The sequence below is a fragment of the Panthera tigris genome, chromosome D1 (assembly GCF_018350195.1).
Source record: "Panthera tigris isolate Pti1 chromosome D1, P.tigris_Pti1_mat1.1, whole genome shotgun sequence".
Taxonomy (NCBI): domain Eukaryota; kingdom Metazoa; phylum Chordata; class Mammalia; order Carnivora; family Felidae; genus Panthera; species Panthera tigris.
The window spans coordinates 63426017-63486964 of record NC_056669.1 but is presented as its reverse complement, the minus strand read 5'-3'; the positions used below and the strand labels follow the sequence as shown (position 1 = coordinate 63486964).

The 60948-nt window shown below is 37.5% G+C and overlaps 2 protein-coding genes across 6 annotated transcripts; both read right to left on the bottom strand.

The window, feature by feature from the left end:
• Window positions 1–587: 587 nt before the first annotated feature.
• ZNF215 (zinc finger protein 215) lies at window positions 588–32851 on the bottom strand. Of its 5 annotated transcripts, XM_042958866.1 has the most exons (6): window positions 32243–32851; window positions 19580–20150; window positions 11966–12051; window positions 10443–10575; window positions 10007–10102; window positions 588–1564 (listed from the first exon to the last, which is right to left on the bottom strand). In XM_042958866.1, exons 2-6 carry the CDS (start codon window positions 19977–19979, stop codon window positions 657–659), a joined length of 1623 nt encoding a protein of 540 aa, XP_042814800.1. In that variant the 5' UTR covers window positions 19980–20150; window positions 32243–32851; the 3' UTR covers window positions 588–656. The 5 variants fall into 5 exon arrangements, with proteins under 5 accessions (XP_042814800.1, XP_042814797.1, XP_042814798.1 ...); XM_042958863.1 differs by lacking the exon at window positions 10007–10102; XM_042958864.1 differs by lacking the exon at window positions 10007–10102 and having other exon boundaries at window positions 32597–32851.
• A 2757-nt stretch (window positions 32852–35608) lies between these two features.
• Window positions 35609–36568, bottom strand: LOC102957890 (olfactory receptor 2D3). The gene has a single exon (XM_007083281.2). The coding sequence runs from the start codon at window positions 36551–36553 to the stop codon at window positions 35609–35611; it is 945 nt and encodes a 314-aa protein (XP_007083343.2). The 5' UTR covers window positions 36554–36568.
• Between the last annotated feature and the right edge of the window lie 24380 nt (window positions 36569–60948).

The following is a 60948-nucleotide window of genomic DNA, read 5'->3' as shown; positions in this document are numbered from 1 at the left end:
ACTTTACTGACCTCTTAATGTTTGGAATAAATGAGAGACCCAAGGTTATGGATGTCTCTCTAGCCTATATCCCAAAGAGTACTTTTAAAAATGCAGACTTGAAGACTACATGTAGATTTGTTACTCTACTTCCCATTGCAGTTGATAACCCTCCACCAATTCTAGGTCCCACTCAGCACCAGGACAGCCAAGGATATTATCAAGAATGGAGTAATTTGCTGTCACTGTGGTCTCTGTCATTCAGAGTTCAGTTCCTCGTTAGTAGTCTTCCAATATTCTTGTGAGCTCGTGGTTTCTCATGACCTTCTCATAAAGACTGAAAGTTTGAGTTTTATTAAATATCAACTCTAAGGGTATTGCTTGGCTCCTCCCTAATTCAATAAATTAGGTGAATATATGGAAGCCATAGGTCCCATTTATGAAGTAGAAATGATGATGGCCATGATATCAAAATCATGATAGGCAAAGACTTTATGGTGATATATTTAAACTCCATACCCTTGTGGCTTCCTTTGGGAGACTGGAAAAGCTCAGACAGATATATGCCCAATAAAATATTTCCCTCTAATATAGTTCTGTCATATCAATTAAAGAATAATCCCTGACAAATGTTTTATTGCATTTACTACATTCACAGGATTCCCTCCAGTATAAATTCATTGATGTAGGTAATCCTGGGTTTCTTCCTTCTCTTGAGTATGAAGTTTTTGGTGTTTTTTAAGGTTTGAACTCCTATTGAAGGTCTTCTCACATTCCTTACATTTGAATGGTTTCTCTCCTGTATGAATCATTTGATGTCGAATAAGGGAGGAGCTCCGGCTGAAGGATTTTCCACAGTTAACACATTCGTAGGGATTATCTCCAGAATAAAGTCTTGAATTTTTATTACTATTTTTACTCTCACTGAAAGCTTTTCCACATTTATTGCCTTCACAGACCTTTGCTTCAGTATGAATTTTTTGATGCTTAGTAAGATTTGTACGTCTGTTGAAGAATCTCCCACACTCACTACATTTATAGGGTTTCTCTCCTGTGTGAATGATCTGATGTCGAATGACGGATGAACTCCGGCTGAAGGCTTTCCCACATTGATAGCATTCATAGGAATTCACTAAGGTATGACTTTCTGGGTGCTGAATGTCTATACTCATGCTCAAGGCATTTCCACATCTATTATATTCTAAATGTTGGTTACCTACTGAATCTAAATTAAATTTGAAGTTAGTTTTAAACTTATCACATTTTGAGAACCCCTTTTTCATAGGAATTCCCTGTTGTATATCAAAAATTGAATTAACTGACTCAACATCTAAGCTTTTCTTATTCTCACTACCTTCAAAGTTTCCCTCCTCAGTGTAGACTGTCTTGTGAACAAAAGCTTCTTCTGGCAAATTTATGTCCCAGTGTTCCTGGCTCCTGTATAGCCAATCATCACTCATCCAAGCATCTGAAGAAGGGGGTCCACTTTTGGTCAGTCTTCTCATAATTTCTCCATGAGATGATGATTCTCCAGAAATTCTCTCCTTTGTAACTGAATCTTGGTTTTCTGAAATTACCTCTCTGTCTAAAAAGAAATTAAAAATTCTATGAGCTAGCAGAAGGGAAATTGTTTAATTAGGAAAGGGATGCTAAACCACATAAGGAAATATGCAGATTTTGTGGGTCTTAAATACAGAATAGAAATGTGAGGTGAGATTAGAAAAGGAGAAATACAGAAGAAATAAAAGGGACAAAAGTATTAAAAAGGAGGTTAGAAGATCATAAAATATGAGAAGAGCTATTCAAGTATATTAATGAGAATACATAGAGCTTGGGTCAAATATCAGCATATGAACTGGGATAGGGTAGCATTTCATAGTTCACATTGTTACTGGTTCATAACTAGTCTGTGTGGATTACACATAGTTTTCCTTTCCCTAGCATCTTGTCTTTGTCTCTTTTAATCCATGCTGTTCATCAATAATAAATACACCCTTCTGAAACACCAATTTAATCATATCTTTAAAAACAATCTACATTTACAGGCTCCACACCTTAACCAGCTAAAACAAACTTGCAATCAGTGTCTCTATTTCCATACAAGCTGCAGTTATTCCTCATATTTAACAAAGGCAGGAAAAAAAAAAAACTATAATCAAAGGTAGCAGAGAAACCACCCTTTTTGTGGGCTCAAAATCATTCCTGATTCTAATAGCCCTATGATACTTCTCTAGGTATTTCCTAGAATGCAAAACTTCACCTGTTCTAGTTATGATTTAATTCTCTTGTTTTCACCTGTCTTCAGTTTGTTTCATTTAATAATGTCCCACTTCCCTTCTCAGAATTGCTTTCTCACTTAGCTTCTGTATAAATACTTACATTCTAACAACTTTTTAAAAACTAAATTTCACTGACTTCCCTTTATCCTCTCACATATAACTTCAGGTTTATCTAATGCGTTTACTTCCATACTTCACTGGTAGCCAAAACACATCTTCCACTTGGTAGTCTCACATATATTATCGACCCCTGTTTCTATCCATCTCCAAGACAATGCCACTCAACTATCCTACTACTCTCTTCCAACTTAACAAATGAGCCTGAGAATTTCATCTTTCATGTGGAAAGAACTTCCCTCAATGTCCTCACTTGTTTAGTGAGTCACTGTCCTTCTAATATTTACACTAGAGTCCACAAAGAGATCTTGAATAACCATTGCTCTTTAGCTCTCATATCTAATCTGCCCTGAGGTACTATTTTTTTATGAAATGATGTTTACCTCAAAGCAGCTCCACTGATATATCCAACTTTGTCAAATACCTATTAATTCTGCCTGGTTTAGTCTAATTTCTAGCAGAAATTATCTGTCTGTGTAATACAGTGGAAACTAGACCTTTAAGTCAGAATCTCCTGGGGTGGAGCCTAGGAATATAACGAGGGTATCAATTGTAGTTTCGCTGTTTCTGCCTCACCAGCGTAAACTGGGTGTGTGGGCAGATAACCTATAGGTCTTCAGTGAGAGAGGAATCTCTTCCAAACCTGGACCTAATTTAGATGGTGAGATCCTGGACTTCAAGCTTGATGCCATAATGAGGTCTTAGGAGAGAATAAATATATTTAATAATGGGGAAAAAAATAATTTGTGGCCAGAGGACAGATTATAGATCAAAATGGCTGCACATTCATAAAAAACTCACAGCTAACATCATACTCAAAGGGCGAAAAGTTAGAAGCTTTCCCCTAAGGTCAGGAACAAGACAAGGATGTCCACTCTCACCACTTTCATTCAAAATAGTACTGGAAGTCCTAGCTGCAGCAATCAGACAAGAAAGAGAAATAAGAGGCATTCATACTAGTAAATAAGAAGTAAAACCCTATTTGCAGATGACATGATACTGTACATAAAAAACCCTAAAGACTCTATCAAAAAACTACCAGAACTGATAAATTTAGTGCAGTTGCTGGATGCAAAATTAATATACAGAAATCTGCCGCATTTCTATACCTTAAAACAAAGTAGTAGAGAAATTAAGGAAACAATCCCATTTACAACTGCACTAAAAATAAAATATGTAGGAATAAATTTAACCAAAAGGGTGAAAAACCTGTACTCTGAAACCTATTAAACACTGATGAAAGAAATTGAAGTTGACACAAAGAAATTCCATGCTCATGAACTGGGAGAACCAATATTGCTAAAAATGCCCATATTATACAAAACAATTTATAGATGTAATGCAATCCCTATCAAAATATCAATAGCATTTTTCACAACACTAGAACAGATACCATATGTTTTCACTCTTATGTGGATCCTGAGATACTTAACAGAAACCCATGGGGGAGGGGAAGGAAAAAAAAGAAAAAAAAGAGCTTAGAGTGGGAGAGAGAGCCAAAGCATAAGAGACTGTCAAAAACTAAGAACAAACTGAGGGTTGATTTGGGGTGGGAGGGAGTGGAGGGTAGGTGATGGGCATTAAAGAGGGCATCTTTTGGGATGAGCACTGGGTGTTGTATGGAAACTAATTTGACAATAAATTTCATAAAAAAAAAAAAGAGAATCCTAAAATTTGTATGGAACCATGAAAGACCCTGAATAGTCAAATCAATCTTGAAACAGAAGAACAAAACTGGAGTATCATAATCTCAGATTTCAAGATATACTACACAAAGCTGTAGTAATAAAAACAGAATGGTACTGGCATAAAAAATAGACATATAGATCAATGGAACAGAATAGAGAGCCAGAAATAAATCCATGATTTTATGATCGATTAATCTACGACAAAGAAGGCAAGGATATCCAACGGGAAAAAGACAGTCTCTTCAACAAATGGTGCTGGGAAAACTGGACAGCTACATGCAAAAGAATGAAACTGGACCATTTTCTTACTCTACACAAAAATAAACTAAAAAACGGATTAAAGGGGCGCCTGGGTGGCTCAATCAGTTAAGCGTCAGACTTCAGGTCATGATCTCACAGTTCATGAGTTCGAGCCCTGCATCAGGCTCTGTGCTGACAGCTTGGAGCTTGGAGCCTGGAGCCTGCTTCAGATTCTGTGTCTCCCTCTCTCTCTGCCCCTCCCCCACTTGTGCTCTGTCTCTGTCTCTTTCTCCCTCTCTCTCAAAAATAAATTTAAAAAGGGATTAAAGACCTAAATGTGAATCCTGAAACCATAAAATTCCTAGAACAAAATATAGGCAGTAATTTCTCTTACATTGGCCGTAGCAACATTTTTCTAGGTAGGTCTCCTTTGGCAAGGAAAACAAAAGCAAAATTAAACTCTTGAGACTATACCAAAGGATCTTTTGCACAGTAAGGGAAACCATCAACAAAACTAAAGGATAGCCTACTGAATGGGAGAAGATATTTTCAAATAATATATTCAATAAAGGGTTAGTATCCAAATATATATGGAAGAACTTGTACAACTCAACACTAAAAAAACAAATAATCCAATAAAAAAAATGCGCAGAGAACCTGAATAGACATTTTTCCAAAGCAGTCATTAGATGGCCAACAGACTTATGAAATGATGTTCAATGTCACTCATCATCAGAGAAATGTAAATCAAAACCACAATGAGACATCAGCTTGCACCAGGCAGAATGGTTAAAATCAGAAACACAGAAAATAACAGCGTTGGCAAGGATGTGGAGAAAAAGGAACACATTTTGGGGGAATACAAGCTGGTGTAGCCACTGTGGAAAACAGGATGGAGGTTCCTCAAAAAATTAAAAATAGAAATACCATATGATCCAGTAACTCCACTACTGGTTATTTAGCTTAAGAAAATGAAAGCACTAATTCAGAAAGATGTATGCACCCTATGTTTACTACAGGATTATTGATAATAGCCAAGATATAGAGGCAACCAAAATGTCCATTCATAGAGGAATGGATAAAAAAGATTGGTATGTATATACAATTGAATACCACTCAGTTATAAAAAAGAATGAAATCTTGCCATTTGCAACAACATGAATGGATCTAACAGATATCATGGTAAGTGAAATAAGTCAAAGAAAGGCAAATACCTTTATGATTTCACTCATATGTGGGATTTAAGAAACAAAGGAAAAAAGAAAAACAAACAAACAACAACAACAAAAAAGAGTCTTAAATATAATGAACTGATGGTTACCAGAAGGGAGGTGTGTGAGGGAATGGGTGAAACAGTTAAGGGGATTAAGAGTGTATTATCATGATGAGCGATGAGTAATGGAAAGAATGAATGAATCATTATGTTATGCACCTACAACTAACATAACACCATATTTTAACTATACCTCAAAAAAAAAAAAAAGGATGCACATTCTTTTACACTCTCCTATAGAGCAATGGAGTTAATTTTTCTTCCCCTTGAAAATGGGCTCCTTCTGTGACTGCTTAGCCTACAGAATGTGGTAAAAGTGATACTATGCCACTTCTGGGCCTGGCCTTTAGGAGACTGACAATTTCCAATTCCTCTCAGGATACTCCCTCTCAGAACCTGGCTGGCATGCTATGAGAAAGAAGCCCATGCCTCAAGAAGAGGCCACATGGAGGTACTCTGGTCCATGGGGCCAGCTAAGTTCTCTGTGACAACCAGCCTCAACTTCCAGCCATGTGATGAGCCATTTTGATCATTCCATCCCAGCAGAACACTGTATCTTCAGCCAATATCGTATAGATCCTGAGAACTCCTAAGTCAACTCACAAAACTGTGAGAATTAATAAAATGATTGCTGTTTAAAGTCAGTAAGTTTGGAGGTAAGTTTTTAGAAACAATAAGTAACTGAAACAGTTAACTGTTCCAGTAGCATTTACTGAATGGCAAAATTCCTAAATGTATTTCTCTAAGCAAGTTTGTGATGTTCGCCTCATATTTCTATAACTCATTTTTCATATAACTCTATTATTCCCATTTTTAAAATAACTTTCATGTATTTTGTTATTTTCAAATCACTTAGTTCTAGCACATAGGAAAATTACCAATATTTTTATTTTACATCTAGCCACCTTATAAAACTCTTAACAGATATAGTAGTTTTGACAATGAGTTTCTTGGATTTCTAGGTAGAAAGTTACCATTTACAAATAATAGCCTTTTTTCCCTCTTTTCTACTAGTTAAATTTCTCGTTTTTTGGTCTTTTTGTTCATTAGTTACATATTTCAGGTCAACATTCAACAGGTTGAAGCAGTGGCTGCTAACTTCCAAGAGAAAGAAGTGGAGTCCTATTACAGGCTAGACCCATAACTGGCAATGTCACTTCTGGAGCATTTGATTGATTAAATAGCTCAGTGCCAGCTGAGATTCAAAGGGAAGAGAAACAGTTGGCATTTTTTTTTTTTTTGGGTTTAATTGAAGTATAGGTGACACACAATGTTACATTAGTTTCATGTGTCCAAAGTCTACGTCTTGATGAAGAGAGCGACAAAGATTCCGTAGCCACCTTTAAATCACTATAATCCATTAACGGTTTTGGAAAATAAATGACATTTACAGAGGCAAATTCCAGATTGACTGAAGTATTATATTTAAATGATGAAATAGATGAAGTCAGAATAAAATCAGGAAATGTGTTTCTAATTTGGGGATGGAAAAATTCTTATGCATAAAACTAACAGATATAAAGCACTGGGGGAAAGATATGTGATAACATAAATTTTAAAAATATGTATGGCAGACACCATAAATAAAATAATAAAAAACCTGCAAGATCTCATTTGTCGTAACTATGATCAATAGTGAGAATTTACATAAATTTTATTATATATTATTAAAAACCTCTAAATTCTTAATAGATAATGGACATAAAACCATTTGCTGAATCACAAGTGACCAAAACAAATAAAATAATTTTCAGCTTTTTCATAATCCAATACACATCTATCTATCCATTTTTTTCCCCTTTTGTCCTATATATGTGCAAAAGCTTGAGATATAAAGGTAGGGCAAAAAGGGACATGGTCCCTACCCTCGAGGAACATAAAGCCTAATGTGGGAGACAATGACCTATACAGATCCAAGTAAAATATAATTGTGACAAATGATAAAAAGAGAAGATTATGGTGCTATGGGAGTATATAACAGAAAAAACTAACTAGTAGAAAATGTGAAACTATCTGAGATCTGAGAGAAGACTAGGAGTCAACTAGGCAAAGAACAGGAGAATGAGATGAGAGATGATGATGGACTACATGGACTACAGTAGTGGCACTACGTATGGAGAGAAGTGGAGACATTCAAGGGACATTTAGAAAGATATACACACACACACACACACACACACACACACACACACACACACACACACACCCAAGTACTAGACAGGTGAAGGAAGGAGAAGTTGTGTCAAGGATAATACTCTATACTTGTGTAACAGGATGAATGGCAGTGCTGTTTACTCAGGGAATAGAAAAAGACTGGAAAGGAAAAGTTATGATTTTGGTTTTATGGAACTGAAGTTATCTTTACGACAGCCAAGAGAAATGTCATGTCCTTCAGAAAAGAAGCCTGGGCTGGGGATACAAATTTGTAAGTCACCTATACATGTGTGGTAAGTGAAGGTGCAGTTGTGGATGTGATAACCTCAGGAAGAAAATACAGAGTAAGAAAACAAGACAAAATGAGACCAAATCTTGAGAAACGCTGGAATTTATTAGAGAGCTAGAGAAAGATTAGTCTGCAACAGGCAGAGAGAGAATAATCAGAAAGAGAGGAGGAATATCAGAAGTATTCCAAGAACCTACGAGTGTTTTAAGAAAGAAGAGCAGATAATACTGTCACTTGCTTTGGAGAAGTCAGTGAAACAAGGAACGAAAACATATCCACTGGATTTAGCTACAAGAAAGTCATCTATGACCTCAGTAAGAACTGTTTCAGATGGATATTTGGAATAAGAGACAAGTGAAATGGACCGAGGACTAAAAGGTGAGGAAATGAGAAAAGTATAAAATATCTTGAGAAGTTTGGCTATAAAGAGGTGAGTGATAGAGAGGTTGAAAGAACAATTTTTTTAAATCAGTAATGACCTAAAAATGTTAAAAAGCTAAATGGAGAGGAGTGCCTGGGTGGCTCAGTCAGTGAGCATGTGACTCTTGATTTCACCTCAGGTCATAATCCCAAGGTCTTGAGATATCCCAAGATATCCACGTTGCCCCTGTGCTGAGCATGGAGCCTGCCTGAGATTCTTTCTCTCCCCAACTCCTGTGTGCTCTCTAAAATAAAAATTTTTTAAATTAAAAAAAACAAACATAAAAATAAATTTAAAAAAAAGCTAATAGGAGGACTAGCTAATGGGAGGCAGAAATGGTGAAAATATAAGTGAAAGAAGACAGGGAGAAATGGAGTCCAAAGGAAAATGGCAGGGGGGATGGGCAAGGGAATTTACCTTAGAAAGGATGAAATTGAGTAATCTGCGTATCAAATTAATAAAGATTTCAGGTAAACAATAGCGTGCTAGGGTGCTAATAGATAATTAGTGAGTATGATTGGTATAACCTTTCTCTAGACAATATGGCACAAAGTAACAAGACCTTTAAATATATTCATGTCCTTTGATGCTGAAGTTTCTCTTCTAATAAGGCATATCCTATGGAACTTATCAGACACGCCTGAAAACTGGGCAACAACCTGAATGTCCAATGGCTGGGGGGAATGGTTAAATATATTATGATACTTGTATGTGATGGACCATTACATGTGAAGCCCCATTTCCACAGACTAGTGATAACACGTAATTGCCCTTGGTATCATATTAGGTGAGAAGAACAGAATAGAAAACAACATATTCCTGATGATCCCATTTTGGAAAAAAAGAAATCTTCATAAGCCACAGAGACACATCATTGCAAGAAAAAAGCCTAATAAATAAAAAAAAAAAAATGTTAATATTGCATAGCTCGGGGTAATGAGGTCATGGGTGAGTTCTATTCTTCATACTTTTCTATATATACTAAAATTTATCATAAGCACACAATAATTGATAATCTCCCACAAATAAAATGTTAATAAGAATAAAGAGATTATGATGAAGGTAGAAAGTTAGGGCACAAGAAGTTCTATAGTAAAAGAAGGAAAACTGGAAGATTACTAAAGTCACTCTTGCATAAAGCAGAGCTTTTTGTTTTCTTTGAAAGAATACTACTTAATGTTAGGTTGTCTAATGTTTGTTAGCACTTCCCATGCTCCAGGAACTGCTCTAAGTGTGCCACACATATCAACTCATGTAGTCTTCACAGGAACGTGGAGATAAATACTGTTATTAACTCAGTGTTACAGATGAGGAAACTGGCAGATGGGTTGCTCCAGGCTACAGAGCTTTAAGTTAAGTGTCTGCGTTCCTCACCTGCAACATTCCTCCAATTACCCACTTATGAAATCGAATCTGTGAATGAAAAGCAATGATGACTTTTTTCCTTCAAAGCTTCTGCGGTTTTATCATCACCTCCCCAACTCTTAACTCAAAGGCTGTTAACCTCACTGTGTGTTTAACAAACAGAAGATTCTTACAAATGCCTCATATCTGCCTGGTTCTCACCAAAAAAAGATGTGCTTGGGATTTCTTGCTCTATTATCCATCTTCTGTCCTTACTTTCCAACTCAGAGAGCTCAACTGGTTTGGAAAATACATGTTCTTTTCATGGGGAACATGAAAAAACAACAACAAACAAACAAACAAACAAACATGACACTTCAGACATTTTTATAGGGAAGAGAATTCCATCCCTATGTAGTAGTCTAAGAGCTGCTGAAAGATAAGGCCAGGAGTCACCACAGACTTGTGTATTTCTAGCTCTATATTAGAAAAGACTCTCCCTCAGATACAGCAGGAAAATCTGCTATTGTGCCCATAGGACATTAGGAAACCTGAACCCAAACCCAAGTGTCCCTACCTACTGTAGTAGTCCTATAGCTTTTTAGCAGCAGATAAAGAAACTACTGATGGGCAGCATAGGTAAACACATAGAAGTCACCTTGATGCAATGAATTCAGGTTCCTATAGTTCTCCAGCATCACGTCCCTGTACAGGTTCTTTACAGCAGGGTCCAGTTGTCCCCACTCTTCCTTGCTGAATTCCACAATCACATCTTTGAATGATATTGGTTCCTAAAATATTAAGTTTCTTTTTAATCAAAGGTCAGCCCCAAAAATATTACTAGAGAAGAAATGAATTTGGAAAGAATAGCGTAGGTGCCTAGAATATGTAAGAAATTGATGAAAATGTTTGGGGTTCTAAGTTTTGACAAACAGGTTATATTAGAGGCCTATCAACTTGGTACTTGCAAAAGGAAAATCAAGAGCAGTTTTAACCTGAAATTAACTTTCATTTTGGTTGAGGAGAAAAAGACAGTTGGAATAACTATGGAACAAAAAATTACTAAAGAGTAAAAATACTTGACATAAAAGGAATTCAGAAGAGAAAGAAAGAGTTTCAGATAGATTGACAGGAATTGTAATGAAGACGGAGGCTCTGCTAGCAGAAAAGTTAGGGCATTTCCTCTCGAGAAATATAGCCTGCTAACTCCTTACCATTCAGGTCTCCCAGCCCAGCCCTTTCCTGATTACCCAAAGTAGCCACCCTCCTAGTCAGTGTCTACTGCATTATGCTTCTTTCTTTTCTTTGTAATTACTACTATCTGCAATTATCTTATTTGCTTGTGTTTGCCTGTCTACCTCTACTGTCATTTCTGCAAAGGCAGGGATCTCCTTTCGTTTACCATCACATAACCAGCCCTTGGACAAGTGGCATGTTAGACACTGTGTCAATATTTGTTACAAGGGCCTTCACACCATCAATTGCTGCATTTCCCTCTTCAGCATTCTCAACCTTGTCATGACGGGCACATTTAATCACAATGAGATACACAAATCTTTTCCCTTCCTCTACCTCAAAGCCAGATGTCTCTAAGATATCAGAGGACCTTGTGAGTAAATTATCTAGGTTAGTTTTGCCTACTTCCTCACCTTTTTTCCTCAACCCTCCGCAACCTGGTTTCTATTCCCATGCCTGGTACCTCCGTGATGGTAAGTGAACGGGCACTACTCAAGCTGAATTTTCCTGAAATTTTAAAGGATTTATCCTTGAAATTTTCTCATCCTTGGCTTTCCCTGACATCATATCTTCTTGGTTTTTCTCTACCACTCTGGTTCTTTCATTTCACCATCGTCTGAGGTTTCTTCTGCTCCTGCCTATTAAATGACATTACTCAGCATTCTGCCCTTGGCTCCTTTCACTTTCAATTCTAAACATTCTCTAGGTAGGCTCTATTTCTCTGGTTTAAATTATCATCTACAATCCTGAGGGAACACATGCACAGAAAAATACAAAGATTCAATATTTTCCGAAGAGTGTATCACCAACGGAAATAAAATAGATGCAATGTCCTATGGAAGGAGTAATAGTCTTATATCCTTAGATGGACCTATGTTTGGCAAAAGTTCAAAAACCAAAAAGAAAATGCAGGTCATTTCAGTAGAGAGCAGAATTCTAATTCACCTGGGAATTGCTAGTCAGTGAGTCAGCTTCCATTTTCTCCTTGATGCTCCCCTTCTGGAGCGGGACAGACTCCTTGCAGGGTGTCTCTGAGGAAGATGAAGGAAAACATTATGGAGACAGATTTCCCCCGGAGAAACATTTATTGATTTACATTAGTAGTTTTAACATGCTATTCATAAAAATCATCTTTAAAACTTTGGAAAAATAATGACATCAGGCACTATAAGCAATCAGAATCTCTAAAGGTAAGAGCTCAGATGTTATATTTTTTATTTTTTTATTTAAAAAAAAATTTTTAACGTTTGTTTTGAGATTGAGTGCTAGTTGGGGGGGGGGGGGCAGAGAGAGAGGGAGACTGTAGAATTCAAAGCAGGCTCTATGCTGTCAGCGCAAAGCCCGACATGGGGCACGAACCCATGAACCGCAAGATCCTGACCTGAGCCAAAGTCAGATGCTCAACCAACTGAGCCACCCAGGTGCCCCTATTTTTTATTTTTTAAATGTAATTTATTTTTTAAAGTTTATTTACTTTTTTAAGAGAGATAGAAAATGAGCAGGGAGGGGCAGAAAGCAAGGGAGAAAGAGAATCCCAAGCAGGATCTGTACTGTCAGCGTGGAGCCTAATGCAGGGCTTAATTTCACAAACTGTGAGATCATGACCTGAGCCAAAATCAAAAACCAGATGCTTAACTGACTGAGCCACCCAGGCACCCCTAAAATTATTTTTTAATGAAAAAATTTGACAGGTAATCCAGTCCTGGGGATCCCAAGGGCTGCTGACAGGCTCTGAAGACATCTCTGGGTACTTGGAGGATAGTAGGTGTGACCTCTGAACTATTTGTCTTCCATTTGACCTGTGGAGACTAGTGTGGACAGTTGTAAATAAATGCCTTATGGCGTTAGCTATAAAATCTTAAAAAAAAAAAAAAAGTCACATATAAGTAGACTCGTGCAGTTCAAACCTGTGCTGTTCAAGGGTCAACTGCATAAGAACAGATCAACTGACAGTAAAGATAGTTTTACTTCTTTTCCAATTAGGATGCCTTTTATTCCTTTTTCTGGTTTAGTTGCACTGGCTAGTACCTCCAGTATAATGTTGAAAAGAACTGGCAAGGGTGGGCATCCTTGTCTTGTTCCTTATCCCAGGGCAAAGCTTTAAGTCTTTAACCATTAAGTGTGATGTTTGCTGTAGTTTTCCACAGATGTCCTTTATCAGGTAGAAGGAATTCCCTTCTATTCCGAGTCTGTTGAATACTTTTATCATGAAAAGGCATTGGATTTTGTCAAATGCTTTTTCTGTGTCGAGATGATCTAGTGAGTTTTCCTCTTAATTCTATTGTGTTTTTTTTGTTTCAGAATTTAAAGATTCATCAGTTACATATAACACCCAGTGCTCATCACAAGTGCCCTCCTTAATGCCCATCACCCATTTAGCCCATCCCTCCACCCACTGCCCCTCCAGCAGCTCTCAGTTTGTTCTCTATAGTTAAGATCTCTTATGGTTTGCCTCCCTCTGTTTTTACCTTGTTTTCCTTCCCTTCCCTTATGTTCATCTGTTTTGTTTCTTAAATTCCACATGAGTGACATTATATGGTATTTGTCTTTCTCTGACTTATTTCACTTAGCACAATACACTCTTATTTCCATTCACATCGTTGCAAATGGCAAGATTTCATTCTTTTTGATAGCCGAGTAATACTGTATTGTGTATATAGGTGTGTGTGTGTATGTATGTATTTATAGAAGTAATGTATAAATATATATGTATATAAATATATACACACAATACATATACCACCTCTTCTTTAGCCATTCATCAGACCATGGACATTTGGGCTCTTTCCATTTGTCTATTGCTGATTGTGCTGCTATAAACATTGGGCTGCATGTGCACCTTCGAATCAGCATTTTTATATCCTTTGGATAAATACTTAATCGTGCAATTGCTTCCCCTTAATTCTGTATGGTGTATAGTGTTGATTTTCACATGTTGAACTATCCTATATTCCTGGGATAAATACCACTTGGTCATGGTGTATAATCTTCTTAATATGATGCTGGGTTTGCTTTGCTAGTTTTGTGATAGCTTTGTCTGTCTTTGGCATCAAGTTAAACTCATCATAGAATAAGGTAGGAAGTATTCCTTCCTCCCCTATTTTTTTAAAAAGTGTGAGAAACGGGTTCTGTGCTGACAGGTCAGAGCCTGGAGCCTGCTTCAGATTCCCTCTCTCTCTCTCTCTCTCTCTCTCTCTGTCTCTCTCTCTCTGCCCCGCCCCCACTTGCACTCAGTCTCTGTCTCAAAAATAAACAAACATTAAAAAAAAAATTTTTTTTAAGCGTGAGAAAGATTGGTGTTAATTCCTTAAATTTTTGATAGAATTCACCAGTGAAGCCATCTAGTCCTTGCGTTTTCTTTGTTGAAATTTTTTTGATTACTGATTCTATCTTTTCTGTTGTTAAAGAGGAGTTCAGATTTTCTATTTCTTCTTGAATCAGTTTTAGCAGTTTGTGTGTTTTTGGAATTTTTCTACTTAATCTAAATTAATTTTTTGGTATATAATTGTTCATAGTATTCTCTTATAATCCTTTTGATTTATGCAAGGTCAGTAGAGATGTGCCTACTTTTATTCCTGATTTTAGTTATCTCATTCTTCATACTTTTCTTGTGTAGCTAAGCCTTTGTCAATTTTGCTATTCTTTTCAAATGACCCACTTATGGTTTCATTGGTTCTATTGTTTTTCTGTTCTCTAGTTCATTTATCTCTTTTTAATCTTTCTTATTTTAATTTCTACATACTTGTGAATTTTCCAGATATCCTTCTGTTATTGATTTCTAATTCCATCCTACTGTGGTCAGAAAAGATACTTTGTAGGATTTAAATGTTTCTATTAATTGTGACTTGTTTTGGCCTAACGTGTTCTATCTTGGAGAATGTTCCATGTGGACTTGAGAAGAATGTACATACTGCCACTATTGGGTAGAGTGCTACTTTAGTTTATAGCATTGTTCAAGTCTTCTATTTCCTTTTTTATCTTTTTTCTAGTTGTTCTATCCACTCATGAAAGTGGGGTGCTAAAGTCTCCAACTAGTATTCTTGATCTCTTTCTCCCTTCCTGTCAGTTTTTGCTTCATATATTTGGGGGCCTGATTGTTGCAGTTCTTGCTCACTTAATTACTTTTTTGAACTGATTTGTAAAGTCTATATTCTTTGTTGTGTGTGCCCACTTAAGTCTGTTCCCTTAGCTTAGTGGTCAGCTAGTGATTCCACATAGATTTCCTTAAATACCTGGAACCAAACCAAACCAAACAAAAACCCATTTCCTAGTCTTTGCAGATGTGCTGCATGTGTTGAGGCATGCCTTCACCACTTAGCCAGATAATTTTTTTCAACTTTACCTTCACCTTTAGTTCCTGCTTATGCAAAGCCTGAAGGCCAGTCAGAGGTGAGAGTTAAGGCCATATCAGGTGTTTCTGAACATGTGCCCAGCCTTCTAAATCTCTAGGGATACACAGAAACTTTTCAAATCCTTTATTCCCCAAAGCATCTCATACCCCAGCTTTCCCATTAAATGCTTTGACAAATGACCCCTAGGTGGCCACCTCAGCCCCGGGACAGTTCTGAGTCAGATAAAATAAGGGCAATAAAATAAGGGCAATTGGGTGGGTTCTTCAGAGAGCCAAGACAGAAACTAAAAACCTTTCTCAGTCCTCTATTACCCAGCAACCTCTCCTTTCCCTCTCAATTAAACTTCAAGAATTTTCTAGGGGCACCTGGGTGGCTCAGTTGGTTGAGCAATTGACCGGCTCAGGTCACGATCTTGTGGTTTGTGAGTTCAAGCCCTAAGTTGGACTCTGTGCTGAAATCCTTGAGCCTGCTTTGGATTCTGTGTCTCTATCTCTCTCTGCCCCTTCCACACTCATGCTCTGTCTCTCTCTCTCTCTCAAAAATAAATGAACATTAAAAAAGATTTAAAAAGAAAGAATTGCCTATAGTCATTTTGACATTCATACTTCATCCATCCATTCTTTTTTTTTTTTTTTTTGGTGGGGGTGGGGGGGGGCATGTGATAGGGAGAATAACAGACACCAGAGATACCTATATCCCTAATCCTTGAATACACTGGCAAAAGGGACTCAGCAGATATGATCAAAGTTAAGGACCCTGAGATGAGGAATCATCCTGGATTATTTGGGTGATCATAATCTAATCACATCAATCCTAAAAAACAGAGAAGAGAAGGTTTCCCAGCTATGGTCAGTGAAAATGAGAGAGAGTGCAAACATGCATAATTAAGCAAGTGCATGTACTGTGACAACAGAATGGAGGGTAAGAGAAGGCAGTTGGAAAGGACATGGCTCAGGGGAGCCTGAGTGGCTCCGTCTGTTGAGTGTCTGACTTCAGCCCGGGTCATGGTTTTGCGGTTCGTGCGTTTGAGCCCTGTGTTGGGCTTTGTGCTGACAGTGTGAAGCCTGCTTTGGATTCTCTGCCTCCCTTTCTCTCTGACCCTCCTTTGCTTATGCACACTCTGTCTCAAAAATAAATATTTAAAAAAAATAAAAATAAAAAAAGGGACATGACTCTCCACTGACAGCTTTCAAGATGGGGGTAGAAAATCATGAGGCCCAGAAAGGAATGCAGTCCTACCAATGCCTTGATTTTAGCCCAGGGAGACCCATGTTATTAGACTACTCATCTATAGACCTGTAGGATAATACATTCGCATTGTTTTAAGTCACTAAGTTTGTGGTCATTTGTTATGGCAGTAGTAGAAAACTAATAAAACTAACTACAAATAAGTACCACCTCAACTCCTTCTCTGAAACTGTTCTAAAGCTTAACAATAACTTCATAATCAACAATTTCAGTAAATTACTTTCAACACTCACTTAAAAATTTTTTTTTAATGTTTATTTTTATTTTTGAGGGACAGAGAGATACAGCATGAGTGGCAGAGGGGCAGAGAAGGAGAGAGACCCAGAATATGAAGTAGGCTCCAGGCTCTGAGCTGTCAGCACAGAGCCTGACGTGGGGCTCAAACTCACGAGCTGTGAGATCATGATCTGAGCCGAAGTCAGACGCTCAACTGACTGAGCCACCCAGGCGCCCCTCAAAACTCATCTTAATAGGACTTTTTTGCTGCACCATTATTAACACTCACTTCCTGAAGATTTCTCCTTTCTTAGCTCAAGATACTAATATTTCCTGGTTCTCCGATGTCCTAGATTACTGTTTTCTAGCCTGCTTACCTGGCTTTTCTTCTTCTGTTTAATCCGTTATTTCTTTTTCAAATAAGGACTACTGGATACCAACAATAATGATATCATCACTGTCCCCACTCAATGATTCTTTATCAAATATCTAATCAATTACCTCATGACTTATAAGGTCCACACATTCATATGACTGGTTATACATCTTTTACATTTCTTTTAATTTCTAAATCCCTCTTCCATACCCCTACTTCTCCCTTAAAATTATTTTGTTCTAGAAACTAGATTGCCTTGTAGTTTCTCAGAGTTTAGATTTTACTAATGGCATTCCCATGGTATAATTTAAAATGTTCCCCTCTCCTTTGTATTTCCTGTAATGGGTAGTTAGATCTATGGTAACTCTTAAATATTGATGTTCCCCAAGGAAATGTATTTCTCCTACTTCAATTCATACCTGTAAGTTTCCAAATCTTCTCTTTCTGAACACCAAAGCCACACTGTTAACTATGTATTAGTTTATTCATTGTGTATGGCCCATAGAGACCTCAAATTCAACATGCCACATAATTACTGTATAAATCCCCTCCCATAAAATCTGCTACTTATGCTCCATTCATGTAAGGCTGAGCACGGACATGGACATTTACATCAAATCTTATCTCATTCACCCCTTATATTCAGCCCATAATTCCTTTAGGTTCAAACTCCTCTGTTTTCCCAATGCTCCCTCATTCTTTTCTTTTTTTTTTTTTAATGTTTATTTATTTTTGAGAGAGAAAGAGCGTGAGTGAGGGAGGGGCAGAGAGCGAGGGAGACACAGAATCTGAAGCAGGATCCAGGCCCCGAGCTGTCAGCACAGAGCCTGATGAGGGGCTCGAACTCACGAACCATGAGGTCATGACCTGAGCCGAAATCGGACGCTTAACCAACTGAGCCACCCATGTGCCCCTCAATGCTCCCTCATTCTTTAACACTTCATCTATCTTAACAGATTTTCCAGTTTTCAGAGCCCTCATGTCCTTTACAGAAAAAGTTTATCAACATCTTGTTTAAAGAGCCAGATAGTAAATATTTTGGGTTTTGCAGGCAATAGTTTCTCTGCTATACCTAATCAACACTGGTCATAGTATGAAAACAACTGTGGCCAAAATGTAAATAAGTGGGCGTGGCTGTGTTCCAAAAAAACTACCTCCAAAAATATTGGCCTTTGGGCCATAGTCTGCCAACCACTCCCTCAATACTGATATCAAAATTTTTAAGTTTATTTATTTTGAGAGAGAGAGAGAGAGAGGAAATTCCAAGCAGGCTCCATACTCTCATATGTGAAGCCTGACGCCGAGCTTGATCCCACAAACAGTGAGATCATAACCTGAGCCGAAATCAAGAGCTGGATGCTTAAACAACTGAGCCACCCAGGCGCCTGGATATCAAAATATTTTAAAAGGCAAATCAAATCAATTTCCCTACCCAATCTGTGAGATCTCATTCTCTAAAAGCCAGGTAAGCAGGCTAGAAAGCTTTCTATTTCCTACAGAATAAAATCCATGCCTCCTGATAAAGTCCTTCATGATCTGGCCCTTGATACCCTCTAGCTTCAGAAAAAAGGAATTTCTTTTCAAATGGAAAGACTCCATTACTTTTCTTTTTAAGGTTAATTTTTTTTTTTCTTTTTAATTGAGGTATAATTGACACATAATGTCATACAGTTGACCCTTGAACAACACAGGGCACCAACCTCCTGAGCAGTTGGAAATCTGTGTATAACTTTTAATTCTCCCAAATTTTAACTACTAACAGCTTACCACTGACACAGCCATAACAATCAGCACTGTAATGCATATTTTATGAATGTATTACATTCTGTATTCTTATAATAAAGTAAGCTAGAGAAAAAAATGTTCAAAAAATCATAAGAAAAAATACATTTACAATACTGTCTGTATTTATTAAAAAAAAAATTCATGTATAATTGGACCCACACAGTTCAAACCCATGTTGTTCAAGGGTCAACTGTATTAGCTTCAGGTATACAACATCATGATTCAATTATATATATTGCAAAATGATCATAAGAAGTCAGGTTAACATCAGTCACCATATATAAATTTTTTTTCTTATAATGAGAACTCTTAAGATCTAATCTCTTAACAACTTCCAAATATGCAATACAGTATTATCAACTATAGTCACTATGCTGTACATTATATCCCCATGACTTATTTATTTTGTACTTGGGAGTTATATTTTATACCTTGTGACCCTCCACCCACTTGGCCCATACCCCACCTCTGGCAACCACCAATCTGTTCTCTTTATCTATGAGCTAATTTTCCTTTTTTTTTTTTTTTTTGAGATTCCAAATAAGGGTCAACTATTCTACCACCAACTCTTTACATTCTTACCTTCATCTTTAAGCATTCCAATCACATCCTCTATGAGGGTCACCACTTCCTTGCTGTTCTTTGGATGTTGTAAATTCACCCAAGTCCTAATGTCTTCAGGGAGAATTGTCAGAAATTGTTCCAGCACCAACAGCTCTAGGATCTGTTGCTTTGTATGAATTTCTGGTTTCAGCCACTGAAGACAGAGCTTCCAGAGTTGGCACAGGGCTTCATGAGGCCCAGACACATCCAAATACCGGAAATGTCTGAACTTTTGACGAGAGGCCTCAGAGTCACATGTTTCCATGACTGGGATGGATTCCTGCTGCCAAGACACATGTGCTTTCAGGGCCTCACTTTGTTCATGTAGAGTCAGGCTTTGAGGTTTTGAGATAGCCATCAACTTGTTCAGAGGCTGCATCTTCCCAGACAGAACTCCCACTATAGTTCCAATTTGTTTTACTAGAGGATTCTAATAATTCTTGGGTGAAGCACATGTGTACTATATATATGCAATGTGATTTGAATCAAGTTCTATCTCAATAAGAGAAAAGTTCCAGGAGCTTCAGATACAAAGCCAACATTCTGGTACCTGAGGAAATGAAAAAAAGATACCAATATGACCTATATTTAACGAACATGTTTTAGCATATTGCCAAAAGATAAAATACAAGTAATATTCTTAAAATTGTCCAATAAGATAAATATTATGGATTATACTTCCATTCTTGTTTCTTTCTTATAACGAGAAAATATGCTGTCCCTTCCCAATCACCCACCAAAAAGAAAATAAACACAGACATCACACAAAAAGTGATAAATGAAATAGTCCTTTAAAAAAAAAAAAAAAACCTCACAATTTAATTGCAATTAGGTTTCTCCCGTATCAGGTGACAACACATTTTTGCTTTAAAATTAAGCAAAACAAATATTCAGAAGGATATTTAGGTTATTAAGGCTTTATACTAGAAAAGCCTAAAAAATCTCTTTCTAAATTCTCAATAAATATCAGTAAGGTTATATACAATGAGTAGAACAGAACACACCACTAGAACTTAAGAAACAATTATTTAAAAAAATAAGAGAATAGCAGTGCCTGGGTGGCTCAGTTGGTTAAGAGTCCGACTTCGGCTCAGGTCATGATCTCATGGTTTGTGGGTTCGAGCCCCACATCAGGCTCCGTGCTGACAGGTCAAAGCCCGGAGCCTACTTCAGATTCTGTGTCTCCTTCTCTCTGCCCCTCCCCCACTCCTGCTCTCTCTCAATCTTTCAAAAAAAAATTAATTAATTTAAAAAAAGGAGAATAAATAGGAGTCATTCATTGTTGGGGGTAAATCAAAAAGTACATTCCAATGATACAAAAAACAGACACACAGATCAATGCATAGAGAGCCAAGGAACAAATCTACACCTCTATGTTCAACTCATCTATGAGAAAGCAGGCAAGAATACACAATGGGGAAAGGATAGTCTTTTCAATAAATGGTGTTGGAAAACTGGACAGCTACATGCAAAAGAATGAAACTGGACAACTTTCTTACATCATATAAAAAAATAAACTCAACATGGATTAAAGATCTAAATATGAGACCTGAAGCCATAAAACTCCCAAAAGAAACATAGGTAGTTAATCTTTTGGACATCAGCCTTAGCAATGTATTTATGAATATGTCTCCTTAGGCAAGAGAAACAAAAACAAAAATAAGCTACTGGGACTATAACAAAATAAAAAAGCTTTTGTACAGTAAAGGAAACCATCAACAAAATAAAAAAGCAACCTACTGAATGAGAGAACATATTTGAAAATGACATCACTGATAAAAGGTTAATATCCAAAATATATAAAGAAATTATACAATTCAACATACACATATACACACAAACACACAAATAATTCAATTAAAAAATAGGCAGAGAACCTAAACAGACATTTTCCCAGAAAAGATACACAGATGGCCAACAGGTACATGAAAAGATGCTCATCAGGAAATGCAAATTAAAACCACAAGGGGGTATCATTTCACACCTGTCAGAAAATGGCTAATATCAAAAAAACAAGAAATAACAAGTGTTGGTATGAATGTAGAGAAAAGGGAACCTTACGCATTGTTGGTGGGAATGTCAATTGGTGCAATCACTGTGGAAAACAGTAAGAAGTTTCCTCAAAAAATTAAAAATAGAAATACCATATGATCCAGTAATTTCACTACTGGGTATTTAGCCAAAGAAAATGAAAACACTAATTTGAAAAGATATATGCACCGTATGTTTACCGAATTATTTACAATAGCCAAGATATGGAAGCAACCCAAGTGTCCATCCACAGATGAATGGATAAAGAAGATGTAGTGTGTGTGTGTACATATGTGTGTATGTGTATATATATGTATATACACATACACATATATATAAAAGGAATATTACTTAGCCATAAAAGGAGGTGATTTTGCTATTTGCAACAATATGGATGGATCTAGAGGGTATTATGCTAAGTGAAATAAGTCAAACAAAAATGAATTCCTCATGACTTCACTTATATGTGGAATCTAAAAACCAAAACAAATGAACAAATAAACAAATCAAACAGACTCTTAAATATAGAGAACTGGTGGTTGCCAGAGTGGAGGTGGGTGGTGGGGGGGGGGTGGGGATCAGCAAAATAAAGGGGATTAGGAAGTACAAACTTCCATTTTGAAATAAATAAGTCACGGAGATGAAAAGTACAGCACAGGGAATATAGGCAATAATATTATAATAATGTATGGTGACAAACAGTGTCTACACTTATTGTAGTGAGCATTTTAAGTACTATATGGAACTGTGGAATCAATATGTTATCTACCTGAAACTAATACAACATTGTAGGCCAATTTTACTTCAATTAAAAAAAGAGTGCATTCCCAGACTAAAATGATTAGAAGTTTTCATTTGTTAGGACTCATTATCGGCCAGTCTGCAATGTCCACCAGGGAAGTAATAGGCTCAGCTAAGCATTTAGACTCACATGACTACCATGGGCCATATTTGGCACTAGTTGTTCAGAAGGTCTCTGGACAGAAAACACAGCTTGCTAGCCGAGTAACTGGCATTGTTCTTCAGTGGGAGTCCTCACAGAGTATAGCTCAAGTCAAGAGATCTACATAGGTTGTGCAGAAAGCACATTGACTTAAAGCCTTCCCACAAGAGCCAGAGTCTTTTTTAACAACTCTGAGCACAGCACTCAGGGTTCCCCAAAGAACTTCCCCCATTAGGAGAATCATCACATTCAGGGAAGTTCAGATACAGCTTTCTACCTGATTTACAATTCTCCCAGTCTGAAAGCAATTGAACTTTCAGGGTTCATTTTTTTTTTTTAATATAATTTATTGTCAAATTGGTTTCCATACAACACCCAGTGCTCATCCCAACAAGTGCCCTCCTCCATGTCAGAGTTCATTTTTTACTATATACCTCTAAGCCAGTGGTTTTCAGGGGCAATTTGGTACCAGGGGAAATCTGACAATTCTGGAGACAGTTTTGGTTATCACAACTGGGAGCTCTTACTGGCATCGGGTCAGAGAAACCCAGGGATCCTGCTAAACATCCTACAATGAGTAAGATGGTGCTCAATAACAAAGAACTATTCAGCCTAAAAGGTCACTAATTCCAAGGTAAAGAAATCCCTGCTATAGAAAATATATAGTGACAAAGAGTACATACTTTGGAGTCATACTGACAGGAGGTTAAATAGCAGCTGTACTAGTAACTACATGTATGAAATTAAGCAAATTAGTTAACTAAAACCTGAATTTTCTCAATTGTAACATGGATATAATAATATCTATCTGACTGAATTACAGTGATTAAAAGAACTCTCATCCACTTCTTGGAAGATAATAAACACTAGACACCCATTTTGTTGAGAGTTTTTATCATAAATGGATGTTGAATTTTGTCAAATGCTTTTTCTGCATCCATTGAAATGATCATATGATTTTTATCATTCATTTTCTCAATGTGATGTATCACATTGACTGATTTGCAGACATTGCAAATCATTTATCTGGTAAGAGATTAATATCCAAAGTATATCAGGAATTCATACAACTTTATAACAAAAGAAAATTAGACTTGAAAATAGGCAGAAGATTTGAATATTTTTCCAGAGAAGACATTTGAACATTTTTCCAAAGAAGACATACAGATGGCCAGCAGATACATGAAAAATGCTCAGCAGCATTAATCATCAGGTAAATGCAAATCAAAAGCACACTGAAGTATCACCCCACACATTTTGAAGGATTATTTCCAAAAAGAGAAGACATACCAAGTGTTAGTGAGGATGTGAAGAAAAGGAAACCCTTGTACATTGTTGGTGGCAGTGTCAATCGGTGAATCCACTGTGGAAAACAGTATGGACATTCCTTAAAAAATTAAAATAGAACTATTGTATGATCCAGCAATTCCATTTCTGGATATTTATCCAATAAAAATGAAAACACTAACTGGGAAAGATATATGCACCCTCATATTCATTGCAGTACTGTTTACAATAGCCAAGACATGAAAATAACCTAAGTGTCCATCAACAGATCAATGGATAATGAAATTGTGTGCATGCATGTGCATGTGTGTGTATATACATATAGGAATATTATTCAGCCATAAAAAGAATTAAAATCTTACCATTTGAAACAAATGGATGTGCCTTGAGGGCAATATGCTAAGTGAAATAAAGTCAGACAAAATACCGTATGATGTCTCTTATGTGTGTAACCTTAAAAACAACAACAAAAAACAAAATTGGTAGTTGCCAGAGGAGAAGGGTGGTAGGTGGGAGAAATGGGTATAAGGGGCCAAAGGTTAAATTTAAAAAAGCCTGAAGCAATGGGCAAAATATCAATTTTCAATACTTTCCATTGTGTTTTTTAAAAAAATATTTAGAGAAAGAGAGTGCGCGCACACACGCAACCCCAGGAGGAGCAGAGAGACGACAGAGGATCCAAAGCGGACTCCATGCTGACAGCAGCCAGCTGCCAGCCCAATGTGGGGCTTGAACTCATGAACCACAAGATCATGACCTGAGCTGAAGTTGCACACTCAACCGACTGAGCCACGCAGGCGCCCCTCCATGTGTCTTATTGCAACCATATAATAACCACTTAAAAAACAAAACAAAACACAACACTCAGTAGATTTTCATATATACGTGTGTACATCTGCTTGTTAGCAGATCTTACAGACTGGCCAAAAGTTAGTTCACAAAAGTATTTCCTGACCTCATCTATTGGCAATGTCTACCTGAAAGATTATTCAACATTCAAATAAAGATTAGTATATGGAGCAAAAGAACAGTATAGAGAGGCCTATGAAAAGAGAGTGCAGAAGGAAAAATGCACAATGCTCAAAAAAGTCAAGGCAAGAAAACATTTTAGAATACGTACTGACTTTCTGAAGAAAAAAAAAACAAGTATGGAAATGAGTGGAATCTGTAAGACTGAAGGCAAAAGAAAATATACAATAGCACTGTACTCTAGTTGATAAAGTTCTTTCCTGTGGAGATATACATTAACAATTCTGATACATTATGCATGTATATCGGAATTGAACAATAAGTACATGCACTGCAGATTGTGAGAAGCAGCTTTCTTAATGTTTGAGTAGGAGTTTTCAGATAATCAAAGGAAAGAAGCTAGAATGGCTCAAGTGGTAATGAATTAGAGTTGGAGATATCAATATGAACTTCTGTGTAGCTTACTATAAAGGTGGTTACATACAGAAATATTTATAGATATTTGTATATACAGGGATTAGCATGCATGCATATATTTCCTAGCTCTGTCAGCTGAGTTGGCCTAGAAGCAAGGACATCCCAGGACCAAAAATAACACTTAGCTCCCAGGTCTCAGTTTCTAATACCATACTTCAATAAAAGGAACCAGGGCTCCACGGAAAAATGGCTGATTTTAAAACTGGAGAAAAAAAAATACAAGAAGAGGTGGAGCATCTTGAAGTACTAAAAACTAAACAAAAGCTCAAAAACAAAAACACATTTACTGGGGCACATCAAAAGCACACCGGAGCCAAGCGAAAGAGCTCCCAATGGCCAAAGCTGGAACAATATTAGTAATAAACAATCTAACTATAAAATTAATGCCCATAGGCTATATTAATACAGATGACTGACTCAATAAATAAATGGGGTAGAATAGACAAATCTCCCATACAGAAGAGTCCAAATAATTTGTGTAGCTATTCAGCCCTCTAGGAGGTACAGAACTCTCTATCCCTGGAGTTTGGACTCTGCATAGTGAATTTCTCACAAAAAAGTATATACAGGAAAAAGGAAAAAGAGTAAATTTATAATGGAGAAACCTAAAATATATACCTCAACAAGTGATCAAAGTTAGCACCAATAATGACAGGTCATGTTGACAGTATGTACCTTTGAGATGGTATGGTAGAAATAGCACTTTGTCTCTGATTTTCCTTCTCTAAACCCATAACACCAGTCTAATCATGAGAAGGATTCTAACAGACAAATTCTAATAGATGGTCTTCCTATAAAATACCTGACCAGTACTCCTCAAATCTGTAAAGGTCATTTAAAACAAGTCTCAGAAACTATCCCAGCCAAGAGGAGCCTCAGGAGATATGATAATTAAATGTACTGTGGCATCCCAGATGGGATCCTGATCAGAAGAAGGACATTAGGTAAAAATTAAAGAAGTATGAATAAAGTATGGACTTCAGTTAATATATATATTTCACTGACTGTAACAAATGTACCATATTAATTTGTTACTAATAGGGTAAATGGGTATGGGGTGTATGGGAACTCTCTGTACTATATTCTCAAATTCAGTTAAGTAAGGTTTTACTTAGAAAAGTCAACACCCACATTAAAAGCCTTGGTTCTCCTCAGATGGTTTATTCAATTTATTTAGGAAAGAACTTTTTGTGGGAGGAAGGCACTGAAGCTGAACTGCCTCTTTATATAAGTGGGAAGGGAAATGGGAAGTTAGGGAGATGACTGAAATAGATGTTACACTTGATTCCTATGTTCTATTTGATTCTCACTCCCACACTCTGTTGGAACTGCTTATGAAACAAATAGGCAGTTTCCACCTCCACTGTGGTTACCTCATAGTACATTCTAAGTTGTGGCCTTTTCTACATTGTTTCTTAAAACTATGTTTCTCTCCACTCCCCATCTTGTAAAAAATTTTTTTTTACATTTTTATTTATTTTTGAGAGACAGAGCACAAGTGGGGGAGGGGCAGAGAGAGAATGAGACACAGAATACAAAGCAGGCTCCAGGCTTTGAGCTGTCAGCAGAGCCCGATGTGGGGCTTGAACTCACAAACTGAGATCGTGACCTGAGCCGAAGTCGAACGCTTAACTGACTGAGCCACCCAGAACCCCCTCCACTCTCCATCTGGTAGAGATGTACTGACACCATTTATATGCTCCTTAGTACCCCTTACATGTCTGCCAGACACAGGGCAACGTGGATCAACTGAAGGAAGAATATTTGAGACCCAACACAAACCTTCTCTAAAGCTTAAGGAAAGCACAGGTTCATTAAAAAACAAAAAGAAAGTTTCAAAGTGCTTAAGAGGTATCACGGAGTCCCAGCAAAAGACTAAACTATATGCCCAGATACTTTTTTAATTAACATAAAGGGAGAAAGCAGGGGTGAGGGTTGGAGGTGAGGGAGGTGAGCAGTTCACAGGCAAAATGTTAAAAAATAAAACGAAACACCAAGGAAGCACAAAAATTAAAAAATTAAAGGTGGAAAGAATAACAAGGATATCCACTATAATGGTAAATGTACTGGGTAAAAATTTTCACTATATAAACACTCAAGAGACATGGAAAACAAAAGAACTGCAAAGTTACAAATAAAGGGATTAAAAACCTAACAAGCAAATGTAAACAATACACAGGGATAAAATGAATTAAAAAGCCCACAGGGCACCTGGATGGCTCAGTTGGTTAAGCCTCTGACTCGGTTCCAGCTCAGATCATGATCTCACAGTTCGTGAGTTCAAGCCCTGCATCGGGGACCACACCCATGGTGTGGGGCCTGCTTGGGATTTTCTGTCTCTCTCCCTCTCTGCCCCTCCATGGAGCACTCCCGTGTGTGTCCTCTCACTCTCTCTCAAAATAATTAAAAACTTAAAAAAAAAAGCACAAGTATATTAAAGTAGACAAAAAGGAAACTTTAAATGAAGGTATAACTTATAATGAAATACGACTTATTAAATGTACCAAATAATGTAACTGGAATATGTTTATGGCAAAATCCTCAGAAAACAAAAGATGAAATCAACAAGGACACAACAAATAAATCCTTAGCAAATAAGCTATATCCTTAACAGGTAAACTAAATCCTTAATCCTTAACAAACTAAAATTAAGTAATAATATAGTAGATATGAAAAATGTGCTTAGTGTGATGTAATGTAGTTTCTATTCAAGCACTTATGAAAATGTTTACAAAAGCTACTATGTATGAGGCTACAAAAAAACTCAATAAATAAAAAGTATCTACCAGTGAACAGACTACATTTATCATCAGAATGAAAACTACAATTTGACACAAAAAACATTCTCAACTAATTCGAAATTTAAACTTTGTTTCTAAAATACACCTCAAAAGACAAAAACAATGGACATCAAAATCTATAGAGCACGGTTCAAGCTCCACTGTTAGGCAATGTCAAAGACTTACATATGTAATTAAATAATAATGAGATAAACATTCAACTCAAAGTGAGAAAAAGCAACAAAATATACTGGGAATTTATAGGTTAAGTATATAAATTAATAAATTACTCGGTATCAATAATTATAGAGCTAGAAGGACAGAGATGTTCAGGACGACATGCTTGCATTTAAGATTTCAAAAAGGGAACAGTTTGGGTGACAGAACGTCCAAGGTACGACTGTGACTGCGAGAAGCTTAAGTGGTCTGTAAGCGATGAACACGGGAATAAACAAAGTCAAGAACTGAAGTTTAAGCTCTAGTACTAACAGACGTCTTTCAGGACGATGGTGGCAGTCAGAATGAAGCGTTAACTGTGAGCCACTACCACTGGAAGGGAGGGTTCAATAAGGCGCAGGTGACAGGAATCTGGGGCGTTAAACAAGCAGGTGACACAGGATTTTATAGCATTGAGGAAAAATGGAACAGGGGCCAATTATGTGGGCAAGGTAGCATCTGTCGGTGAAGAGGGTTGTTTTAAACCTAATAGGTAGAGCAGAAGCTTGAGTTGAAAACAGCCTTGGAGATTAGCGCAGGTAGAGGAGCAGAAAGCAGTTTGCAAATGAAGCGTCTGGAATTTGAAAGACGCCTTGAAGTTTAACTGTTTGGAGGAGTAACAAGGAATGACTGGGAAAGAAGCCAAGTGGCAATGAAGGTTTCCCTATTTTCTTTTCCAGCTGATGGATCCAGTCACACTTGGTATTTCCACGAGGAATCAATACCAGTCATTCCCGAACCCACTAATGAAGATACTTTCCCCAGGTCAAGTGCCTGCAGATTGCCCCCGTTACAGAGTGGAAGTGAGGGCTGCACTAAACGCTGCTCAGGACTGCTCTCCCACGCACCGATTTCCTTCCGCAGCCCGCGCCTTCCCCGCCACTGGTGACCCCTCCAGGTGGTCCCGCAGAGACTGCGGGGCGCGGCGCCGGAATCCTCTTAACTGCGCACAAGCCGACGCCCTCCAGCGGGATTCCCAATTCCGCGCACCCGCGTCCTCGTCGCCCGCTGACCACGGCGATACCTGCGGGCACAGCTCCCAGCCGGCACTCTGTTCACTCACACCCAGGCGCCAGTTCCGACAGGAGCCACGGAGGTCTCTGGCCTCGCAGGCGGAAAGAGGCGGCGTGGGTAATCACGCCGGAACTAAGAAGCCGTGACCACACCCGCCTATTAAACACCAACGCCGCCGCCCCTCTGGGTCTCCTAAAGGCCAAGGCGAGCCTCGGGCGCACGCACGCGCACAGGCCCTGGGAGGAGCCCCCAGCGGCCCCTGCGGCCTCAGTCTGCAGAGTAGACTGGGGGCTTCTCCCAGTCCCTCCCCCTTCCTCAGCCCCGCCCCCTCCGTAGACTTTCGTCCAACCCCAGGGCCACGAACGAATGGATGCGGGCTTCCGGTAGGGTGGAGGCGAGGGTAAGGCGCAGGGAGAACGGCATCTCAAACATTCTTTGCTTCCCCCATCCCATCCCATCCCATCCCGGAAAAGTGTCCAAAATCTTCCTCACCTTTTCCGTGCCCCCCCCACCCCACTTGAGTGGAACCAAAAAATGTGACAGAATTTCGAAAGGATACCAATTTGTATATAACATGATTGTCACTGATTTTATTGATTCACTCATTCATTCATTCTGTTTTGCAACCAAGTAAAAAGTGTCGTGGAAGATCATGAGTTCAGTTTTGGCTGAGTTGAGTTTGAGATACTTTGTGACATCCAAGAAGCAATGTCAGATAGGCATACGGATCGAGGAGTCTGGAGACCTTAGAGGTGTCTGGGGCCAGTGGTGTAAAATTTGTGTCAATTCTGGGTAGATGATAGTTGATACTATGAGTGAGGATGACATTGTAGAAAGAACAAAAAGGAGAAAATACTAAAATGAAAGGGCCCAGGATTGAGCCCCAAAGGAAGAACTCAAAATAGTAAATCAGGGAGAGCCTCCCAGAAAAGGAGCTTTACATCTAGAGCACGAATTGACCAAAATAAAACAAAAGGGGAATTAGATATTTTTTTTGCCAACCTCCTCTGTGCTCACTACTATCATAAGCAAATTATAAATATCATCTCACTCATCACCACGACACTATAAGGTAGATATTATCATTCCCCAATCTGTTGAAACTAAAATCTGGCAAAGCTAAGCTCCAAGCTCAGATCACTTCATATTTGCATCACTGCTATTCACTCAATGTTTCAATACTTAGAGAGCCATTAGTAAGTTTTGACAGAATTGTGGAATGACATTTTCCAAGATTGGGGGTATGGTGTGTGCTATGAATTGTTTGCAATGAGGCTGACCTTTATGGAAGTCACATTAAATTAGCTAGGCAAAACCAAAATTTTAACTTGTAAGTGTTGCCAGTAAATAGGCTCGAATATAATCTATAGCTGATTAAAGAGCAGAGAAATGGAAAAAGCACAAAGTAGGAAGGAGAAGGACCAGCCTTTCTCCTCTCATACCTTTCATAGATATGAGGTTTCTGGCCACTTACCTTCAGAGGTCCACGGAAACACTGACATTGCTCTCTAATTGAATAGGGTAATTTTCAGGTTGCAGTCACCTCACTGAAGGTTTTTTTAGTTTATTTTTTAAAGTTTATTTATTTTGAGAGAGAGAGAGAGACGGGGGGGGGGGGGGAAGGGGGAGGGGTAGAGATGGAGAGGGAGAGAGAATCCCAAGCAGGCTCTGCATTGCCAGTGCAGAGTCTGACACGGCTCAAGCCCACCAACAGTGAGATCATGACCTGAGCCAAAATCAAGAGTTGGTTGCTTAACTGACTGAGCCACCCAGGTGCCCCAGGTCCAGATATTTTTTAATGGAACAATCTTATGATTGTTCTTGCAATATATGACTTTTATTGTGAAGGTAAAACTAACTGGGACTTGATCCTTAAGATTCATACAGTTGTCTGCTACAGACTCCATTTCCTTCTAGCATCATGAAATCTAGGTCTTCTGAATTAGAACCTAATTCAGCATACAGAGAAAACTTAAATCAACACTTTTCCTAGGCCACACATTCATTCAGCAAATTTTTATTGAGAATATGTGACTAGTACAGACATTGTACTAGCAGTAGGGAACACATTAGTAAACACAATCAGGGGTGCCTGGGTGCCTCAGTCGGTTAAGCGCCTGACTTCAGCTCAGGTCATGATCTCACAGTTCATGGGTTCAGGCCCCTCGTCAGGCTCTGTGCTGACAGCTCGAAGCCTGGATCCTGCTTCAGATTCTGTGTCTCCCTCTCTCTCTGTCCCTCCCCCACTCATGCCCTGTCTCTCAAAAATGAATACACATTAAAAAAAAAAATTTAAACACAATCAGATGAGGACTGTCTTAATGCCCAACAGAAGCATTCCCTATTCTAAGCTCACTCAACTCTTCTGTGTTCTTCACTCAACATTCTGTATTCTACATATTCTCATAATGTTGTGTTATGTACATTATGAGTTATACTGGTCAGTTTGGAATGTATAGGTTGTCAAGACATTAGTGGGGGTGATTTGGTTTCATAGGCCATGGGTAATGGATATTTGTCAATTTTTGGCTTCTGATCATTTGAGTACCTTTTCCATATTTATGGCCTTCTGTGAATCATGGGCTAGTAACAACCTGTCTGCCTCCACAGAAGCTGAATACACCTGAAATTCACTTTCTTTGCCTTAATTGCAGCTATTGTATAGCATGTAACTTGGACTCAATCAATTAGATACACTCAGTCTAGACTGAATTAAGAGCTAGTGACATGAAAAAGCAAGGACAGCAAACCATTTCTTTTCTTTTTTTAGAAATAGACTTTACTTTTCAGATCAGTTTTAGACTTGCAGAAAAACTGAGAAGTACCCTTAGTTCCTATATACCCACTTATCTTCCATTATTATTGTGGTATCTTTGTTACAATTAAGAAAATCAACACTGATATCTTATTAACAAAAATTCATACTTCATTTGGATTTTCTTTGTTGTTCTTTTCTTTCCCCTCATATCCTTTTTCTGATTCAGGATCTCATCCAGGATGCCACATTACATTTAGTTGTCATGTCTCCTTAAGGCTTCCTTGGCTGTGACAGTTTCTCAGACTTGTTTTTGATGACCTTCACAGTTTTGAGGACTACTGGTCATATATTTTATAGGAAGCTCATGTATTAGAATTTGTCTGATGTTTTTCTCATGATTAGACTGAAGTTATGGGTTTAGGGAAGGACAATCACAAAGATAAAGCGCTATTTCCATCACATCATCTCAAGGGTATATATATATCAACGTGACTTATCACATTGCTGTTAACCTTGATCACCTGACTGATGTAGTGCTTGTCAGCAGATAACTTCTTTTTTCTTTTTCTGTCAGTGGCAGAGGAAGCACCAACTCCCAATTTCCAGCCTCAGCGAATCAGCAGCTTCCTCTGCAGGGCCTGGGCTGATGGTGTTGGCAGAGTAAAGTGCGCCATCTAGTGCTAAACGGCAGTGATGTTCCCATGACACCCATTCTGTGACAGGATTTTGGCCTGTAGTTCTGGCTGCAGGACCAGAATTACCATTGTTTCAGTATTTTTCCTTTTAGCTTAAATCACACATAGTCAGTCTCTATTACTTACAACTAAGAACCCTAATCATATATTATCTTTATTATTATTTTGGGGTGTATGCACTAAATTTTTTTCTTTAGAAGCATTCTGACAATTTATTCCCTCTCACTATAGCAGGAGATATAGCATATTTTTTGTTGGTTTGTTCATTTTGAGAGAGAGAGAGAGAGATAAACTTCTATTAGTAATGTGAAAAATTCCCACTGGCATCTATTTTGATGGAATGAATGGGAGCATAATTCTCTCAGCATTTGAGTTATCCATTCCTGTGTAACAAACCATCTCAAAACTTAGTGCCTTAAAACAGTAACCATTTTATTTTGCTCAGGAGTCTGTGGTTTCAGAATTTGGAGTGGGAATGGAAAGTATTGGTAATGGCAATATTAAAGATATGACCATGCAGCGAATGGCTGAGATCATTGGAGGAATGAAGATCAGGGAATTCTGAGAATACAGATATTTGAATATTTGATTTTATGTGAAAATTAGATAACTAAGATCTATAACAGGAGTAGTGTCTTGGGAAAGTGACAGTGATCCAGAGCTTAAAGTCTTCAAGGAAAAGGGGGAAGTGACTTAGGAATCTAAAATAAAGTAAAAATCTCACAATCCCACTTTCTCAGCCTCCCCTATTTCTTCCTTCTTCCCCATGGTGAGACTTCTCCAAATTAGTGTTCATATATTCTGTTCACATTGTCTTACTTTTCCTCCTGTTACTGAAATAGATTTCATTTAGATCATCACAGGCAGCCAAGTCACCAACTTCACATACTAGTGTTTTGTCCTTGTCTATATCACTTCAACTAGCACATTCTGTTTGAATGAGTTTCCTCTGATCCTCACACCCAGATTGGTGTTTGTCTATTGTAGTACACCTCCAGTAATTTTAAAAGAATAGTAACAAATGCAAAAATGTGTATTAAAACACATTATGTGTCAGTCATTGTTCTGGATGTATTGGATACAATCAGAGTTGGATATGATAAAATAAGAGCTCAATAAGTTATTTTAAAATGAATGCATGGATGCATGAATGAAAGAAATAAGAAATATAGCTACTAGATTTTATTACGTCACTGGGGAGGTCTTCTACTGAAGAGTCAGTAGTTCTTGACTCATATCCATGGTAACTGTAGAATGGTTATCATGGAATCCCCTCTAGACATGTGATTGGCTAAAAGTTGGGGAAAAATATGCAAAGCGCTGTCAGACAGATTGTTTGGACTAAGGGTTTATGAAACCTGAAGTAGACCCCAGAATTGACCATTGTAGAGAAGTTGAGACACAGTCAGATGTGGTTATAGGCATCTAAGCCTATGAAGGGGTCAGCCTAGGATTAGTAAACTCCAATTCCTCAAATTCTAATTTCTCTTTTGCTTTTGGAAGAAATATTCATTGGGTAAATAGGGCCCTTTCAAAAGAGGCTGACCAGAATGGTTAGAGGGTGCCAAAGCACATTACATGAAGGAAATTTAAAGAAACAACTGGGTGTTTGGCTGTGAGGATTGAATTTGGGCAAGTATAGAAACTGACTTCAGTGAATTGTGGTATAGTATAATGAAAGTTGTTCTAGGACTAAAACTAAGGAAAGTGGGTTCAACATAAAGGAAAATTGATTTTGACTTACCATAAGGAAGATCTTTGTAATAGCTAAGAACTATCTATAACTGACCCTTGAACAACACAGGTTTGAATTGCATGGGTCCACTTATATATGGAGTTTTTTCAATACAGTACAGTGATGTAAAGGTATTTTCTCTTATGCTCTTCTTAATATTTTCTTTTCTCTAGCTTACTTTATTGTAAGAATAGAGTATGTAATAAATATAACATAGAAAATATGTGTTGATTGACTGTTTATGTTATTAGTAAGACTTCCAGTCAATAGTGGGCTATTAGAAGTTAAGTTTTGGGGGAGTCAAAAAGTTACATGCAGATTTTCAAATATGTGAGGGTTGGCACAATCTAGTTCAAGGGTAGCTGTATAAATGAAAGAGAATAATCCAAGAGAGTAGGGAGATATATATTCTTGTTTCGGCAAATGCTGGACAATTACTCAATAGAAACATTATAAACTGGTTTAAGTCTCAGGCCTATGTTTGGAATTAATGACTGTGAAATTCCCTTTTTACTCTGATAGTCTATGTTAATATGAAATTTGGGATGATGAGATTAAAAAACTCATTTTTTTTTTGAGCTTTCAAGAGAAAACATCATGAACTAGGAAGTATTTTGCTTTTGGTACCATTTTACAAGCTGAAATGCTGAGCCATGAATGATCCCAGTATTAAAGACTCTTCCAAATATATTGGTTGTTTCTATCAGAGCCTATTCCTGGAGATTTATATGACTGGGACATCTAAATCTGAAATGTCTTCGATGTTAGTGTCATGTATGCAACTCATATTAGATGTTACTTCAAATAATCCAGTTTAAACCTCTTAGATTCAATTGTGACCATGCTTAAAACATCCATATTAGCTGAATTAACCACAAACACAAACTCCAAAATAGTACTTGATGTGTTTCATAATCAAGAAAACCTAACTTTTTATCATTTTATTTCTCCTCTGTGTTCTAGTTTAGCATGGAGTATTCATGGATTTTGGAACATGTCCTTCACTTTTATGCTTCTTGAAATGATCTAATTCATAACTGCCTACCAAAAGCCTGCACCTTTTTTAAGGATGTTACCATAGTTCTAAAAGTCAAACCCAGAGATCACTGCCTCTGAAAAAAGGACTTTCTTCCAGCTAGTTTCCTGAGAGCCCCTTTGACATCCTTGTTTCTCAGGCTATAAATTATGGGGTTCAACATTGGCGTCACCACTGTATAGAACACAGATATCATTTTATCCCGCTCTTTTGCGGTCTTGGAGTTTGGCCGCATGTAGTTGAATATTCCTGACCCATAGAAGAGGACGACAACAATGAGATGGGAGCCACAGGTAGAGAAAGCCTTGAGCCTCCCCTCCCCAGACTGCATCTGGATCACAGTGGAGATAATATTCCAGTAGGAGACAAGGATCAGGCAGATAGGAGCTAAGAGGATGACCACGCCCATTGCAAAGATGGCCATTTCTGTGCTATAAGTATCTGCTGAAGCCAGCTTCAGGAGGGCAGGAGGTTCACAAAAGTAGTGATTAATAATATTCTGTCCTTGATAGGGTAGTTGGAAAGTAAAGGTGGTATCCACCAGAGACACTAGTGCCCCACTGGCCCAGGATCTTATGGCCAACTGGAGACACACCTGGTGGGTCATGATAGTAGAGTAGTGCAGGGGCTTGCAGACGGCCACATACCGGTCATAAGACATCACCGCCAGCAGTGCGCACTCTGTACACCCAACCAGAAGGGAGACAATTATCTGTGTCATACATCCAAAAAAAGAAATAGTTTTCCTCTTTACAAGGAAGTGGACCAACACTTGGGGGACAATGCTAGTAGAGAAACAGAGATCTGCGAAAGAGAGGTTTCTAAGAAAAAAGTACATGGGAGTGTGAAGTCGAGAATCCATGAAGATGAGAATGATGATGAGCAGGTTTCCAAATACAGTCAAAAGATAAATGATGAGAAAAAGAGTAAATAGCAGGATTTGGGTCTTCAAGTCCTGTGAAAGGCCAAAGAAAACAAACTCAGCCACAGAGGTTTGGTTTTCCTCTCCCATGAGATTTATGTCTGTTTACCTGTTGGTACAAATAAAAAGAACAAACTGTCGGTTTGTGACATCAAGTCCTATAGAAGAGTATCATTTAAGGCTTAGTTTAAAACCAAATTGGAGGGGCGCCTGGGTGGCTCAGTGGGTTAATTAACCCTCCAACTTCGGCTCAGGCCATGATCTTGCGGTTCACAAATTGGAGCTCTGGCGTCCTTGGGCTCTATGCTGACAGCTCAGAGCCTTGAGCCTGCTTCAGATTCTGTCTCCCTCTCTCTGCCCCTCCCCCGCTCACACACACTCTCTCTCTCTCTTTCTCTCTCTATCAAAAATAAATAAATATTTTAAAATAAATAAATAAATAAAGCAAATTGGATATTTCTAGCCTTTTGCTATCCAAGTTGTTCTAATTAATATTAAATAGAATATTGTAATTCTTATTAGGTGGTTGTAATTTAAATCCGCTTCATTTTCTTCCAAAACTCTTCTTCACAGTGCCACTTATTTATAGATAACTATGACAGTGTTAAAGCCTTCTTGGCTAATTCTGATATGAAGATATTAGACTTCATGTGGACTTTACTAAATGGCTCTACACATACTGTTACAAAATGACTGTGTATACTGTTAGCACTGTTATCATGCATAAAATTGCACCACTAACTGTTCAAAATACTCCATCTTTAATTATAACATACGCTTGAAAGATGAGAAACAGCTTTCAGGCATCAAACTCAATTTGACCTCTTAAAAAACAACAAATTTTTCTTGGTTGAAAAATAAAGCCTTAGCATTCCATACACTAAGGATTGTTCTATTTTAATTAAAGAGAAAAATATGAAAAGTAAAACAATTAAAAAAACAGGAAAAATAAATTAAAATTCTTGTGATATCTAGATAGGATCAGACTGACACAAGAGCTGTCTAGGAAAACGTGAAGTTTACAACATAAACTGAAAGACTTCTGTGAGAAAATAATATCATGAATAAGATTAAAAGATAAACTATAAACTGAGGAAAATATTTGAAGGAGACATTATGTCAAACAAAAGTTAAAATACTTTATCACAGGGACATCCGGGTGGTTCAGTCAGTTAAACATCAGACTCTTGATTTTGGCTCAGGTCATGATCTCATGGTTCGTGGGATTGAGCTGCATCAGGCAGTGCGGAGCCTGCCTGGAATTCACTCTCTCTTCCTCTCCTCTGTTCAGGTGCTCTCTCTCTCTCAAAATAAATAAACATTAAAAAATACCTTATTACATTAACATTACATATAAAACACTATGAAAATTGTTCAGTCCAAGAAATAATGGGCCAAAGACATGAACAGACTACTTACAAAGAAGAAATACAAAGCTGCGAAATTTAAGAAAAATACTCTATATTATTATAACTAAATAAGTACAACTACAACAATGAGGGATATATTTTTCACTTGGGAAATTAGCTAAGATTTCAACAAAACAATCACATCACAAAATAGTAACTAGTAGTTTATTGAAAATTTAACACATGACAGGCATTTAACACATGACAGACACTATTAATCTTACTTTGCAGATGAGAAAACTGAGGCACAGAAAAGTTCAGCTACATTCCCCAAATTAAACAATTAATAAATGGCAGAATTCATTAACCATATAATGAGGGTGCAGGAAAAAAAAAGACATTTTTGTACAATGCAAGTGGGTAGGAAAATTAGTCCAATCTTTCTAGAAAAAAATTTTGTCAAATATATTTTAAAACTTAAATATTCATATACTTTGACCCAGTTCTCAATAGTATGGGGGAGGAAGATATTCTTTTTTTACTAGTCTTTTCTTCCCTGTGAGGAATAATCTGACTTGTGATACTCTAGTGTGTTGCTTGGTCCATATTTACTATTGGTTACGGTTATTGTGCTTTAAAAGGTCATGCATGTTCTATTTTCTCACTTCTTCATGGTACTGAACTGATAAAATGGACAAAGTCCCCCTCAAGTTGTAAGGGAGGTTGAAGATTTTGAAAGACTTTAGAGGAGACTGAGTACCCCAACCCAGGCTAATCAGAGTTCTGAATTTGAGTGACATTAGGGACTAGTGCAATTAACAAAAAGCAGTGTCTTATTTTTCATGTTTCTTGTTTCTTTTCTAGAACTCTAAGGAGGGGGGGACCTGGGTGGCTCAGTCAGTTGAATGTCTGACTCTTGATTTTGGTTCAGGTCATGATCCTGGGGTTATGGGATCAAGTCCTGGGTGGAGTTTGTGCTGAGCATGGAGCCTGCTTAAGATTCTTTCTCTCTTTCTCTCTCTCTCTCCCCCTCAGCCTCTCTACCTCACTAGCACTCTCTCTTTAAAAAAAAAAAAAAAAAAAAAAAAAAAAAAAAGAACTCTAAGGAAGAATGACCAGGACTAGAATATTAGTATTAGTATTAGTACTATATTAATATTAGGAGTTCCTGAGTTCCCTAGGCCTAATATCATCTAATACCCCCAAATATTATCCCAATTTCTAAATACATTTCTAGGAATCCATTCTAAATAAATATTCTAAATTTCAGAAAAATGTTCACAAGAAAATATGTTTATTATGTTAGATAATAATGGTTAAAAACAGACACATAGACAAATGGAATAAAATAAAGAATGTAGAAATAAACCTACACATGTACAGTCAACTGATCTTTGACAAAGGTGCCAAGAATACACAATGAGCAAATGACAGTCTTTCCAATAAATGGTGTTGGGAAAACTTGATATCCACATGCAAAAGAATGAAATTGGACCTTATTTCATATCATATACAAAAATCAACTGAAAATACTTACGACCTGACACTAAAAAACTCTACAAAGACAATATAGGGAAAATTTTCTAGGCATTAGACTTGGCAATGATCTTGGATTTGACACCAAAAGCACAAGCAATAAAAGCAAAAGATAGACAAGTGAGATTAAAAACAAAAGAAAAGTAGACTAACTAAAACCTTCTGCACAGCAAAGGAAAAAATCAACAAAATGAAAAGGCAACCTATCAAATGGGAGAAAATATTTGCAAACCATATATCTGATAAAGGGTTAATATCTGAAATATACAAGGAACTCATACAACTCAATGACAAAAAAGCAAATAATCCAATTTTTAAAATGGACAAGAAAATTGAATAAACATTTCTCCAGAGAAGATATACAAATGGCCAACCGGTACAGGAAAAGTTGTACATCATCACTAATCATCATGAAAGTGTAAATCAAAACCACAATGAAATATTACATTACCCCTATTAGGATGGTTATTATAAAAGGGTTGGAAAAAAGACCCCAGAAGTTAACTAGTGTTGACAAGGATGTGGAGAAAAGAAAATCCTTGTACGTTGTTGGTGGGACTGTAAATTTGTACAACCACTATGGAAAACAGTTTGGAGGTTTCTCAAAAAATTAAAAATAGAACTATCATATGATCCAGCAATTTCACTTCTGGGTTTATGTCAGAAGAAATTGAAATCAAGAAATATCTGAACTCCCATGTTCATTACAGCATTATTCATAATAGTCAAGACAGAAGCAATTTAAATGTCCACTGACAAATGGATAAAGTAAATGTTGAATATACATACAATAGAATATTATTCAGCCTTAAAAAAGAAGGAAATCATGCCATTTGTGACAACATGGATGAGCCTGGAGGACATTATCCTAAGTGAAGTAAGCCAGATACATAAGGATAAAGAGTTAAAAAACAAACGAAAAAAGGACAAATGCTACATGATATCACTTGTGTAAAATAGTCAAACTCATAGAAGCAGAGTGGTGTGATCATTGCCAGGGGCTTGGGGAAGGAGGTAATTATTAGTCAAATTAGGTATTAGTCAAAGGATACTAAGTTTCAGTTATGTAAAATGAGTAAGTCCTAGAAATGTACTGTACAGCAGAGTGCCTATAGTTATTCAAAGAATAACTATTCCTCTCCCTGAATTATTTCTGAAATTCCAAAGGTAATATAATAACTTTTCTCATCACTATCAATAATGTAGTGTTTGTTATTTTCTTTTTTCCTTGACTTTATTGTCTAGCTGTTATTGAATACTACTATTTCTTCTCTTCCCAACAGAGGATGATTGATTTCATTAATAATAATAATGCCAGTCATCTTCCACTGGTACTTACAAAAAGTGGTTTTGCTAATGCCTTAGGGACCAATGTTAATATATGTTTTCAAAATGCACAGAAAGAAAGAACTTTCAAAAATTTATTTTTAAAAGTTTATTTATTTTTTATTTTCTTGAGGGGAAAAGGGAGAGAGAGAGGGAAAAAGAGAATCTTAAGAAAGCTCTATGCCCAGCGCAGAGCCCAACATGGGGCTCAATCTCACAAATGTGAGATCATGACCTGAGCCAAAATCAAGAGTCAGACACTTAACCAACTGAGCCACCAAGGCGCCCCATTTTTTTCTTTTTTAATGTTTTTGTTCTTTAATAGGCTATCTATTACCAATATAGGAAAAATATAAAAATGGGTAAATCTATATAGCACTTAATTGAGGATGCTCTAAACTAAAGTCACTTTATTGCATCTGCTTTCAGTCTTGATAAAGTAACTGCTATAGGACTAGCTCTCTTGCTAGAAGCAAATATAAAACAAAATATGGAACAACTATATTCAGACATTGGATAATAGCCAGTTCAGAATGTAATCCTGTATAGCAAGGAAGCAAATAAGGTGGGTTTCATGGTCACATTAACTTTATGCTTAGAGGCACTTTCAGAACCACAGTCCATGCAGCTGGAGCCTAAGCAGAACATGATGGCCTTACTGAGCTGAGGAGACAGAGACCCATAAATGATAGTGCCAAAGCATTTGGAAATTGTGAAAGAGCATCAGAAAGGAAGTAGTTGTACAGTAAAGGCACTTTAGGAATCTGAACAAGTCTTGGCTGCATAATAAGCAAAGCAAGCATAGGATAAGACAGGGAAAACGCCTGAAAAAACAACTATTAGGGGCCAGGTAAAGCAGCAAGATTTTGGAATTCCAGCCATCCAAAATTGAGGGGCTTCATGGAAAACTCTTGGCAATGAGTTGCTCAGTGAGTTGCTTCTGGCAATGAGACCTCTCAGAGGACAGGTCTTAGGAATAAGCTATGATAAGTTAAAAATGCATTTTATAAACCCCAACATATAAAACAATAGTTATAGCAAAAAAAATCAAACAGAATATATAAAATGGAATTGCAAAAATACTCAATTAAACAGAAGGCAAAAAAAGATGAAAAGAACAAGGAATACACGGGAAAAATAGAAAGCAAATACAAGATAATAGACTTAAACCTAATTGTATTCATAATACATGAAAAGTAAATGGATAAAACATTCTTATTAAAAGGGAGAGATTGAGAGCTTGGGAAGATGGCAAAGTAAGAGGACCCTCAGCTCACCTTATCCCATGGATACAACTAGATAACATTCACATCAATGTAAATAACCCAGACAATGACCTGAAGACCAGAACAAACTCCACAACCGAAGACAGAAAAAGGGCCAAATTGAAGGAGGTAGCAAGGGTGAAGACATACTTTGAGAATGAAATAGACCATGGCAGTCTGCAGTGGGTAGGTAGCCAATGGCATGGAGAAGGGCAAAAAACAGATGTCACATCTGGGAGCCTGCACCGAGGAAGATGAATCCCTATAACATTTGGCTCTGAAAGTGAGAGGGACCAAACCTTGTGAGTTCTTATAACCAGCAAGATTTAAAGTCTTATATTTAAAAAAAATCAGAAGACTCAGCTCTGGGAGAGCCCAGAGTGTGTTAGGAAGTGGAGTCCTGCCCTTAAAGAGATAGCACAACAAACAGCCAGGGAAGATACAGCATGGAAGCAGTAGTTTGAAAAATGCTGGGGGCAGATGGGAGGGAGAGTAATTTACTCGTCTCAGATGGCACAGATAGGCAGGGATCACAGGGAGACCCCTCCAGGAACAAAGGAGTTGGCAGGCACCATTTCCCTCCTTTGCCCTCCACAGCATAAACAAAGGGCCACCTGCAAGAACCAGCACAGTGCTGACACTTACTAACTTGGTTATACCAAGCCTCACCCCCACTCCCACTTTGGCAGATCCACTCTTCCCAGTCACGCTTGCCTTAGTCCTGGCTCTATGGGTTCCCTCCCTCAAAAGACCAGCACAAACCCCACCAATGCCACATCTCTGGACCTACGTATTTTGCAGGATTTCATTTCTGGCAGCAGCAGCAGCAGATCTCATTTTGCAAGTAGACCAGTGCACACCTTGTTAAAAATGTGCCCCACTTGTCTAGGGACAAAAGACTGCATACAACAGACAAAGATAGCCTCTGCGGACAACTGGACTGAAGAAAAAAGTGGTCAGGACTCAATAGCAGGTCATATGCAACACACATAGGAGACACTTCCTGAAGCACCAGCAAGAACAGGTCTGTCTGGAAGAACAGGAGACACTGCATTGCAGGACACTATAGGATCTAGTTGACTTTCCTAACACACAGAAACAGACACAGAGAGTTAGACAAAATGAAGAGACATCAGAATACGTCCCAAAGAAACAAATAAACAAACAAACAAACAAGACAAAATCACAGCAAAAGACTTCAGCAAAATAGATATAAGTAATAGGCCAGAGAAAGAATTTAAAGTAACGATTATAAAGATACTCACTGGACTTGAGAAAGGAGTGGAGGACATCAGTGAGACCCTTAAGAAACAGATAAAAAAGAACCAATCAGATATGAAGAACACAATAAATGAGATTTAAAATATACTTAATGGAATAAATAGCAGTCTAGAGGAGAAGAGAAACAAATTAATGACCCATAAGACAGAGTAATGGAAAGTAATCAAACAGAGCAAATGAGAGAAAAAAGAGAACAGACATAGGGAATCAGTGACTCCATGAAGCCTAATAACATTTACATTATAGGGATTACAGAAGGAGGAAAGAGAGAAAAGGGGGCAGAGCATTAATTGAAAAAGTAATAGCTGAAAACTTCCCATTTCTGGGGAAGGAAACAGAAATCCAGATCCAGGAGGCACAGAGTTTCCCCCAACAAAATCAACCAAAAGAGGTCTGCAATAAGACACATAGTAATTAAAATGACAAAAAGTGTAGTAAAGAGAAAAATTTTAAAGCAGCAAAAGAAAAGAAGACAGTTACATACCAGGGAAACCCCATTAAGCTATCAGCAGATTTTTCAGCAGAAACTTTACAGGTGAGAAGGGAGTGGCTAATATATTCAAAGTGCTGAAAGGAAAAAATCTGCAGCCAAGAATATTCTATCCAGCAAGATTATCATTCAAAATAGAAGGGGAGATAGAGTTTCTCAGACAAACAAAAATTAAAAGAGTTCATAACCACTAAACTACCCCTGCAAGAATCATTAAAAGGTACTCCTTGAGTGGAAAGGAAAGGCCATAAGTGAGAATATAAAAAGCAGGAAGCACAAAAGCAGTAAAAATAAGTATGTCTGTAAAAATCAGTCAAGGGATTCACAAAATAAAAGGTTGTAAACTATGACATCATATACCCAAAACGTGGTGGAGAGAGGACTAAAGAATGAATTCAAACTTAAGCAAACATCAAGTTAATATAAACTGCTCTATGCAGAAGATGTTATATACAAACCAAATTGTAACCACAAAGCAAAAAATAAAGAGAAAGGAATCTGAGTATATCACTAAAGAGAGCAAACAAACCATGAAAGAGAACAAGAGAAGAAATATCAGAGAAAAACTACAAAAACAACCACAAAACAAGTAACAAAGTGACAATAAATACATATCTATTAATAATTACTTTTAATGTAAATGGACTAAATGCTCCAATCAAAAGACATAGGATGACAGAGTAGATAAAAAACCAAGACCCATCTCTATGTTGCCTACAAAAGACTCATTTCAGACCTAAAGACACAGACAGATTGAAAGTGAATAGATACAGGGTGCCCGGGTGGCTCAGTTGGTTAAGCATCAGCTTAACCTTCAGCTCAGGTCATGATCTCACAGTTGGTGATTTCAAGCCCCGTGTTGGGCTCTGTGCTGACAGCTCAGAGCCTGGAGCCTGGAGCCTGCTAAGAATTTTGTGTCTCCCTCTCTCTCTGCCCCTCCCCTGCTCATGCTCTGTTTCTCTCTCTTTCAAAATGTTTTATTTAAAACATATTGTTTTTTAAGTTTATTTCTTTATTTTGAGAGAGAGAGAGAGAAAGAGAGCAAGTAGTGGAGGGGCAGAGAGAGAGAGAGAGAGGGAGAGAGAATCTCAAGAAGGCTCTGACTGTCAGCATAGGCCTGACATGGGGCTCGATTCCAAGACCCTGGGATCATGACTGGAGACAAAATCAAGAGTCAGACACTTAACTGAATGAGCCACCAAGGTGCCCCAAAAATAAATAAAACATTTAAAAAAAAATTAAAAATAAAAAAGAAAGTGAATAGATGGAAAAGCATTTATCATGCAAATTAAAGTACAAAGAAAGACAGAGTAGCAGTACTTGTATCAGACAAAATAGACTTGAAAACAAAGACTTTAACTACAGACCAAGAAAGATAGATCATTGGATAGATGATCCAAACCTAAAATCAACAAGGTAACAGTGGCTTTCAATGTCACAGTGGACCAGATGGATCTAAAAGATATATTCAGAACATTCTATCCTAAAACAGAAGAATACACATCATTTTAAAGTGCATATGAAACATTCTCCAGGATGGGTCACTCACCTATTAGGCTACAAAATAAGTCAATAAATTCAAAAACACTGAAGTCATACTATACATCTTTCCAACCACAATACTTTGAAACTAGAAATAAAATAAAATATTTAGAAAGAGCACAAATACATGGAGGATAAATAGCACATTACTAAACAATGAATGGGTCAACCAAGAAATCAAAGAGGAAATATAAAAAATACATGGAGACAAAAGAAAATGAAAACACAAATGTCAGAAATCTTTGAGATGCAGTAAAAGCTTTTCTAAGAGGGAAGTTTATAGCAATACAGGTCTACCTCAAAAAGCAAGAAAAATATCAAATAAACAACATAATCTTACACCTAAAAGAGCTAGCAAATGAACAATAAATGAGCTTAAAGCCAGCAGAAGAGGTGAAATAATAAAGATTAGAGCAGAAATAAATGACATAGAAACAACAACAACAAAAAAAAAAAACACCAATAGAACAGATCAATGAAACCAGGAGCTGGTTCTTTGAAAAAATTAATAAAATTGACAAGTATCTAGAAAGACTTATCAAAAAGAAAAAAACAAAGGACTCAAATAAATAAAATAACAAATGAGAGAGGAGAAATAACAAATGACACCACAGAAATACAAACAATTATAAGAGAATGTTATGAAAAATTATATGCCAACAAGTTAGACAACCTAGAAGAAACAGAAAAATTCCTAGAAACATATAACCTCCCAAAACTAAATCAGGAAGAAATAGAAAATTTGAACAGATTATCAGCAATGAAATTGAATCAATAATCAGAATACTCCCAACCCCATCAACTGATGAATGGATAAAGAAATTGTGGTTTATATACACAATGGAGTACTATGTGGCAATGAGAAAGAATGAAATATGGCCCTCTGTAGCAACATGGATGGAATTGGAGAGTGTTATGCTAAGTGAAATAAGCCATACAGAGAAAGACAGATACCATATGTTTTCACTCTCATATGGATCCTGAGAAACTTAACAGAAACCCATGGGGGAGAGGAAGGAAAAAAAAGAAAAAAAAGAGGTCAGAGTGGGAGAGAGAGCCAAAGCATAAGAGACTGTCAAAAACTAAGAACAAACTGAGGGTTGATGGGGGGGTGGGAGGGAGGGGAGGGTGGGTGATGGGCATTGAAGAGGGCATCTTTTGGGATGAGCACTGGGTGTTGTATGGAAACTAATTTGACAATAAATTTCATATAATAAAAAATAAAAAAATAAAAAATAAAAAAATAAAAACAGCAAAAAAAAAAAAAAAATACTCCCAACAAACAAAAGTCCAGGACCAGACGCTTTCACAGATGAATTCTACACAAATATTTAAAGAAGAGTTAATGCCCATTCTTCTCAAACTATTCTGAAAACTAAAGGAGGAAGGAAAGCTTCCAAATTCATTCTATGAAGGCAACATTACCCTGATACCAAAACCAGATAAAGACACTACAAAGAAAGCAACCTATATAGGGCCAATACATCTGATGCACATAGATGCACAAATCCTCAAAATACTAGAAATTGTATCCAACAATACATTTAAAAAATCTTTCACTACAATCAAATGGCATTTATTCCTGGGATGCAAGGATGGTTCAGTATTCACAACTCAACCAACGTGACACATCACATCAACAAGAATAAAAACCATATGACCATTTCAGTAGATGCAGAAAAAGTATTCAACAAAGTACAACATCCATTCATGATAAAATCCCTCAACAAAGTAGGTTTAGAGGGACTCTACCTCAAAATAATAAGGGCCATGTATGAAAAACTCATAGCAAAGATGGCGACATAGGAGGATGCTGGGCTCACCGCACGTCCTGCTGATCACTTAGATTCCACCTACACCTGCCTAAATAACCCAGAAAACCGCCAGAGGATTAGCAGAACGGAGTCTCCAGAGCCAAGCGCAGATGAGAGGCCCACAGAAGAGGGTAGGAAGGGCGAGGCAGTGCACGCTCCATGGACTGGTGGGAGGGAGCCGGGGCGGAGGGGCAGCCTGCCAGCCAAGCAGAGGCCCCGAGTCTGGCTGGCAAAAGCGGAGGGGCCGGACAGAGTGTGTTCCGACAGCAAGCAAGACTTAGCGTCTGGGAGGTCATAAGTTAACAGCTCTGCTCAGAAAGCGGGAAGGCTGGAGGACAAAGGGAGGGAGAGCTGTTGAGCCCCCGGACGACAGAGCTCAGTTTGGTGGGGAACAAAGGCGCTCACCAGCGCCATCTCCCTCGCCCATCCCCCAGCCAAAATCCCAAAGGGAACCAGTTCCTGCCAGGGAACCTGCTCGCTCCTCCACGCAAACACCCAACTCTGTGCTTCTGCGGAGCCAAACCTCCCGCAGCGGATCTGACTCCCTCCCGCTGCCACAGGGCCCCTCCTGAAGTGGATCACCTAAGGAGAAGCGAGCTAAGCCTGCCCCTCCTGCCCCCATGCACCTTGCCTACCCACCCCAGCTAATACGCCAGATCCCCAGCACCACAAGCCTGGCAGTGTGCAACTAGCCCAGACGGGCCACACCACCCCACAGTGAATCCCGCCCCTAGGAGAGGGGAAGAGAAAGCACACACCAGTCTGACTGTGGCCCCAGCGGTGGCCGGTCAGACATCAGGTCTGACTGCGGCCCCGCCCACCAACTCCAGTTATACACCACAGCACAGGGGAAGTGCCCTGCAGGTCCCCACCCACTCCAGGGACTATCCAAAATGACCAAACAGAAGAATTCCCCTCAGAAGAATCTCCAGGAAATAACAACAGCTAATGAACTGATCAAAAAGGATTTGAATAATATAACAGAAAGTGAATTTAGAATAATAGTCATAAAATTAATCGCTGGGCTTGAAAACAGTATAGAGGACATCAGAGAATCTCTTGCTACAGAGATCAAGGGACTAAGGAACAGTCACGAGGAGCTGAAAAATGCTTTAAACGAAATGCAAAACAAAATGGAAATGATGACGGCTCGGATTGAAGAGGCAGAGGAGAGAATAGGTGAACCAGAATATAAAGTTATGGAAAAAGAGGAAGCTGAGAAAAAGAGAGATAAAAAAAATCCAGGAGTATGAGGGGAGAATTAGAGAACTAAGTGATACACTAAAAAGAAATAATATACGCATAATTGGTGTCCCAGAGGAGGAAGAGAGAGGGAAAGGTGCTGAAGGGGTACTTGAAGAAATAATAGCTGAGAACTTCCCTGAACTGGGGAAGGAAAAAGGCATTGAAATTCAAGAGGCACAGAGAACTCCCTTCAGACGTAACTTGAATCGATCTTCTGCACGACATATCATAGTGAAACTGGCAAAATACAAGGATAAAGAGAAAATTCTGAAAGCAGCAAGGGATAAACGTGCCCTCACATATAAAGGGAGACCTAAAAGACTCGTGACTGATCTCTCTTTTGAAACTTGGCAGGCCAGAAGGATTGGCACGAGATCTTCAGTGTGCTAAACAGAAAAAATATGCAGCCGAGGATCCTTTATCCAGCAAGTCTGTCATTTAGAATAGAAGGAGAGATAAAGGTCTTCCCAAACAAACAAAAACTGAAGGAATTCATCACCACTAAACCAGCCCTACAAGAGATCCTAAGGGGGATCCTGTGAGACAAAGTACCAGAGACATCACTACAAGCATAAAACATACAGACATCACAATGACTCTAAACCCATATCTTTCTATAATAACACTGACTGTAAATGGATTAAATGCGCCAACCAAAAGACATAGGGTATCAGAATGGATAAAAAAACAAGACCCATGTATTTGTTGTCTACAAGAACTCATCTTAGATCTGAGGACACCTTTAGATTGAGAGTGAGGGGATGGAGAACTATTTATCATGCTCCTGGAAGCCAAAAGAAAGCTGGAGTAGCCATACTTATATCAGACAAACTAGACTTTAAATTAAAGGCTGTAACAAGAGATGAAGAAGGGCATCATATAATAATTACAGGGTCTATCCCTCAGGAAGAGCTAACAGTTATAAATGTCTATGCGCCGAATACCGGAGCCCCCAGATATATAAAACAATTACTCATAAACATAAGCAACCTTATTGATAAGAATGTGGTCATTGCAGGGGACTTTAACACCCCACTTAGAGAAATGGATAGATCATCTAGACACACGGTCAATAAAGAAACAAGGGCCCTGAATGATACATTGGATCAGATGGACTTGACAGATATATTTAGAACTCTGCATCCCAAAGCAACAGAATATACTTTCTTCTCGAGTGCACATGGAACATTCTCCAAGATAGATCATATACTGGGTCACAAAACAGCCCTTCATAAGTTTACAAGAATTGAAATTATACCATGCATACTTTCAGACCACAATGCTATGAAGCTTGAAATCAACCACAGGAAAAAGTCTGGAAAACCTCCAAAAGCATGGAGGTTAAAGAACACCCTACTAAAGAATGAGTGGGTCAACCAGGCAATTAGAGAAGAAATTAAAAAATATATGGAAACAAACGAAAATGAAAATACAACAATCCAAACGCTTTGGGATGCAGCGAAGGCAGTCCTGAGAGGAAAATACATCGCAATCCAGGCCTATCTCAAGAAACAAGAAAAATCCCAAATACAAAATCTAACAGCACCCCTAAAGGAAATAGAAGCAGAACAGCAAAGGCAGCCTAAACCCAGCAGAAGAAGAGAAATAATAAAGATCAGAGCAGAAATAAACAATATAGAATCTAAAAAAACGGTAGAGCAGATCAACGAAACCAAGAGTTGGTTTTTTGAAAAAATAAACAAAATTGACAAACCTCTAGCCAGGCTTCTCAAAAAGAAAAGGGAGATGACCCAAATAGATACAATCATGAATGAAAATGGAATTATTACAACCAATCCCTCAGAGATACAAACAATTATCAGGGAATACTATGAAAAACTATATGCCAACAAATTGGACAACCTGGAAGAAATGGACACATTCCTAAACACCCACACGCTTCCAAAACTCAATCAGGAGGAAATAGAAAGCTTGAACAGACCCATAACCAGTGAAGAAATTGAATCGGTTATCAAAAATCTCCCAACAAATAAGAGTCCAGGGCCAGATGGCTTCCCAGGGGAGTTCTACCAGATGTTTAAAGCAGAGATAATACCTATCCTTCTCAAGCTATTCCAAGAAATAGAAAGGGAAGGAAAACTTCCAGACTCATTCTATGAAGCCAGTATTACTTTGATTCCTAAACCAGACAGAGACCCAGTAAAAAAAGAGAACTACAGGCCAATATCCCTGATGAATATGGATGCAAAAATTCTCAATAAGATACTAGCACATCGAATTCAACAGCATATAAAAAGAATTATTCACCATGATCAAGTGGGATTCCTTCCTGGGATGCAGGGCTGGTTCAACATTCGCAAATCAATCAACATGATACATCACATTAATAAAAGAAAAGATAAGAACCATATGATCCTGTCAATCGATGCAGAAAAGGCCTTTGACAAAATTCAGTACCCTTTCTTAATAAAAACCCTTGAGAAAGTCGGGATAGAAGGAACATACTTAAACATCCTAAGAGCCATTTATGAAAAGCCCACAGCTAACATCATCCTCAATGGGGAAAAACTGAGAGCTTTTTCCCTGAGATCAGGAACACGACAGGGATGCCCACTCTCACCGCTGTTGTTTAACATAGTACCGGAAGTTCTAGCATCAGCAATCAGACAACAAAAGGAAATCAAAGGCATCAAAATTGGCAAAGATGAAGGCAAGCTTTCGCTTTTTGCAGATGACATGATATTATACATGGAAAATCCGATAGACTCCACCAAAAGTCTGCTAGAACTGATACATGAATTCAGCAAAGTTGCAGGATACAAAATCAATGTACGGAAATCAGTTGCATTCTTATACACTAACAATGAAGCAACAGAAAGACAAATAAAGAAACTGATCCCATTCACAATTGCACCAAGAATCCTAAAATACCTAGGAATAAATCTAACCAAAGATGTAAAAGATCTGTCTGCTGAAAACTATAGAAAGCTTATGCAGGTAATTGAAGAAGATATAAAGAAATGGAAAGACATTCCCTGCTCATAGATTGGAAGAATAAATATTGTCAAAATGTCAATACTACCCAAAGCTATCTACACATTCAATGCAATCCCAATCAAAATTGCACCAACATTCTTCTCAAAACTAGAACAAGCCATCCTAAAATTCATATGGAACCACAAAAGGCCCCGAATAGCCAAAGTAACTTTGAAGAAGAAGACCAAAGCAGGAGGCATCACAATCCCAGACTTTAGCCTCTACTACAAAGCTGTCATCATCAAGACAGCATGGTATTGGCACAAAAACAGACACATAGACCAATGGAATAGAATAGAAACCTCAGAACTAGACCCACAAACGTATGGCCAACTCATCTTTGACAAAGCAGGAAAGAACATCCAATGGAAAAAAGACAGTCTCTTTAACAAATGGTGCTGGGAGAACTGGACAGCAACATGCAGAAGGTTGAAACTAGACCACTTTCTCACACCATTCACAAAAATAAACTCAAAATGGATAAAGGACCTGAATGTGAGACAGGAAACCATCAAAACCTTAGAGGAGAAAGCAGGAAAAGACCTCTCAGACCTCAGCCGTAGCAATCTCTTACTCGACACATCCCCAAAGGCAAGGGAATTAAAAGCAAAAGTGAATTACTGGGACCTTATGAAGATAAAAAGCTCCTGCACAGCAAAGGAAACAACCAACAAAACTAAAAGGCAACCAACAGAATGGGAAAAGATATTTGCAAATGACATATCGGACAAAGGGCTAGTATCCAAAATCTATAAAGAGCTCACCAAACTGCACACCCGAAAAACAAATAACCCAGTGAAGAAATGGGCAGAAAACATGAATAGACACTTCTCTAAAGAAGACATCCGGATGGCCAACAGGCACATGAAAAGATGTTCAACATTGCTCCTTATCAGGGAAATACAAATCAAAACCACACTCAGATATCACCTCATGCCAGTCAGAGTGGCCAAAATGAACAAATCAGGAGACTATAGGTGCTGGAGAGGATGTGGAGAAACGGGAACCCTCTTGCACTGTTGGTGGGAATGCAAATTGGTGCAGCCGCTCTGGAAAACAGTATGCAGCTTCCTCAAAAAATTAAAAATAGACCTACCCTATGACCCAGCAATAGCACTGCTAGGAATTTATCCAAGGGATACAGGAGTACTGATGCATAGGGGCACTTATACCCCAATGTTTATAGCAGCACTCTCAACAATAGCCAAATTATGGAAAGAGGCTAAATGTCCATCAACTGATGAATGGATAAAGAAATTGTGGTTTATATACACAATGGAATACTACGTGGCAATGAGAAAGAATGAAATATGGCCTTTTGTAGCAACGTGGATGGAACTGGAGAGTGTGATGCTAAGTGAAATGAGCCATACAGAGAAAGACAGATACCATATGGTTTCACTCTTATGTGGATCCTGAGAAACTTAACAGAAACCCATGGGGGAGGGGAAGGAAAAAAAAAAAAAGAGGTTAGAGTGGGAGAGAGCCAAAGCATAAGAGACTGTTAAAAACTGAGAACAAACTGAGGGTTGATGGGGGGTGGGAGGGAGGGGAGGGTGGGTGATGGGTATTGAGGAGGGCACCTTTTGGGATGAGCACTGGGTGTTGTATGGAAACCAGTTTGACAATAAACTTCATATATTGAAAAAAAAATAAAAATAAATAAATAAATAAATAAAAAAGAAAAACTCATAGCTAAGATCGTACTCAATGGAGAAAAACTGACTTTCCCCCCAAGATCTCTTGACAAGGATGTCCACTCTCACCACTTTTATTCAACATAGTATTGAAAGTCTTAGACACAGTAATCAGACAAGTTAAAGAAATAAAAGGCATCCGAATTGGTAAGGAAATAAAACTTTCACTAATTGCAGATGACATAATACTAAGTATAGAAAACCTTAAACACTCCACCAAAAAAATATTAGAACTGATGAATGAATTCAGTGATGTCAAAGGATACAAAATCAATATACAGAAATCTTTTGCATTTCTATACACTAATAACTGAAGCAGCACAAAGAGAAATTAAGAAAACAATCCCATTTACAATCGGAACAAAAAGAGTAACATATCTAGGAATAAACTTAACTATGCAGGTAAAAGACATGTACTCTGAAAACTATAAAATACTGATGAAAGAAATTGAAGACTACACAAATGGAAAGATATTCTATCCTTATGGATTGGAAGAACAAATATTGTTGAAATATCCATATTACCCAAAGCAATCTACAGGTTTAATGCAATCCCTATCAAAATACCAACAGCATTTTTCACAGAAGTAGAATAAATAATCCTGAAATTCACTGGAACCACAAAATAACCCAAATAGCCAAAGCAATCCTGAGAAAACTGTAGATACCACAATCCTAGATTTCTAGATATATCGCAAAGCTGTAGTAATCAAAACAATACGGTACTGGCACAACAATAGACACATAAATGTATGGAAAAGAACAGAAAGCCCAGAAACAAACCCATGATTATATGGTAGATTAATCCTCAACAAAGGAGGCAAAATATGAATGAGAAACACACATTCCTTTCTCAAATGGTGTTGGGAAAATTGAACAACTATATCCAAAAGAATGAAACCAGAACACTTTCTCATGCCATACACAAAACTAAACTCAAAATGGGTTAAGGACCTAAATGTGATACCTGAAAACCATAAAAATCTTAGAAAAGAGCACAGGCAGTAAGTTTTCTGACAGTGGTCATAGCAACATCTTTCTAGATATGTCTTCTGAGGCAAGGGAAACAAAAGCAAAAATAAACTGTTGGGACTACTTCAAAATAAAAATCTTCTGCACAGCAAAGGAAACAATCAACAAAACTAAAGGGCAACCTACTGAATGGGAGAAGATATTTACAAATGACATATCCAATAAAGGATTAGTATCCAAACATATAAAGAATTTATGCAACTCAACACTGTAAAACCAAATAATACAATAAAAATGAACAGAAAACATAAACAGTCATTTTTCCAAAGAAGACATCCAGATGGCGAACAGACACAATAAAAGATTCTCAACATCACTCATCATTAGGAAAATACAAATCAAAACCATGATGAGATACCACTTCACACCTGCCGGAATAGCTAAAATAAAAAACACAAGAAACAAATGTTGGCAAGGATGTGGGGAAAAAGAAACCCTTGCACACCGTTGGTGGGAATGCAAACTGGTGTAACCATTGTGGAAAATAGTATGTAAGTTTTTCAAAAAATTAAAAATAGAACTACCAGGGGCATCTGGGTGGCTCAGTCAGCTAAGTGCCCAATTTGGCTCAGGTCATGATCTCACAGCTCCTGAGTTTGAGCCCTACATTGGACTCTCTGCTGTCAGTGTGGAGCCCACTTTGATTACTGTCTCCCTCTGTCTCTGCCCCTCTCCCGCTCATACTTTCTCTCTGTTTCAAAAATAAGGAAAAATATTTTAAAAATTAAAAAGAAAGAATTACCATATGATCCAGTAATTCCACTACCAGGTATTTACCCAAAGAATACAAAAAGACTAACTTGGAAAGATATATGCACCACTAAGTTTATTGCGCAACATTATTTACAATAGCCAAATCTTGGAAGCATCCTAAATGCCCATCAATAGATGAATGGATAAATAAGAAGTGGAATATATATACTCAAACATTAATCATCCATGAAAAAGAATGAACACTTGCCATTTGCAACAACCCAGATGGGCCTAAAGAGTATAATACTAAGTGAAATAAATCAGAGAAAGACAAATACCATGTAATGTTACTCATCAGTGGAATTTAAGAAACAAAATAAAGGGACAAAGAAAAAAAGAAACCGAAAAATAGACTCGTAACTACAGAGAACAAACTGATGGTTACCAGAGGGTAGGTGTGTAGGGGGATGGGTGACATAGGTGAAGGGATTAACAGTACACTTACTGGATCACTATATTGTATACCTGAAGCCAAATCACATTGTATGTTAACTATACTGGAATTAAAATTAAAAATAAATAAATGCGTATAAGGTACCACAGTATTCCAAAAGAATAAAGCATCATGAACAAGTGACTTTTTTCCATGAATGCTCAGATAGACCAAAAATATTTCTTCATGTTAACAGATAAAAATGAGAATAAAAAAATCTCAGTACATGGTACAAAAGACGTTTGATAAAGTTCATCTTTCATTTCAAATGAGTATTTTTAGTAAAATAGGAACTTAGGTATACTTCATTTTAGAAGGAATTCAAGTATACTTCTTTTAATGATAATATGTATTATTTGAAATCAAAAGCTAGCACCATGCTCAACAAGGAAATATTAGAAACTTTCACATTAATTTCTGGGTTTGGAAAAGGTGTCTGTTTGCAATAGTTATTGCAAATAACTATTATGCAATAGTTATTGTATAACTATTAGTTACTACAATAGAAATTAGAAATAGAAACTAGAATTAAGATGTATAATTATTGGGGGCACCTGGGTGGCTCAGTCGGTTAAGCCTCCGACTTCAGCTCAGGTCATGATCTCACAGTTTGTGAGTTCAAGGCCCACATTGGCTCTGTGCTGGAGCCTGTTTCAGATTCTGTGTCTCTGCCCCTCCCCCCGCTCATGCTCTGTCTCTCTCTCCTTCAAAAATAAATAAACATTTAAAAAAATTTTTTAAGATGTATAATTATTTGAAAGGAAATAGTAAATCTATCATCATTTGTAAATGAATTTTATTTTCTGTCTAAAATCTTAATAAAATCTACTGAAAACTGATTAGAAACATAAGAAATCTGCAAACTAGTTATATATATATATATGTGTATATATATATACACATATATATATACATATATATATGTGTATATATATATAACTAGTTTGCAGATTTCTTATGTTTCTAATATATATGTTTCTATATATATGTGTATATATATATATATACATGTGTGTGTGTATATATATGCTTTTCTTATATATTAATATATATGTGTGTGTATATATGCTTTTCTTATATATTAGTGAGAATTAGAAAATTAATTAAATGTAGATACAATTCATAACAGCAATGTCTCCCAAACATTCAACTGTAAATTTAACAGAAGATGATCAAAACCAATACAAGGGGAAAATTCTTTATACTCTAGTGAGGAACACAGACATCGACATGAATAAATGGAAAAATACACCTAATTCCTAGGTGGGAAATTTAAATATTATAAGGGTATCATTTCTTCCTAAATCATTGATCCGCATATATTAATATTCCTAATAAATCTTTCTGTGAGAGTTTGTCAAAAATAAATATTTCTGAGCTTTGGAGATTTTCAGTAAGTTTGTGGTTGAACAAAGAAATCTGCCTTTTTAACAAGTATTTTTGGTGCTTTTGATATGATTATTCTATGGACCATATTTTGAGAAACCCTGCCTAGAAATAGTCTAAAAATCACATGCAATTATAATCAAAATCCATAAGCAATTTCTGATGGAATATTTCACAAGATAATTCTGAAGTTTATCCAGAAGAATGCATGTGAAAATATTTGGGGAAAACATCTGAAAAGATGAAAATGAAAAGAGCTGTGGTGTTGGGGAGAGTAGGAGATTTAATCTGATATTAAGACATACTATTAAATTTTATTATATATATTGTATTAGTTCAGAAATCAACATCTCAATGAATAAAGGGGACAATTAACAATCAAATTCAAGAATATAAGGGAAAAGGTGTGCCTAGGTGGTTCAGTCGGTTAAGCATCCAACTCTTGATTTTGGCTCAGGTCATGATCTCAAGGGTCATGAGATTGAGCCCCACATCTGTGCTGTCACTGCAGAGCCTGCTTGGGATTCTCTGTCTCCCTTGTCTCTCTGCCCCTCTTCCCCCTCAAAAAAAAAATACAAAAAAAGGAATATAAGAGAATGAATGATAAAAGATAAATTAATAGAGAAAGGCATATTATTTAAAAATAGTGTTAAGCTATCTGGCTATCTGTTTGGACAAAACATTCTCACATCAATTCTTATTCTCCCTCAAATCCAGATGGATTAAAATTCTCAACGTAAAACAGAACAAAACAAAAAGACACCATAACATTACTAGTACCAAATGTAGGTGAATACTTTGTCATCTTTCTTTGAGAAAGGACCCTCTAAGAGTGCCGTGAAAACCACAGCCATTGTTATATTTTATTATAAAACAATTTTAAAATAATTGGTTAACTAAAGAACATATATGTTTAAAATATAAGCAACAAATAGGAAACTATGACATCCGAGAGCTTTAAAGAATCAAGAATAAGATGAATTCCAATGAAAATAATGCAAATGGGATGTTAAATAGGCAATTCACAGAAAAAATGCAAATGCCCAAAAACTGACTTAGAGAAATATAAAAAAAAATAATAGTTATTGTTTCTCTCACATTAGATTAGCAAAGGTGGAATAGATTGAATAAAATAAATAAACTGTATTTTTGAGATTGGGGCAAACAGATATGAAAAATGTAGGCATGTACATTTATAAAATCTCTCTGGAAAGCAATATGAAAATATTAAAAATTTACAAAATGGACTTGATTTTTTTTCTGAACAATGTTATTTTTAGGACTTTATATTTTGGAAATAATTACAGGTATGCATAAAACTTTGTTTCAAAGAATATTCACATATAGGATTGCTTCCAGAATAAAACAACTTGCAGTCGAACAATAGGTGGTGTGTTAAATAAATCATTGTTTTCTGGGGCACCTGGGTGTCTCAGTCAGTTAAACATCCAACTCATGATTTCCACTCAGGTCATGATCCCATGGTTTTGTGAGTTCGAGCCTCGCATCAGACTCTGTGCTGACCACATGGAGCCTGCTTGGGATTCTCCCTCTCTCCTGTCCTTCCCCCAACTTGTTCTCTCTGTCTCTCTCAAAATAAATAAATAAACTTTAAAAAGTATTGTTTTCCTATATAATACAATACTGTAGAGAGAAATGGGTAACAGTAAAGATGTGTGAATCATACAGAAAGGTTAAATACTTGTTCCCCAATTTTTAGCTCTGTGGCCTTGACCAATTGATTTAGTTCCTTTATGCCTCAGTTTCCTAATGTGAAATGGATATAACACCACAAATTCATAGTATGGATGTAAAGATTAACTTGAGAGCTTAATGGAAAGTAGTTTACACAATGTCTGACAACTACATTTTAAAAAATGACTTCTATGATGATGATGCCTTAACCTTAAGCCATTAAAAGGTAAGTAGATCTTTATTTTCCATAGAAAGATGTTGCTCACACTGTTGAGTTAAAAAAGTGGGCTGTGAAATAACATAGATGGGTATGATTCATACATATGGAGTGTGTGTGTGTGTGTGTGTGTGTGTGTGTGTGTGTGTTGTGTATCTTTCTATCTCTCTAGAGATAATTCTATTAAATAATACCCTTACCTCATTGATAAACTCTTAACACACAACAAAAACTTAGCATCCAGGTAGAGACTGTAGAGTATATTTAAAGAATGATGATCTCTCTATCCCTTAAAGGCAGGATTTGTACATTTATGTACATATGTGTATATGTGTATTGGAGAAGGTATAGTTCTACCCCCAAATAGGAGAGTAATAAATGAATAAAAAAAAAAAGAGGTAAATAAGATGAAATGTAGTGTTGTTTATATTCCAAAGAAGGCCAGGGATAAATATTCTTTTACATTCTAAATATTTCAAATAACTTTGTAAACTTTACTAATTAATTAAACAATAATGTCTCATTATCTAATTTGGAGAAAAAATGAGGAAGAAAAGCTCAGAGTACGAAAATACAATAAAGAGAATAGAAGTTAGAAGAAATCAGGGAATGAAAGCTGAACATAGAGGACAGGAATCTAGAGATGTGGAGGAAAAGCAAAAGAAGGAAGAAATACAAGAAGAGATCTGTAATTCTGGCTGTGTCCCCAAGTCAAAGGGACAGGCAATGCATCTTTTATCCTCTGAGACCCTAATAACATTGTAACTAATACAGCCTTTCCAGATACCTTCTCTTAGTGACTGTATCTCACACATACACAGTTGTGTACATGGCATTACTCCTTGTCATATATACACACCACATGCTACATGTACTTGCTCACTCTCAGCTTCACAATATCTTACATAAACACACAGACATCCACACACTGCAGATATAGTCACTGAAGTATTTAATATTCTTATTTATGTACTCTCATGGCCACCAAATCTTTGACAGTAACAAAAGATGTCACAGAGTAGGTACTGAGCCAACTGGATACTGACCAAGGCTGGATCTTTTGGGAACCCACCATGCATGACTTGTATGTGAAGGATACCGCAGTATGGAGTGTATGTGTGATGGCACCAGCAGTGGGAGCTAGTATCCTCTTCAGGACTAGAAGAAGCACAACACTGATTGTAATTGGCCCCACTCTCCACCTTCTTGCCCTAACTCACCAGCAGGTTGGAGGCAGCACTTGCTGGCATTCCTAGAACAGTGTGCCATATGGTCCTGATTCCTTCACATCTCCTAGACCCACAGAACACTTTAGAGCAAGGAGCTCTTGATGAAATACCTCAAAGCAAGATTCTTGTTTTCCTTCCAGACCCTTGCCTATTCAGTGGGGGATGGTGGAACAAAAGCAAGCTGAGAGAAACAATGAAGACTGACAAATGAAGACCAACAAATGAACAATGAAGGCTGACAAAGGAGGGAAAGAGAATCAGGCAGTTACTTTTCAACAGCAAGAGGCACAGCCTCTGTGATCTCTTTGGAAAGAGCCCCATCCCTGAAGAAGAAAGTCTGGAAAAAGATTTGGAAGCTGGGATTCTGGAGAACAGTGAGAATAGAATTGTTGTCTCTGGGAGTCTAGCAAGGAAGAACATTGATGTGTAAGACAGTAAATGACAAAATTTACCTTTCTCATCACCATGCCGACCTCCCAATCCCCAGTTGGTACTGAATCTTCCTACAGACTGAGGCCCATCAGCAGCTTTTCCACTCTCACCTTAGGGCAGAAAGGAGGCAGCAACTGGGCTGCAGGGTCATGGGTGAAGGAATCACGGGTCAAATGTGGGAGGGAATGATTTCTGTAGCCTGAAGGTCCAGTCTTGAAGGACAGCACCAGTTGTGGGTTCGCTCCTTAGCAGTGCCTCCCAAGACCTGCACTAGAATCATCCTAAGAGTGTGACTCCACCCCAAGCCTTTCTGCCTTACTTAATTCAAGCCACAAACTCCAATTCTCCTAGGTCCTAGTTCTGAACAGAGCATTTTTTCTTCAAGGAAATATTTAAAGGTGAGGTCCTGAGAGTATGTAAACAAGGCATTCCCTGGAGCTTTAAAAGCCCTCAAATTTATTACCTTTCCATCCTCTGAGACATTGTAGGGCACTTGGTGTTTTATTTGAAGTCACAGACTAAAGTCTCCAACTCATACTAACACCCCTCTTTCAAACCTTACACCACTATCATTCCAAATGCCATCAGCAGATACATCCTCAGGGGCTCACAAGTTATCAACCTTGTGTTTTCATTTATATGGTCATTAAATAGAAATGAAAACGAGCAGATACTGGATTGTCTGGATGCCAACATTCTGAGTACTACAACTTGATTGTGGGGATTGCACTTTGATTTTGGTTATGGTTGTTTTGATGTCATATGA

What these genes read in the sequence shown, in the direction of transcription:
- ZNF215 (XM_042958866.1), bottom strand. Translation starts at nt 19,979, where the DNA reads ATGCAGCCTCTGAACAAGTTGATGGCTATCTCAAAACCTCAAAGCCTG. An exon ending in CACTGACTAGCAATTCCCAG is followed by an intron (nt 10,576 to 11,965) that starts GTGAATTAGAAT and finishes TTAATATTTTAG; the next exon opens with GAACCAATATCATTCAAAGA. An exon ending in CCCAAGCACATCTTTTTTTG is followed by an intron (nt 1,565 to 10,006) that starts GTGAGAACCAGG and finishes ATTTCTTTTTAG; the next exon opens with ACAGAGAGGTAATTTCAGAA.
- LOC102957890 (XM_007083281.2), bottom strand. Translation starts at nt 36,553, where the DNA reads ATGGGAGAGGAAAACCAAACCTCTGTGGCTGAGTTTGTTTTCTTTGGC.